Source organism: Arvicola amphibius, chromosome 1, assembly GCF_903992535.2.
Source record: "Arvicola amphibius chromosome 1, mArvAmp1.2, whole genome shotgun sequence".
In the NCBI taxonomy this organism is placed as follows: domain Eukaryota; kingdom Metazoa; phylum Chordata; class Mammalia; order Rodentia; family Cricetidae; genus Arvicola; species Arvicola amphibius.
The window spans coordinates 161945084-161998249 of NC_052047.1; the positions used below are offsets into that span (position 1 = coordinate 161945084).

At 38.3% G+C, this 53166-nt stretch overlaps 1 protein-coding gene across 1 annotated transcript; it reads left to right on the forward strand.

Annotated features, from left to right (window-relative positions):
• Positions 1 to 7536: 7536 nt before the first annotated feature.
• On the forward strand, positions 7537 to 46476 carry LOC119812513 (retinal dehydrogenase 1). The gene is made up of 13 exons (XM_038327241.2): positions 7537 to 7693; positions 16236 to 16340; positions 23850 to 23990; positions 26657 to 26786; positions 28174 to 28235; positions 29836 to 29964; positions 31180 to 31293; positions 35464 to 35566; positions 36583 to 36767; positions 38729 to 38893; positions 41096 to 41253; positions 43037 to 43111; positions 45893 to 46476. Exons 1-13 carry the CDS (start codon positions 7628 to 7630, stop codon positions 45963 to 45965), a joined length of 1506 nt encoding a protein of 501 aa, XP_038183169.1. The 5' UTR covers positions 7537 to 7627; the 3' UTR covers positions 45966 to 46476.
• Positions 46477 to 53166: the final 6690 nt, after the last annotated feature.

Genomic DNA, 53166 nt, shown 5'->3' on the forward strand with positions numbered 1-53166 from the left:
TGGGGTTGGAAAGATGACTCAGTATTTAAGAGTGCTTATTATTCTTCCAGAACATGAGTTGAGTTACCAACCAGATCTAATATAGGGTGACTCAAACTCACAGGAATAAGGGTCCAAAATTGAAAAGTGTTGAGTGAGAGGACCTGTAATGAGAAATGAAGAAGACAAAAAAAAAAGCAATACCTGGGAACAAGAGACCTTGCATAAGTTGATGCCTTATGCCAAGCAAATTTATTAAGATATATTATTGCAGGGAGCAAAATGTCCAAGGTCAGCAAAGGACTAAGTCAGACAGTGTTGGAAAAGAGGACAGAAAATACCTCAGACATCTCTGCCTAAGGTCTGATAACCACAGCCCAGACAGAAAAGTTGGTTCCCCAAAGCCTCCACTCCCCTGAGGCAGTTTCCAGTCATAGAGACTGGCCTTGCAAAGTCAACTGGACAAAGACATAGAACTCAAGTTTCCTTTGTCCTTTCATCAAGGGTTCTGAGAAAAAAAATATCTTATCCAGACCACCACCAAGGGAACTAAACCAAGGATTTAAAAAAAAAGCAGAAGTCAAATTATTATCATCTGTGAGTAACACGGTTTTATAAATTTCAAAACATAAAGACTTCACACACACACAACACACACACATGTATACACACAGAGATGTACACACACACACAAACACAATGAAAAACAAATTCAGTCAAATTACAGGATAAATTACAGGATAAAAAGATCACATGCTATCAATAGTAACTTTATATTATAATGAACTTTCTGAGAAAAATTATATTTGAGTTAGACAATATCAAGCCCTCATTCCTTCCTAGAAGTTTACTTTGTTCAATGGGTCATGTGATTCCTTTTTAACATCCAACTCTAGGATGTTAATCAACCTGACAAGTAATTTCCAGAGGTTATAACTTCTAGCAATCTATTTCCAGCAAATATTTATAAAGGTAATAAATACATAAGGTAATATATTTTCATGTCATTTTTAATACAACATATTCTTTTGATGACACATGCCAAATATCATTTGACCATAAAATTACATTTGAAAAAAATCATGAAATCATATTGACCTACAGTACATGCAGTATGTGGCTATGTATTACAATCAATTGTATTTTATTTTCAAAACTCTGTTCTTAACCCATGAGACTTGTTCAATCCTTTGAGAGAATACTTTTCTTTGATTATTGCTAGTTATCTTTCCATATGTCTTAAATAATCTGACTTCTTTGTCACTCAAATATTCTGAAACCCTATTGTATTAGATGGTGTTCTCCAGGGGAATGTGATAGATATAATAACTACATAATGCAAGGAGATTTATTAGATTGACTTTACCAGACTATCTGGGCAACAATTCAGTTCATGAGGTTTAATGCCTTAGCCACACCCATCTGGTACTGATGTCCTAGAGAATTCCTAGAGAGTTGCTGGCTTTCCATCCACACTTTAAGGCAATAGAAGCTTGATTCCTTGTCATCCGAGGATGGCAAAAGCAGGGCATCTACAGGATAGATAGGATGTACTCACCAGCAAGAAGTGAAGTTGGCCAGGGACAAGCAGCAGAAGAGACTTTCCTCTCAGACCTCACTGTATCTGACCCACTAAAAAGGGTACATTCTACTCTAGGGAAGGATCTTTCTCTTCAGTTAATTCTTCAAGGAAACTTTCTGGTAGATTCACCTGGAAGTGCATCTCTTAGTTTTAGTTGGTTCAGGTCCATTCAAGTTGACAACCATCACATACCTATCTTCTCGGAGTTAGATATGAACCTGAACACTCACATCCCTCCTCTTGACTCCCTTTGGGAGGTTTTCTGACTTTTGTAATAGGAAATAAAGGCTTTTCTCTGCATTTATTATCTTCTAATTTATTAAAAATTACACAAAACATTGCCATGTCCCTTAAAGTATTTTCCTATTTCTTTCAAAAAGTATGATTTATTGAACCACTTAGGTTTTTTTTTTTTTAATTTAAAAGTGACACTAAATCTCATAAACTGTCACTTAGCCTACACATTTTAGTACCAGCTACTCTGTTAGGGAGTGTGAAGCTCAAGGCACTTGAACCTGGGATTCTCTGCTAAACCAGAAGATAAAAGTATTCACAAAATAGAGAAAAAAATTAATTGTGATATGTGTTTCTAACCTATACATATTTGAATGTTTTCTCAAAGTAAATTTTAAATCGAGAGTATGTGAACCCATGACTTGAGTGTGCTGACATTTTGTTCAGTTTTCCAGTGATATTGTCTTCTGGCAAATGCTACAGGGCAAGGATCAGTGCTCTGAATTTGTGAGTGTGCTATGCTTGAGCAGGGAAACATCACTCGATATAAACAGAAACTGTGTGAGCTATGCTTCTGCTTTTTGCCGAGTAACTCATCATCCATCTGTGAATTTGAGGATAGGCTTCTCTATGAAGAGAACTTTCCAGGGCTGGAGAGATGGCTCAGTACTTAAGAGCATTGCTTGCTCTTCCAAAGGTCCTGAGTTCAATTCCCAGCAACCACATGGTGGCTCACAACCATCTGTAATGAGGTCTGGTGCCCTCTTCTGGCCTTTAGGCATACACAGAGACAGAATATTGTATACATAATAAATAAATATTTTAAAAAAAAGAAAAGAACTTTTCTTTGATGAAACTAACCAACAATATTAACCAGCACCCCACACTTTCCTGGTTGTAGACAGAGGCTGCTTATTTGTTCCTGACTGCCCAGACCACAAAATAATCACACTTAAACTATATTATTTAAACTACTGTTTGGTCAATCACTTAAGCGTATTACTAGCTAGCTCTTATCTCTCTGGTTTACCCATTCTATTAATTTGTGCATCGCTATGTTGTTGTGGCCTACTGGTAAGGTTCCAGTACATCTATCCCTGGTGGCAGCTATATAGCTTCCCTTTGACTGCACCTTCTTTCTCCAAGCATTCAATTTAGTTTTCCCTGCCTAGGTCTATTCTGCTAAGCCACTGGCCAAAATAAATTTATACATTCACCAATAAAAGTAACACATAGACAGAAGGACTTCTCATGCCACCTGACAAAAATGTTCAGATATTTTATTCATGACAAGTGAAATAATCAGAGATTAAATAATTGGATGTCTTTGAGGTTAGAGTAGAGGTAATTTGAAGGATTAGAAAAGGGTTAGCAATCCCACGTGAGGACAATATGCTTTGAAACTCTGACAGGCTTCTGTGTCCATGTGGTGGTTATTTTCTCTTTTTTTCATTTTATAGCTTCTTACTGATCTGCAGTCACGGGGCTTTTAACCATTCTAGAAGTGGTACATTTAAGTATTAGAGAGTTTGATAAATCATAAAGGAGGGGAAAAGATCACGATTCCTACCATGTCTTGAAATCTCATTTCTGACCCAACACTGGTTTCTCGGGCTCAAGCCTGATGCCACCTGCACTCAGTACTTCATTCAAACGACTGAAATAAGGTGATTTACGTTTTGAGTCAAGTGGAGAAGAGGAATTGTTTCTAGTAAGATGATAAGCATGTTGAAGGGAAACCTATGAAAGACACAAACGTAGGAAGCATGAAGCAGGGCAGTTGCCAACTATCTTAAAGTAGTTCCACACAGATGACCTCATGAGTGTGTGCAGTGCTGTGATTTTCACTCGTCACTATCAGGAAACAAAGTGGAAAGTATAGACAAGACACCAAGTGCTGTGTTAGCAAGCTAACCCTTATGGACCAAGGACCTTATCTTATAAAGTCTTTAATCCACAGTTAATTTTTGAGAGCTTATTATCCAGTAAGTGCCCCCGTTGCATCAAATGCCAGGGCTACGTGTCATACCTTAGTTGCATTAAACAAACAAAAAAGCAATGACAGAGTATGTAAAAAGCCAGAGAAATCAGAGGTGATGAAATATGTCTAAATGGAGAATAGTAAGTGAACAGAAATCAACCCACAAATGCATGCATTTAATTGTCAGTGCATGCTTTTAACATCAGCTTATTTAATCATGTGTAAGCAAGGACTACTTTTTACAATTATTTAAACTTCAACCCTCAGTATGAGCAAGAATGATATTGTATCAGGCAAAATTATAGTTATCAAAAGGCATATCTACCATGGGGCTAACTTAACCATGCTGAAGGCAGGAGTGGCTCGAGGGGTGGGGCATGAGACCCGGAAATTCTCTAACCAAGACTCAGAGCCCCCTTGAACTATCCTGGATCTGGAAACCTTACAATGTGAAAAAGAAAAAGAAAAACTCATCTTAGTCTCTTTAGGTTAGTGCAACAAAATCCTGAAACTTAGTTACCTTGGAAACACCTAAAAATATTTCTCCAAGATCTGGAGGCCAGAAGGCCTCCAGCAGAGCTGGGCCCAGTCAAGTATGTGAGCACTAATGTCTGGGTGACAGACTCCTTACTACCCTTTAGATCTTCACATTGAAGAAATCAGCAAGAGAGGCAGGGACTGTATGCCACTCATAGTGTGCTTGCTCGGCATGCATGAGGCTCTGGATCACTCCCTAGCACCACAAATCCCCTTCACAGCCCACTGTATCCTGAAGTCACCACTTCTCACCTTGTCACTGTGGGCTAGGATTTCAGCATGTTCATTTTGAAAGCAAGCAAAGTTTCAGTCAATTGAAGAAACTTTCATCTCACCATGAAGTTCATTTTTGTTACCTGATCTCAAGTTTATTTGAATTATTCATATTAGGAAAAGGTTTAGCTACTCCTGTCAGGAAGAGATTTTCATCTTATCCAGAAGTCATCTTGAATGGAGCCATGGACAGATATGCAGTCTGATGAAATTGGTTTCAATGACGGCAGATGTTGTAGTTGGTACATTTCTTGGGCTAAGAACAGACTTATAGACTGAAGAGATGACTCATTGGCTAACAGTGCACACTGCTCTTGCAAAGGACATGATCTCTATTCCAAGCTCCCATGTTAGGTGACTCACAACCAATTGAAGGTCCAGCACCAAGGGATCTGTCACTCTTATAATCTACTACAATACCTGTACTCATGTGCACATACCTCCCTCCTACACTTTCACATAATATTTTTTGTTTAAAATTAAAACCAATAAAAGCAAAAAACAAAGATTTTTTTTAAAAAAAAAAAAAAACAGCCTTGTGAAGAGCTGGAGGCAATCACATATTATCTTTTTTTTCTCCCCCAGTATGTGTGTAGGTATAGATGATAGAGCAATTTAACTTGCCACAGAGAAAGAAATGATGAAATATTCTCTGCTGAGGAAACCACATTAAATCATTAGCTCTGGAATATGTTGAAAATATCCGACTGTGACACTAGTCTAGACATATCCCTACCTAGTGCCCTTCATCTTACCAAAGCTAGTTTTCTCCTTATAAATGAAAGAGGGAAAGAAACATCTTTACTTGTGATTTCAATCTGACAAATGAGCATTTCTTAAAAAAAAAAAACAAACAAACAAACAAAAACAAAAACAGAAACAAAAACAAAAAAACAAGCTTTCGAAATACATCCATCAGGCTTGTGGTTTCGGGGAAAAAAAGATCAGTTCTGCTGGTCTGTTTTGAAGATTGAAGAATGGCTGATGCCTATATGCTGCTTAGTAAATACTTGGGAAACTAAGTGCGCAGGCACGGCAGCTGTCTCCAAAGTGCCCTTTAGCTACCCGTATAATGCTTGATATGAAGAGCACATTATTACATAATTATCCAAGAAAATACAATGAATGATGTTGCCCATTCAGAGAGTAAGGGGGATGGCATGTCAAGTATGTTGTGCACCCTGTGCTTTTCCCCTTCTAGACACCAAATGAACCAGTTTTGAATCCACAAACAACTGTGACTCTGCAAAACACAGCTGTTTGGGCTTTGGCCTGAGCACCACTCTGTGCGTTATGTAATAGCTGTTGAGCAATTGAGCCTTTAACTCAAAAAAGCATTAATGCAAGAGAAAACAGTTCAATTTTTTCAAAAGAAAAATCTATAAGGAGAGAAAGAGAGAGAGAGAGAGAGAGAGAGAGAGAGAGAGAGAGAGAGAGAGAGAGAGAACAGAGAGAGAGAGAATATTTAAAGAACACAGAAATTCTGATCCAGATTCAAGCAAGATGAGCAGGATACTCAAGGGCTGCTGAACCTGGGGAGATGGTCAGTGTCATGGATCTGGATGCCTCCTTTTTTAACATGCACAATTCCATTTTTTAAAAATGTGCATTTATTTTCTTGTTGTCTGTTGTTCATTTTAATTGGCATAGAACATATTGAAACAAAAATGGTATGCTCCAGAAAGATGAAAATACTTCCTATCTATTCCACGAGGGAATGTCTGCCAATGCCAGGATGAATAAAATGTTAAACATAATTTCTGCAAATGTAACTACTCACTTAGAGACACTAAGCTGACTGTTAACCTATGTAGGGATCATCTTATGGTTATCAAGGTAGAAATAGAAAGGAGGAATAACAGACTGGGATGCTTTGCCTGGAATGAGATTTCAGCCTGAGGTCTATGATCATAAACTGTATTCTACTCTCTGTTTACCAAATGAGAAGCTCCGGTCAGAGTCGAAAGAGAAACAGGTTCCCAAGTTCCTGTTCCTGCCCCTAGCTAAGTCCCCATGCAGGGGAGAGGACAACTTTACTATAAAAAGGTTGTCATTGTTCATTCTTAATAACCAGAGCATCCAAAGAATGTTATCTAGTTCCTTCCATATCTTGTTCTGTAACGTCTACACAGAGTAGCATTGTGTTCAAAATGAAAACACTAGAGGTCAAAATGGTCCTTTACAAAGTTCTGGGCTCAAACCATTCCGAATTTAAACTCTTTGGGAGTGATATTTACATTCTTTCCTGCTACACTGCTTAGAGTAATGACTTACAAGTGTAGACATTTCCCAAATCAGACACTACTTTCGCTTTAAACGAATTTTCACAGAAGCCTTGGACATCACGCTCTTTGAGGGTCTGCGATAGTGACCTCTGATTGAGAAGTCCTTCACAGTGTCACAGTGTTCTGTTCCCACCGAGAAGACATAGACAACTTGAGGATTCTGGTATGAGATGAGGTTGCCGATTTTTTTTAAGTCTAGAGAGGTGGGGGTTTCTCTTTAACAGCATTCTGATCTTCTGGGACAAGAATGATTTGCTAGCAGCTGTGTCCTGCAGATTCATGGTCCCCTGGACACTAGGGAGAACAGATGTTGTTTTAGACACTTCTCCACTTCAAAATCTTTGATACCCAGAATGTTAGAGAAGAAAAAGTTACATAATAGCATAACAAAGCATGAACAGGCAAAGAAAAAAAAAATAATAACTGGCTTCCAGCGTCAGGAGCAGCTGCACACACACCCTCAGCACAGGTTTGGCTTTGTAAACTAATTCATCTGTAAATAGTGAGCAGTCTCCAGATGGAACTTCAGGGCTGAGGTGCAGCTTCCTTAAGGATTCACATTTAAAGGCAAAGGCTCCCTGCCAGCCTTAGGTGTTAGAAGAAAGTAGTGTTCTTTCGGCCCTGCACTGAGTCTGCCCATCCAATCATATCCTAATATGCAAATGACCCTTAGTGCATGTAGATAAAAAGAAGCAAGTGCCCTAACAGAACCAAATTGCTGAGCCTGTCACCTGTGTTCCAGGAGCCAAAGCAGCAATGTCTTCCCCTGCACAACCTGAAATCCCTGCCCCACTGGCCAACTTGAAGATTCAGTATACCAAGGTAAGACAAGGGCTTTCCGTGTGCGCCTGACTAAAGCATGGACGACTGAGGCTTTTTTTTTTTTTTTTTTTTTGCAAACACAAAGACAAAAAGCTTGCAAAGCTAGTGGCCTGATTCAGTGGTGAATTTTAGACCATATCAGACAACTTCTGGTAAGTTTGTATCTTGACATACATCCAAGGGAAAAGAATTTTGCTCTGTGTGAATGGTTCTTGTGCCAGAGGCAGTGAACCAGAATGAGCAGCAGGTCTATTAGCCCTGTGCAGTGAGCACTTATGGTGGGACAAACAGAGGAACTTAGTAGAAGGAGGCAGGCATGTGGGAACAGCTTTTTCCCTCCTTCCCTCCCTCCCTTCCTTCCTTGCTTCCTCCTTACTTCTTTGTTTCTTTCTAAAAGAGACATAGCACTCTAAAACAGAATAACATGACCGTATGTTTGGTAACCGAGTATTGACGTTGGAGGACTTTAGTCTGAGCATCGAATGGAAGCTGTTGCCAAAACCTCCAAATGGACTTGAGTTATTTGTTTATTTTGAGATAGAAACTCTGCTTATTTATTTCTCCAGGAAAGTTTGTTATTCTTGGAGACTTTTGGAGAATACATGTGATTGTAAGCTGATAAATATTTAGAGATACAAGACTTCAAAAACTTCAGCCAGGGAGAGTTAGAAAGTGATCAGGCTGTGGTTGTCCTGAAAGACTCTCATAATTTTTCCTACCACATAGTTTCATGCTTACTTTTGCCACAGATCCTAGGGTTCCAAAATTAAGAAATGTCACACACACACACATACACACACACACACACACACACACACACACACACACACGAAAAGCTATTTAAAATTGCTGTGTGGTATGATTCAAAGAATAAAGTGAGAGACGTACTGCTCAACTCTGGGGAGAGTCATGTTAACTTCATAATTAGAAAATGCCAACCAAGAGTATTAAAAGAGACGACAAAGGCCCAAGTGGCCCACTTTGTGCATTTATTTCCTTATGCATGAAATAAGGGAGGGGTGGCTTTGAAACACGGCAGCCTTTGCATTTTTCTAAGCACATCGAATGTGGGAGCTGCCAGGCTTATATGTGCTTTTTCTGAGGACAAGGTCTGCAGAGAGGAGTGAGCCTTGGTTGTGGCTAAGCAGGAGGTAGAACGGCACAAGCTTGCTTTCACAAACTTTTAAAAGAAAGAACATGCTTTACAATTTAGGGTTTGTTTTTGTTTTTGTTTTTGTTTTGTTCTGTTTTGTCTCTCTTTTTTTGTTTTGCTTCTTTGTGCAAAAGTCTAGTGAGTCCACAAGCTCCAACCCCTTATAAATGTCTAATTGTGTGCACACTACATAGTTCAGTCTACCTGCCTCACCCAGTTTTTCTTGTTTGGAAGAAATTTTTGTCAAATCTGTATACCCAGTGTTTCATAAAGATTGGTATCATTGACGCTGTTTATATTGTAACAGTTTAATCACAATGTAGAGTTTAGTTTTCATGATCCCAACTGGGAATAGATTTTGTAGTTGGGATGCTCTATCATTCTTTACTTAATTTGTTTTTATGAACTTTACTGAGTGTGTGTGTGTGTGTGTGTGTGTGTGTGTGTGTGTGTGTCTCAAGAAAAAAAATTAAGTATTTTTCCTCTGATTTAAGTTTAATTTAATACTTATTCAGGAAGCATACAAATGAAAGTACTAGAAAAATGACGTATTCCTTAAAGCCTAAGTACAAGGGACAAGTACAGGACCAATAATCCCTTGACACAGATGTTTCCAGATGGGAACTTCTTCACTGCAAAGATTGCATAAGAACGTCTGAGGGAGAATGGTGGGCCTAAGGATTTAAGAGCCAAGAATGCATTTGATTGATGTTCATGTACTTCTCTGGTTAATAATAAGCAACACCACTCAGTGAATTTTGATTTTTTAAAATCATCTACGTAAGTCTGGTCTACTCTGTAAGCATCATACCATTTGATGTGCTGGTTACAGCATTTTCACACTTGGGAGGACACCAGTTATGTATGCAATTAAACCTCAATGGGAGATTGCTCTATGCCTGTGCACGTTCCTTTACTGTGTCCCACTGAAGAATTGTTTTGGATTTGCACTCCCTAGAGATTGAAACAATGGCTATTAGTTCCTGGTTGCACAGAACAAAAGGCAGGGGTTAGGAGTATTTGTCAAATTACCTTTTCTGACCAGTATCTCAATTTATGTATTATTTTCCCTACTGCTTCCTTTTGTGTTTATTATTATATAAAGCAGGTTGGTGTTTGGAGCTGAGGGAGCAAAGAACAATAAACAATAACAAAAATAAAAAGAATATCAGCTATAGCCGAACAGCTGCATAATCTTAACTTTAAGAATATTTTTATGTATATGTGTATATAATTGTGAAGTAGTAAAAACAAAACAAAATTATTTGAAAAAAATTTCAAGTCAAACAATTCAATGATACATCTAGGACTATTCTCTAGTTTAGTTCCTTTATCATGAAGTACATAAAATGAAGTTTGGAGTTTATGAACTATTTCGCAAGGCGATACAAAAGCCCCCATCGCATCCCTATCTTTGTTACCCCCTTGGGAGTTGTAAGGAAACGCTACATGTGCCCCAATCCTGCTACAGAGCTTTTGTATGAAGAGCCCCTTTTAAAGTTACAGGACCCCTTGTCAAATCCCATCACCTCCATCTGCCTCTGCCTTCTTACCATTGATATGGGGTGATGAGGAGACCCATTTCCTGAGGCGTGTAAGCCGTCCCAGCTGGTAAGAAGCACATGAGGCAGAACCTGGCTCCTGGGGAGTGGCTAGCATTAGTAATCACATCCTGTACATTTTTTGATCCGTTGCCCAGGTCTGTTTTAACAGTGCCATTCTCCTTTCTCTCTCCCACTTTTTCTGTTAGTCTGTCTTACATTATTCTTCCACCCAAGCACCAGTATAAGCCTCCCAGGTTTACCCAGGCTTTCGGGGTTCTAACATTTTTCTCTCATAGGATTTGTTAATTCCAAATTTTCTTTCTCATATTACACACCTTCCTTTAAAAATAGACAATAGGAAATTCAAGAAGGCAAACATTTTCACATAGAGTTCAAACTTTATTAATAATTAGCATAATTATTGAACTTAACTCCTTAACTTATAGTTCTTTCATGCTCAGAAGACATTTTCACCTGCTACTGATAGTTCATACACACACAATAATTGCAACAAAAGTGAATGATAATAATTTTATTTATTTGCTCATAGCAGCCCTATTGGGAGCTATAATTTTTTACATAGTTATAGAATATAACTTTATACAGCTTGTAAACAAGAAGTCCAGATCTTGAATGCTGACTAGTCAAGCCCTCATGCTACAATGGTCACTAACATGACTTAGGGACATAGAAATAACACGGTGTGCAATTTTTTGCTTCGACTTTTATCTGCCCATTCCTAAGTACTGGGGTGGGGGGGTGGACTGTGAACTTTTTGGGATGTTTCTTTCAGAACATAGGACGCTATTGAGTACCAGTTTTGAGAGAAAGGAGGCAATAGGGAAGGCAGATGAAAACAGTTCTGTTCACTGGAATGAAAAGGAAGGTTTGGGTTGGGAGAAATTGTGAGGAAGAAGTTGAGACAGGTGCACACTTTATATGTAAACTATATTACTTCAAGCACTATGGATTAAATCTTGGCTATAACTGGTGACTTCATTCTTAGGTGTCTGGTTTCATTAATCTCTCTCTTTCATCAGTGTGTGTGTATGTGTGTATGTATGTGTACATGTGTACAAAGAACTATGAAGAATTGAATTTTCTGTGCTAGGCACAATTTGAATATTGAAATTTGTAGTAACCTCCACTTTTTAATCTCTTTTAAATTTTTTTAAATTTGATTTTTATTGAGCTCTACATTTTTCTCTCTTTTTTAAAATTCTTACAATTTACAAAAGCAGACCACTTGAGAATTCAAATAACTCCTTCCTGTTTTCCTTAATTTCTCCCATTTTCTCTTCTATTCTCTAATGCTTCCCTTTCCTTTGTTTAATAAGTTCTTTGTATGATTGCTCCATATCAGATAATACAGTGCTAATATGATTATTGTCTCAAGAAATAATACTCTTAATGGATTTATTGGGCAGCAAACAAGTAGACAGAATACATTATATAGAAAATTGTGGAATGTTCTCAAAGCAAGAAAGTGGAAAGCTGAGAAGATATGTCAAAGTGATAAAATGGAAAAGAAAAGTACATGAACTCTGAGAATGCTTTATTGAACCACACTGGCTGATGGGGCCTGGAAGAAATCTTGAAGATACTTAAAGGTGGGCAGTACCACCTTTACAATAAAGCTGACTGTACTATGGTTGCCTTCATTTACATAAATCTTTTCTAACTTCCGAGTAAAACTATATTTTATTTTCTCAGGGATTGGAAGCAGTTGAACAAGTAGCTGAATTTCTGTGTTGTATAGTTGTTTAATAAGACAGATCTGAATTCAATGTCCAAAGTTCGTACTTATTTCATAACCTAACTTGGTCAAACTGCTAATCTGCTTGGACTTAAGTTTTTCCATCTATCTATGAAGGAGCATTTGCTAATGATGCTAATTGGGAAGTGGCTATGAGAATTAAGTAAGTAGTCTATGGAAAGTAGAGAGTGTCTAACACTTATTATTTGGTATGCATAAGTCTAATTTGGTACTTAGAAGTCTATCACTTATTATTGGTAACTTCCTGAACTATAATTTCAAAGATTAACACTAGAGTCCTGAAATGGTTCAACTTTCAGTACCAGTAAAATCTGTAATTTATTACTTAAAAGAGTATTATCTCATTTGAGATTAATAAGTAACTAGTTTCCAGGAACTAGGAAATAGTACTATGGTCCTATTTCCAAGCTTTGGAAGCTGAGCTCACAGAACATGCAAACTTGTTCAAGGTTACACTGCTCTTAAGATACAAAATCAGCCAGGCAGTCATGATGCATGATCTTAGTCCCAGAATTTAGGAGTCAGAGGCAGGCAGAACTCTATGAATTTGAGGTCAGTCTGGTTTACAGTTCAAACTTCAGCTACATAGAAAAACCCTGTTTTGAAAAACCAAAAAGAAAGAAGAAGAAAGAAAGGAAGAAAGGAAGGAAGGAAGGAAGGAAGGAAGGAAGGAAGGAAGGAAGGAAGGAAGGAAGAAAGAAAGCCTGAATATAAAGTTGACAGATTGTACCATTTTAGATGATGTGTTTCTATATGCCATCCTTTTCTTCCTGACTACTAAAGACAGTGATATTCCAGTTTCATTCAAGGAAACCTCAACACAAATCCTAAAGTAAATAGCACATAACCTTTGAGAGTTATTGTTTCCATTTCTTAAAGTCTGTATGTTCACATGGCTTTTCAAGCATAGAACATACCTATTGAATTTTTCGCCTTCTCCTTTCCAGAATGACATGGCTATGTGAGGCCATTCAGAAAATGTGGTGAACCCATCTGAAGAGCAATCCAATCTGGGTTAATGACTTTGCTCTACATTGATGTTTTCTTTAGAGAGAAGAGGGCCTAATACTGCTAAAGAGGAAAGACAGAAAGAAGCTTTAGTGCTTCTACAGATAAATTCATTTCCAGAACATATAAGATGCATATAATATATATCATTCTCTCACCCATTGAACTTAGAGATGATGTAGCTCAAAGTAAATGCAGCATCATTTTTCCTTTCTCCTTAACGTAAACGGCTTTAAAACAAGGGCAAATGACCACGCAGTTCCATAACTGGTAAGAGAATAATGTAAAACAGAAATAACAGGAAGTCTGCATTTCTGCCATTTCTCTCACTTTGTTGCCACCACTCCATGACTGTAGATAATTTCCTACCCTATGGTATTTCTTCTCTTATTTCCTTTACTCTCTTAGCTTTGAATCACAAGATTTTGCGTTGTTGCCTCAGGGCTTAGGTTAAAACTAGTTGTGAGTAATCTAGTCTTGGTTTTTTTCTATCTTTTTAAATCTTTAAGGTCCACTTGACATGTCCCATTCCTCATACTGTTACCTCTACTCTGACTTTCATCTTATTTTCATGATTTCCAATAGTTTTAGTATATTTTCTAACGATGAGAAAATATACTATATATATATCAAGATATATAATGATATATATATATATATATATATATATATCTCATTCCCAACATGTTGTAATCATCAGCCATCACTCTCCAAGCTGTGTTCCCACCTTTCAGAGTTGGTAACATACACTGCTGATCTGGCATCAGGACTGACTTTTTTTTTTCATTTCTCTCCCTTAGAAAATCTTAAAATGCTTTTTTTTTTTTACATTGAAAATGTGTTTCTCATACACTCTCGGCAACTAAGAAAACATTGATATCGTTATAAGAACTTTGAGCTGATAGCCCAGTTACCACTGTGCAGAGATAATTTGAATTTGGGGTACTTTGTTGGAAGGAATTAAAAACCAATAGGTTACCAAATCTCTTATCAACAGATAAAAAGAGAAGATATTAATAAAACTCATTTTGTTCTAAATCAGAAATGTTTTGAAGACATTTTATATTTGGTAAAAGGAGAAAAATTTACAAGGTCTGAAGAAATCTCATTTTGTTCTAAATCAGAAATGTTTTGAAGACGTTTTATATTTGGTAAAAGGAGAAAAATTTACAAGGTCTGAAGGAAAGCCAGAGTGTATAAATTTCTTATTTCGATTTGTTTATCATCAAAAACATTAAGACTTAATAACTTTGACTCTGAACAGGCATCTTTGTTTTTCTAACAGTTGTAAGTTGGCACAGTAAACTACATGCAGTAAACAGGACGGTAGTATGTATATCATTTTTAATTTGATATATGAAAAGTGCAAAAAGCAGAAGTGAAATTTAAATTACATAAAAATCTCTTATTGATTGTTTTTCAGATTGAAAAATACTAACATAAAAAACCTGGAATTCCTAGACTAGAAATGACATCTTTAAATTTCCAGTGATTTCTGTGAAGTTTGGCTTAATATCACTCTCTTGTACATACACAATATTCTAAAGCACTGTGAGTGCAATCATAATTATAATTCAGCTAATGACTAAATGTGACAAAATATTTTATTTTAATAGTGTCAGCCCTGTCCCCTAAACTTGTCAACAGCAAACAGCAAGTGGAAAGTATAGTTCTCTTCACAATAGGACATTCAATAAGCTCAAATCGGTTTAATAATTACTGTAATAAACATTCATTGAACTAAATTCCTCCTTATTCCCATTTAATATAATTATAGGAAAAGTAGTTACTCAAATATATTTGTTCTTACAGGTAGCTAGCAGGCAATAAGAGACGGCATAAGACAGGTGTACAAAGGGGTTGGGAGGATTAGTGGAAGTTGAGGGTTTAGAGAAGTGAAGAGAAGCACTAATCAGAACATCCTTAGTACTTGTACAAAATTGCAAAGAAAACAACTCAATAAAAACAATTTAGAGTGCTTATTCCGGATTTGGTTATGTAAATCAAACTAAACAAACACTGGGTTTACAGTTTTCTTTGGTATTCAAGGTTCAACCTGAATACTGCTGAGTCACAGTCGCTCACAGGGTTATCCAGAGCCTACCTCTGCAGTCACCTGATGCCTACCAGAGAAACCTCAATATTATTCAGAAGCTTCACCTGCCTTTAGTATGAAGGAGCAGTGTGCACGTTACCTGCACGATTCTAATATCAAAATGACATGCACATTCTGTCATTGCTCTTTCACCAAAAGAAATCATGGGCCATAAATCACCTATGGCAGGGATATCACCGAGAACTCACAGAGCTAAGGACATGGGGATGCAGGCAAGAATTAGCTAGTCTTACAATAGCATAACAAAATGTGGTCAGGTTAGTATCAAACTTTTTCTCTACTTCTAAGTGAAATTACAAGTTTCAAAAAATTATGCTACAATTGATCTCTTGGTTTATCTATGAAAATCTGAGGTATAACACAATCCCTATAGCAGAAATAAGACAGAATTATTGATGACAAGTGAATTTCTTGATAATTTTCAAGTCCAGTTATAATATGTAGGCTGATTTGTATCTCATAGACTGTGGGTATCTAATTTTAACACAGAGCAGAATACACTAATCTTGTAGCAGGAGAAATGTGTTACTGTGGAACTAAAGAAATGACTTTCAGTTGGAGCAACCAGTGAGCAGGTCGTGAGGAGATGCTGCTTAAACTAGTTTGAAGTAAAACACAAAGATGCTAAGGCTGCAGCAGAGGAGAAAACTGGAGCAGAGGAGGACCTGGTAACTGGAGCATGGAGTGTGGGGAACTCATGGGCTGAGCTCAGGGACCGTGGGACCAAAGGTCAAGATGGAAAAACTACCCGTTTTTTTTTTCTTAGTATGCACAAATGTTTGTGTGTATGTTTATTACATGTTAACTGAAACAAATGACGGGCATTTTGAGACAGGGAGAGACATGCAATATGTAGACATATCATACCTCGACTCTAGTTTTAAAAAGCCTCAAGCGTAATACATATTTTAGTACCTGTGTCTGCTCTCTCTGTATCTCCTCAGATCTTCATTAACAATGAATGGCATGACTCAGTGAGTGGCAAGAAATTTCCTGTTATTAACCCGGCAACTGAGGAGGTCATCTGCCATGTGGAAGAAGGGGACAAGGTAAGTTCCAACACCCACAAGTCCAGTTTCTACCAAGAGTCCTTGCTTCTCACCATCCTAGCTCAAAACCCGGTGTAAGCTCCATGAAGAACATGAAAACATGGCTGTGCTGGAAGTTGGGTAAAATATTCTGTTGTGCTTGACATAAGACGAACACCATCAATGGATGCCTTGGGTGAGGTGCTGATTTATTTTTCCAAACTATTTTTCCTTGACTGCTTTTCACTTGGAATAGTGTCATGGTTTATTATACCGACAGACTCATAGAAAAAAAAATTCATCAGGATAAAGGAGAGAGAAATCTTTTATCAGCTTACAGTTATTCTTTCACATTTGCTAAGTGAAGCTAAAGGCTGATATAGAACTTTTAGAACAATTTATTACCAAGTTATTTTATTGAAAATCACTGATTTGGGAACAAGGAGGTCAGGGATCTTCAATCTATACTGAATATTGGCAAAATAGCATTTCCACGACACTACAGTATGTAAGGGTATCTTTTTCCTGCAGTCCCAACAGTACTTTACACATTTTGGTTTTTTGTTTAGAATGATCAGGAGCAGAGTAAGAGACTATCAGTCAACTACCATTTTATTTGGAGTTTGTCCAATAGCTAGTAAAGGAACAAAGTTTCATATTCTTGTCGGCCATTTACACATTTTAAGCAATGCTTTTTGGGATAATTTCTATTTAAATTAGATTAACAATTTTGAAAATTTTTCATTATATTAGTCCCTTATAAAATTTGGAAAGAAAACATTTGTCAGATGAATAGTCTAATGTTTCCCCCTGCAGACTGCCTGTTCACCCATTTGTTCTGTAAAATTATAACTTGACACTACACAGATTTTTTTAAATTTTTATTTGTTTTAATGGTTGTGTTTTGTGAACTTCTCCAGTCACTGTCTAAACCAATATCTTGAAATGAGTTTTTCCCATTTTCCTTTAGTAATGGCATAGGTTTGTGTTTTCCTTTAGGTCATTGGTCCATTTGAATTAATTTCTATTTATCAAAAAAGAGAAGGATTCACACTTACTTTTCTTCATGTGGTGGTTTGTTTCTCTGTAAGAAAGAGGCTGGCTCTTCTCCACTGTATGTTGTGATGCATTTGTTGAGATGGTTGCAAGTGCACAATGGGAAATATGGATTTGGAATAGTATAAAGGTAGGATGATTGGGACAATTGGCTTGATGGGTGCATCTTGATAAATTTCTAGAAAACCAAACTTAGGCAGAGAGATAATTACCATCCACAGCTATGTGCCACTGGTGACCCAGAATCCTCTGAGCTAATCCCAGAAGAAAGTAAAAATATGTTTATTACATTTTTTTAAATGGGGGGAGGAATAAATGCTTTATACCTAAGACTGAGATACAACACACAGTATGGCTGTACCTCAAATGCCAGCCTCATTCACTGAGTATCTCCAACAAGACTAAGAAGGAACAGACAGAAAAATAATTCACACATGCAGTAAGATATACACAAACTAAGAGCTAATCCACTGCCTATGCCTTCTCCATGCAGGTAAAAATGTCACTCAAGACTACGAATCAATAGATGACAGTTAGTGAAAAGAAATATTGTTGCTGCTTTAACGATGAAGCCTTGAACATTTAGCTCCTAGGGAACATCTTGCTCTGACAATGGGGTTAGTCCCAATAGGAAAACAAAACTTTCTGCCTGGGTTCAGTAGAAGCCTGGTCTGACAGAACTTTACTAGGGGAGTCAATGAGTTTTACCGTCTTCCTCAGGCACAGAAGGGAGAGCCGGTGGCCATCGCTGCCCCTTTGCCAGTGAGCACTGATCTGCTCTGTGCTCAGTGACAACTTCCCCTCCTGTAGAAAGAACAAGGAGACTAATTCATACCCAGGCAAGCAGCAGGCTAAGTCTCTGTGCCAGTGTGGTTGGCTGAACAAATGAGTCATCTAAAGCAACTGTCAGTCATATAAACTATTTGTGATAAACTAGGGCTGGCTTCACGACCACATTCCTGTCTGTTTCATATATATATATATATATATATATATATATATATATATATATATATTAAACAATGTCTTTTTAGAATTATTTCTGTTCACACAGTTTGTGAGGAATCTAACGAGGAGTGGCTAGTGTTGCTTAGCCACTCTAGCATAACCTGGTAAAGTTCACCATCACAAGAAACCTGATATGTTGGAGTGGCTCATTAGGGCAAAGGCTAACGGTCTTGAAGACTTCATTCACGAGCAGAATGGGGCTGCCAACCGGCCCTACCCTGCCTCTCATGGGATCACAAGTGTGGGGCAGCGGCCAGAGCAAATGCCTGTTAAAAGGCAAAGACTGCCTGTGGCCGGGAAGCGCTTTCTTTTCACTTGGGTGGCTCCTTTAGGAGCTGCTCGCCAATCCTGGGGCATGAGCTAATAGATAATTGGAGGGATAAAACTGAATGTCTATTCAAGTAAGTGCTTCAGACAGGTGTGAAAGGCAGCTCATCTGATTGCTATTTTCTCCATCTCTGACTGAGTTTAAGGTGGAGTCCACATTCCAGGAGAGAGGGAAGCATGGGGACCCTCCCTCACTAGTCTTAGAGGGCCCTGCTTTCTCACATTCATTCAAACCACCTGCACACATTCAGCCTGCAGGTTCTAACTTCAAAACTGGAATATTTCACTGTCCCTAGGCCATAGGATTTGATCATAGAAAATCCCTGTTAATCTTGCGTTGTAATTAAAAAAGTGTATCTTGCCAGTCCTTGAATAAAAATATACAAAATAACAACTTTTTGACAAAACATATTAAAAATGTGACTAGTACATTGGGTAATACAAAAGTTTTGTTACATAATGAAATTGACTAAACAATGATTATTACATAAATATTTTAAAATAGATTACATAAGCAAAATACATACCTTTCTATGAGAGTAGCATAGCCTGTTAGATTATAATAAAACTAAAAAATGTTAATATTGGATGTATATTAAACGACAAGCAAGAAATCTTGCCATCTTTAACACAGTGAGCAACAACTATGCTACTCAAAGCAGCTTTGTTAGACAGCTTGTCTGAGATACAAGAAGTTAAGTATGGAGGTAAGATATAGTATCAAATGTCTCTACTTTCTGCTGTGTTTCACATGCATAGTCTACTTACCTACAAAACAAGGTCCATGTTACTTAATTGTAGTAGTAACTTGGGGCTAAAGAGATCCTGCCTGCCTGCCTTTGTGCTGGGAGCCTAAAGCCTGTCTTTTTCTTAAATCACTTTGTTAAAATGAATTCACAAAGAAAAGCATCACACAGTTATTTTATGAAAGTCCCTCAAACAAAACTTGCCTGGTCCCACACTGTGCATCTCAATGAACTTCTACACAATGAGAAGGACCATTCTGAAGCCACCGAACTTTATTTGGGGGTTCACACTTTCACAATCAACTATATTTTTGTGGACTTAGCCAACACAAAGGACCATGACAGAGTTGAAACTAAGAAAAAGATTTTACCGTCTTTCACAATTCCTGTGTTCTGTGCCCTTATTCACTGCATTGCTCTTCCTTTGTCTCCTTTATCGATGTTATTCTATACACAAACAGAGCAGTCTGCATAAAAACATTACACGTTATGGGCTAGGATCTGTACATGAAGAACATTCGATTCTTTTCAGAACCTGAGTGACCTGCTCAATAGTATACATATTAAGTCCATTCTTTTTCCTGAGGATTTCTTTATTTCAGGTTTTTTTACAACTGAACAATATTCTACTTCTATGTAAACCACATTTCCCTTTTTCTGTTGGTGAACACATAAGTTGCTTCCATTTGCTTGCTATTATAAATAGAAAAAGTTCATGACTAATGTCTACAGTAATAACTTATGGCAATAAAGAACTTGCAATCCGTCCAGGAGATCAGTAAGAAGCTCTTAATTACTATATGCCACTGAGATGTGGGCCTGGTGATGACTGCGGTAGGTTAACACACTGAACCAGGACTTTGAAAGTAAATGGACTTGCTGCTAGAGCATTCTCTATCAGGAGAATTTCAGGAGCCAAGATAAGAAGGGAGGGCTCATACGGAGCAGGTGAAAGGTAAACAAGAAGTCTTAGCATTAAAGTGGAGCCAGAAAATGCTGAACTTTGAAACCGAACAGAGAGCCTTGACCTTAGGATTGTGGATGAAGCAAGCAGGGTAAACACGAGAGGGAAAGGGATAAGATTAATTACAGGAACGATTTTGGCCTGGAAGCCTTAGAGAGACAGTGGGGAGGGAAGAGGAATGGGAGGCTGGGGACAGTTTGCAACGACAGAAACGGTGTAGAAGAGGTGAAAGAGCATGCTGGAATGGACTAGGCTACTGTAGTCACTTTCATGTTAGTCTCTTTTGGACCACAGTTAGCAGTGAACGTTTAGCATGTCTGTGGCATAGAAGCTGCGAGACAACTGTCCTGAATAAGAGGAATGAACTTCAGACAATGTATCTAACTTTAGCACAGACTGGACCATCTGCATCCATGAGTCCCATGTTGGTAAATTAAACCGCCCTGAGATAAGAAGGTATAGCTACTGACATAGATGATGTGATGTGATGCAGTGTATCACCGCTGGATGGACACTGAGGTCACAGGCTTCTTTTAGTCCATGTTCTCTAGCTACTATTCACCTTGTTTTATGTATCAGAAATAAACTATATTTAACCAAAAAGGCCTGCGGGTTAGATGCAAATTCTATGTCAGTTTGACCTAGAAAGGTGAGCTTTCTAGGACTTGGGAATTGGTTTTTCCTTGAACTGAAGGAAGGCTGTATCTATACTATGATAAGGTGATGTTTGGTTATATGTTCCTCCAACTTAGTGAATGCTTGTCAACAAAATCTTTACCTCAGCGGCCTATCGTTAGCCGACCTACAGTTAGAATGCTGTAGAGACACACAGATGCTTGCCTCCCTCAAATCTTACATGGTTAAAAGGAAAAATCAGGATTCAAGGCTGGGTGTTTTGTTTCACTAAGAATTCACAGTCCCAACTAGGCGGTGGTGGCACACACCATTAATCCCAGCACTTGGGAGGCAGAGGTGGGCTGATCTCTGTAAGTTCTAGGCCAGCCTGGTCTACAAGAGCTAGTTTCAGAAACCCTGTCTCGAAAGAAAAAAAAAAAAAAAGAATTCACAGTCCCTACTCTTTCTGGTCTTGCAGGATTATATAAATGCTGTGAGAGGAGAGTCATGGCCCCAAGAGATATACACATAAGAACAAATTTTGTTTATGATATCTCTGTGTAGGAACGGCAAGATTTGTTTCAAAACCATTTTCTGTCCACCCTTAGGGAAAGGGAGGAGATTCAAGACAGCAAATACTTGACAAAGGCCAATGACACAACACACAAGAACTGCATCTCACAGGTCTATCATAGAGATATGTGTATGTACACACACATGCATGGACATGTATGCACATGCTCATATGTGTGTTAAAGTATCCATAGATCACATGGAAAAACTCAGACTTTTGAGGTTTGCTTTTTCTTTTCTTCTCCAAAAGTGCCTTCTGGATTTTCTTAGGTAAAACTTAAGAAAATCTGCTCTGAAATGAAACAAAATCCAGATATCAGCAATAATACAGTCTCATAAATGCAGGAGCATTTGCACTATGACACGGTTCATTTCCATACCAGTTTGCACACATGTAGACTTCTTTGCTGTCTTACGGAATGCTTTCTGCAGAACATGGCCTTCCATGCCTCTCTAAGGTGAAGGCAAAACTGAGGTTCAGCTAAGTGTAAGCAATTAAAAAGTATAGGGTATTCTCTTCCTGACATTCCAATTCTCAGACAAATTCGGTCCCCTCCATAAAGATGCAGTCCACTGACCTGTAGGACTTATGGGGTTCCACACAATGCCAGTCATATAGACAAAATTTTTGAAAATAATTACATTTAAAATATTAATATATGAACCAGGCAGTGATGGCACACACCTGTAATCCCAGCACTTGAGAAGCAGAGGCAGGTTGATCTCTGTGAGATAGTTCAAGTCTAGCCTGGTCTACAGAACATGTTCTAGGAGAGCCAGGGCTACCCAGAAAAGAAAAAAAAAAAAAACCTGTCTTGAATCACACACCCGTGTATCAGGGCACCCACATGAAGGTTAAAGGACAGCTTGCCATAAATGGTTTTCTATTGATGCCATGTGGGCTTTAGAGTGGGAACTAAGGATGTAAGGCATGGCAGAAAGGGCTTTTACTCAAGTGAGCCATCTCTCAGGGTTGCGTGTTTTAGTAGGTGTTACTTTAACCTACCTTAATTCCACACCAAGTATTTTATTTAAAATAAAGTTCTCATACATTTAAACATAGTAGTCTCTTTTATCTCAAATAATAATATGGAACAAATGAATCTTTCATTTTTCTGAAACAAAGAGAAAGACCTCATGGTGAATTGTGGAGTAACCTAAAGTGGCTGAGGGGTTCTAGAGAGCCTGGATGGCTTGGGATGTCTTGTTGATCATCACATTTCCTTCCTTTGCTGATGGGGAGAAAAGTTTTTAAGGGCCTAGCTCAAGCTCCACATTAACAGACACCTTCCGTGCCTCTGGATAGTCTATAGCCTGTCTAGTCTCAAAAGGTGCCAATAAAAGAGAAAATAACAGCTTCACTGTTACTGTAAACATGTGCCCATTCCTTTAGTCTAGGAAGAGCAAGCTGGTTGGAGAAGGAAGGGTCTGAGTGCTGGTTTCTCTTCTCATCCTCCTGACAAACCAGCTGACATAAGCAACTTTAAGGAAGAAGGATCTGTGTGTGCTCCCAGTTGGGAAGGGTACAGTCAATCATAATGGTCAAGGAAAGAGAGCCCAGTGGCAGGAGGGTGATACCAGGGCCCCCCTGGACCAGAAAGCAGAAAGAGATCTTAAGATGCCACTGGATCCCAGTTATAACCCATGTGCCATTCCTGCCTTGTGTCTCTACTTCTGCTCCTTAGTGCCTATGTCCAAAAGGTCTCACAACCTCTCCAAACAGTGCTAACACCTGGGTGGCAACTGGCAAAACATTGAAGTGTATAGTTGACAGTTCTCAGGCAAACCAATGCACCATGTATGCCATAAACTCTTCTTTCCAACTGAATACATTCTAAATGTACCAAAATTTCGTACTTTAGGCCCTATTTGGTAAAGGAGATGGTCTCCTTTATTTCTGAATCAAATGAGCTAATGTATGTAAACAAACTGGAACTTATTTCAAATAAAGTAGACACTCAACATTCCATCACAATAGGATAAAGTAACAACTATCTAAACATAGCATCTATTCTAGGAGTTTGACTATTTGGTGGACTATTGGAGCTTATTATAAATATTACTCAAGAGAAACCACTCCTGCATACTGTGGTGCAGAGACTGTGGAAGGCTCTGGGCTTTAGGCTAATGAAGCTGTCACTTCTGTTTGTGAGGCCTGTGTCCTGGTTTAGAAGGTTGTGATATTGTTTAGGTTCATCTAGTAATTTGATTTTCCTGAATAGAATGCTCTGTGACTTCTAGGCAGACGTGGACAAAGCCGTGAAGGCTGCACGACAGGCTTTTCAGATTGGCTCCACATGGCGCACCATGGATGCTTCAGAGAGGGGGCGTCTGCTGAGCAAGCTGGCTGACTTAATGGAAAGAGACCGTCTACTGCTGGCTGTGAGTATTCACCAACACCAACAGCAAGATACATAGGTGTAGTTGGACATTTCTCTTCCTACCTGTTTCCAATTACCTGGTGGCTGTTTCCCAAATAATTGACTTGGGGGCTTACTATTACTTATAAATGCTCGGCCAGGAGTTCAGGCTTATTACTAACTGGCTCTTACATTTTAAGTTAAACTATATTCCTTATATTCTGACCCATCGTAGTACCTTTATTAACACGTCACCTTTCTCTCCTGCTCCCTCTGCATCTGGCTGGCAACTTCTGACTTATGTCCTTCTTCTTCCTGTCATCCTTAGTTTGGTTGCTCCTCTAGCTTCCTGCTTGGCTACAGCCAATTAACATTTTACTAAACCAATTTGAGTAAAAAGAATCTTTACAGCGTACAAGAGGATTATTCCACAGCACATAGGAGAGTTCCCAAGAGGACTCACTGATCGAATTCACCAGTCGTTTGGTTAAGGAAGCACAAAAACATCCTGCCTTTTCTCTAGAATTGTTTAGAGTCCTTTTCATGGTCAAATGTTCCTTTAACAATGTTCCCGGTTTTTCCAAGTTACTGTTTCTGAAGTATTTTAGGGGGAAATTCATGAATCTTAGAAAATTGCCCAAACATTGCTCTAAAATAAATTTATTTATATCCACACCAAAACTTTTCACAATGTTTCTTTCTCCTGTCTGTTGACATATGTCTGTTGACAATGTCGAAACAAAGAGAAGTGATCTTCATTTTCATGAGTGTAAAAGAATTAACAAAATAAATCCAAGTTTAATATTAAATAAAATCATCCTTCTGTTTTAGGTGCCTATGGTTTTTAACTTCTGTGACTAGCTATATCAGCATAGGATACAAATGGAGAATGTTTATTTGTCTTCTGAATCACACATTTTAGTAAAGCCAACTGAAAACAATGTGGTCCCCAGTTAGATATCAGACTACATTTTATTATCTTTATTTTGCCGAAAGCATTACCAATTTTTTGCAAATAATCACCCTTTCCTCAAAAATGCTGAATTTTTCAAAATATGAAAAAAAATTTAATCAAGAGCTGCTGCACCAAAACCACACCACCCTCAGGATTCTATGAGAAATAAGGCAGTTCTAAATCCACATCACCCTCAGGATTCTACGAGAAATAAAGCAGTTTCTAAAACTTGGCTTCTCTCACTTGTCAATGGTAGGAAAAGTTCACTGCCTCTGCCATCTTGGGAGGTTGCAGAGAATGAAGAACAAACATACCAAATCACATGGGTGTAGACTCTGGAGGACCAGACAGCATAAATCAGAGGACGAAGGAAGAATTGCCTTGTAAAATATAGGATTCCAAAGAGACCTTTATAGTCTGAATGAAAAGAGAAGGAAGAGAAGATAATATAGTCCCACAAAACCTAAAACTTTATTTTGTGACTATTTAAATAATTATAACCATGTTGCCAAACAGCAGGATTATCACTGAAAACTGCTGAAGAAAATCCACAAATCCATGGTGAAAGATACAAGTGTTATTTATGTTTGGGTGAACATAATACAGAGTATCTATCTGTTAAGAATATGATCAAGGCTTCAAGAATCATTTCAAACACCAAATTTTCTCTACAGTTGGCTGGCAAGTGAGATCCTGTTAGAACTCTCATTTGACAAGGAGACTGCCAATCATTTAAGCAGCTGTGTGCCTATGAAACTGTGCGTCGTGCATAGACATGGCTTAGTTGGAAGGAACTGAGACTGGGACAGAAAGAGCACAAAGTCAGACAACCCTAATCTCATTATTGCCCCTATCAGGATTTTGTTATGTGATCATAAACAAGTTATTGTGCTCTGACTTAAAAACAGTTTTGTCGAGATGATTTGCGATTCCTCATAATTACAAAGCTCTCTTACATAATTACTGAAAACATTGACCATATATTCTTATAATTTATTTTTTATTCTTATAACATGCCATACATTTATAAAATGGATATTGATCATTGCCACCCACGACTACTTCCTATCAACTCCGCCAAGTGTCCCTCATGATACCAACCACCTACTTTTTATATCTCTTTTTACTCTTATTAGTAAATTTCTGAGTTCAATTACGCTGCTCATTCATACATACATTTTATTTTAAATTGTTTCATGTGGGGGTTATCTATGTACTATGTGTATCTATATACTATATGTGTGATTGATGTGCTTACAGGGAAGAAGAAACCATAATATTACATGTAATTGGGATTACGGATGACTGTAAATTACCTTGTAATTTACCTTGTAGGTGCTGGGGTTGAACTGGCTTTTCTGGAACAGCACTCCACTGAGCCAGCTCCATCGAGAAATGTTCTTGTGGGGGGTATAAAGAGTTTATTAGAGGGTATTGGGAGGATATGGGGAAAGAGAGACACAGGGAGAGAGAGAGAGAGAGAGAGAGAGAGAGAGAGAGAGAGAGAGAGAGAGAGGAAGAAGAAGAAGAAGAAGAAGAAGAAGAAGAAGAAGAAGAAGAAGAAGAAGAAGAAGAAGAAGAAGAAGAAGAAGAAGAAGAAGAAGAAGAAGGGAAGGGGAGAAGAAGGACAGAGAGCTGCCTCTTCAGAAGATGGCGGAATGATAGAGAGGGCAATGTCTTTAATCTAATGTTCTTTTTGTGATTGTAAACTGTGGTTTGTGTTGGCTTTTCAGACAATGGAGGCACTCAATGGTGGGAAAGTCTTTGCCAATGCATACTTGGCAGATTTAGGAGGCTGCATAAAAGCATTAAAATACTGTGCAGGCTGGGCTGACAAGATCCATGGTCAAACAATACCAAGCGGTAAGTATACCTAGAAAAATAGCAAGAATGGTGGGAGAGGCAAGGCTAAAACTCTGAGAAAGATGTCAAACAATAAGGCTATAATTATTTTCCCCTTGACTTTGTATAAAACCATTTCTGAAGAAGAGAGTTGTATTGAGTCAATAGATTTTAAAGGTAATCATGTGGGAATTAAAACTATGGAGAGTGTAGATAGCAGTAACGTGAGAGCATTCTCATAGACTCCAAGTGAGGTGTCTAAATGCTCACACTTTCAAAGCTGGCCACCGAAATCACTTATTTCTGCTTCATTTCCATAGCAACATCAACATTCTGCCTTTAATGTGATTGCTTAAGACCTTTGGTCCAGAAAGAAGCAGGGATGCTTATTTGTGCCCCTTTAAGTTCAATTGATGTAAAACAAACTAACTCGTATTAACATGCTTCAAAACATGATGAGAAAATATTTACTAGCTGAGTTAAAAGGTTTGCTTGGAAGAATTTGTACAAGTATTAATCTGTATGCATGTAGCAGAACAGACACATGAAAAGTATTTCCAGAGGAAAAGAATCAAGTTGATAATGCAACAGAGGCTGAATCCCATGTCTAGAATAGGAATGCCTGCAGGAACTTAGAGTCCTCTTCCAGTTCTGACACTAGCATACACTTCCACTAACTGAAGGATTCAGCGTGAGAGGTGGTCACTAGGAAGTAAGAAGATAGAAATGGGACAACAGAGGGAACAGGAATGCGGATGTTTTGTGGCTCTCATTCCACTCTTAGGACAGATAGAAGAAGCTGCTGTGAGTACTGCTAGGACTTGACAGGACAGCACTGCGCTAGTAGCAGCAGACCCAGAACAAAACACAAAAAAATTCGCAGGGTAGCTACACCAATGCCTGACACAGGAGTTGACCAAACCCAGATGGTAGATTGAAAGCCATTGTATTTATGTTTGATAGGCAAGAGAAAAACCTATAATTTCAAGTCAGGAGAAAGACTGCTTCCTCTGGGGAGATAGTGCGCTGTTTTAAATCTTTTACCTTTTAAAGGTTGGTACTGCTGGGAGATTTGAAATGCTGGAAATATTTGCATGTGACTCCATACTTACACAAAGGGGACCTCATCTCCCAGCTTCTTTCTGCATCACTCTGTGAACGCGGGTGCTGCAGGGAAGGCAGCCATCTCGGAATACTAGGAATGGAGTTAACTGCCTGTATCTCAGCCTTTCCATTCGAACTGCTGTTTGAGAGCTCCGTTGTTTACGTTAATAACCTGGTAGATGGGATATTTTGTTTCCCTTTGTTCCTCACTGCAAAACTCCTCTAACACCAACCTCACAGCACCCTGCCCTGAGTGGGTCCCGCATTTGCCTTTGTTGGATGGTATGTTGGCTTTGTTTTTCAGATGGAGATATTTTCACTTATACAAGACGTGAGCCTATTGGAGTGTGTGGCCAAATCATCCCTGTAAGTTCTGCTTAATGACTCCCATGTGGGGGGCAAGAAAGCTGTGATTCCATTTGATCTGAAGGGCATACCCTCACAAGTGAAGTTTATATGATGGTTTTGTGTGCAGTAAATTCAGTAAGCCTGACTGAAGCTCATATTTCTGTATCTGAGCTTCTTGGATATAAGCTATCTGGTCCAGAACCCCCTCAACATACTGCTGTACCCTGTGAGGATGTTTCAGTGTTGCCAAATAAGCCCTAAGTGTTTCTTTCACGGGTTGTTTTGGGAACTGTGCTCTGTTCTGGTTCCCATGAACTGTGCTTTATAAGTGTAAGACAAAGTTTGATATGGCTCATCTGTGTTGGCCTATTTCAGTGGGACACAGCAGAGTCCACAGCTCCCAGCACTTCTGTCTGCTCCTTGAGACTCACCACCATGGACAATAGCAACAGCAACATTGCTCAAGTCCTGGAAAATATCATTTGATTTAAATGGAAGGAAAAATCTCCATGAAAACTGGAATAGTTTGTGGCCCGTATTGCACCATTACTTAACAGAGATTAGTACTTAAATTTATTCAGCCAAAAATACCATGTTCCAGATATCACCAGATTTCCTCCAAGATTAAGAGAACACTGGCCAGATACATCTGATACAATTTAAAAGGCAAAATTAAAACACAGTGAAGTTTGTCCCGAAGTTTTTGGAATGACATTGACTCTCCTTTAATGAGTAAATATATTGATGTATTTCACGGAACTGTCCAGTACTTCAAATACTTAAAAACTGTTCAAATATACTTACATCACTCTACCAGCTAGGACTATTGGATAAGTTTAAACATTAACTTCCCCTTTGTTGTTCTGTTTTTTCTGGGATTCAAACCCTGGGCTTCACACAAGATAGACAGGTGTGCGCTTTGCCATAGCTCTGAATTTCTCAATAAATCCTGAGGACATCTAAAGTAGAAAGGACTGTTTTCAGGACTCATGAGTGGAGAATGCAATAGAGAGAGAAGCAGTAGCAGATCTTATTTCTTATAGGTGGCCAATGGTTTACTGAAATCCAAACCCAAGCATTTACCCCACTGGATGTGAACTTGATTTGTCTTCAATGATACTGTTTATCTTGGGCTGAGCAAAGGTCTGTATTGTGGAAAGTACATTCAATATATCCATGACCTGGTTTCAGTCTCCAGCATCCAAAAAGAAAAAAAAATGAAGTCTCCTAGACATTAAATGTGCTAAAAGATCTTATAATTGGGTAAATTCAATAAATGCTCTCTAGGGAGATATAGGAAGAGAATGTCATATTTTTAAACTAACTACAATGTTTGACATACCTAATTATTTAAAAAAACATAAGATAATATCATCCTTATAGAATAAGAATTCAAAATAACAGTACTTGATTAAATTTGGGAGTGTTTCCCTATTCCCTTCTATGTGGTTAGTTCAGAACATTTATCATTTACAAGTTGCTTTTAGCAGTGAACCTAAGTAAGGTATACCTTATAATTACACAGAATTTATCGGTTTTTACTCAACATCTATCAATGCGGGTTGTTTTAGAAACTGTGTTTTGAGACATTGTAAAATTGCTCAATTTTGCTTTCTAGTGGAATTTCCCGTTGCTCATGTTCATTTGGAAGATAGGCCCTGCCCTTGCCTGTGGGAACACAGTGATCGTCAAACCCGCAGAGCAAACCCCACTCACTGCTCTTCATATGGCATCTTTAGTAAAAGAGGTAAGTATCCAGAGTCTAAACGTGCAGGCGAATTCAGGGTCCCCCGTTCACCTTACAGCCTGGTTTGCACTGCTGTGAGCTTCATGGATCACACATGGCTTCTGCCCAGTCATGGAGAAGAAAGCAGCGGAACGACAAGCTGTGACTTTTGTCAGCCGATACAAATGTGCCTCCACAGAAATAATAATAGAGGCTTATAGCCAGTCACCTTGTAATCCGTTACTTATATTGCTCCAGTCTCATGAACGTAATTGCTGAGGACATAACGGCATTCCTTCCATTGCTGAAATGTGTGTTGTCACTGCTACACTTATTACCAGCCGCGCTGTTGCTGTGAATTCCTTCAGTTATTTTAGTTTGAATGTGACTGAAGGTTCGAGGCCACATGTGCCAATATGTTTGCTGTAACATTGGGTCACTTGCCCATCACAGCTTCAGATAGTTTCCTTTCTGTTCAAAGTGCAAAGAGTACATGACACTTTAATTAACCAAAATATGTGATTTCATCCTTCAAAAGCAACTTGCTGGGTTTTGCCCTGAATATAATACCAAAAACTCAAAAGGCAACATAGAATTTTGAAATCTGAAACAATATCCTTAAGATATTTTTCATTTAAAATTAAAATGGACAAAACTTGTCAAAAGGAGGCATTTTTGATTCAAATACCTTGAAGTCTTACTATGCCCATCAAAGTAGTGCCTCTGTCTTTGTTGCTTTCAGTGGAACAGGAATCATTCTGGAAAGAGAGGCTTTGCTATGTGACATCTTCCTGATAAACAATACCTCTAGGGATTTGTAGTTTTGCTGCTCTGCTTCAAAAGTCAAGAGTGAAAAACTGAAAATGTGCCCTCTCTTTAGACTTTTAGCTTTGCTGAGGATACTAAATGCTTTCTTTCCGAGTATATACTTTATCATATTTTTCTGGCTCCTTTCTCAAGGAGTTCCCCCTTAGTTGACACAGCTAATCATTGCAACTACAATCTATTGAAGAGATATTTGGATTTGGAAGAAGGTGTTTCTCAATCATATCACCGTTGAGCACATTTTCATATAGAAAAGGAAAGGAAATATTAATAATAAAGAACAAATACTTAAGTGAAATTTTCTTGGTAGAAAAAAACTTTGAAGGTTAGAAGAAAACAGTTTCTGTAATGTAGTCACCTCTATTGAGAATTAAATTCTTGATCGTTGACTGCCTGCCTCTTAACATGCAGGCAGGGATTCCTCCTGGCGTGGTGAACATTGTTCCTGGTTATGGGCCAACCGCAGGGGCAGCCATTTCCTCTCACATGGATATCGACAAGGTGGCCTTCACGGGATCAACACAGGTAGTGCCAGTCTCTGGGTGCCTCCTACAAACAAAAGTTGTTTCAATGATTTGTTACTTACTCTGTCCTTGAAATATGTTTATAGAGCACAAAGTGGGTGGATTTAGGATAAAAGAAAATAACGGCTCCTAATTCAGAAAGATTGCAGGTTTCACGGTGTTTCTTGTTATCTCTTAGAAATATAGCTTCTGGGCTGTCAGATGAGCGGGAAAGTGGATGGTAAAACATACATATTAGACCACAGTGATTTATATGAGCAAATGTAAGTACAACCTCTAGATTAAGAAAATCAAATAGTAGAGTCTCAACCCTAGTTTGTGACTGTCTACCCAGCATAACCTGAGAAGGAGACAAATTCCACTTCCTTCCGTGTTTCTGCTGGAGAGCCTAAGTGTTCTGTGCTCCTGACGTCACCATTCAACTGATACAAAGTTGAAAAACAGGAAACAGCCCAAAAACACTATGAGAAAAAGTGGCAGGTGGAGGAAGAGAAAAAGTCTGGGATACAGTTCTGGATATTGCATGAGCTTTGATTATAAACAAAAAAGTTAGAAAATATGCTATTTCAAGCAAAATCATGTTTGTGTCTCCCTACTTGGCCATCACATTATTAGTTAGTTACTCAACAGAAAAGATATGCATGCCTCATTGATGATGGTGATAAATGAGCAAGAATAGACTATAACAAGCAGCCAACACCTTCAAGAAGTAAATAGGATGGATAAGGCAGAAGATCAAGGAAAGGAAAACTCACCTGAAGCCAGATAGGTGACAGCTGGAGGTCTTGAGGAATGGTTTCTCTCTTAACTACTTGAGGACTGAGAAGCAAGAACAGCTTTCAACATAAGCTGAAGTTAAATTTGATTTTCTTGTAATCACAGTTAGTGACTTCAATATTTTGTTAAACTTTGAAGAGAGTTGAATTGATAAACATTAAATTATATTTTTATTCTATTCCTGATCTTCTAAAACACATTTTCATTTTTTTTCATGGACTGTACAAAAATAGTTCATGGTGCAAAATCTATGACTGAGATAAGTTTTTTTTTTTAATTGCTTCATTCAAGATTTTCTGTGGTGTAAAAAGATATGAGGATGTCTAAGACATGGTGATAACTTCTGTAATGGTGATGCTGTAGGTTGATATATCAGGGAAGGAAAAGACAAGCAGATAGAATCTTGGGATCTCCACTCCTCTGCAATGGGGATCAATGGGCATCAATATCTGGGTCTAAAACCTGTGCTGACTTCTCCAGGCCGTCTGTGCTGAAGGCTTCTGGTCCTGACCGCAGGTGTAGCATGAATGCTCAATTATCATAGGTGATCCTAATTCATGCACCATTTTGAGGCCTCTTTACATGACCTCACCCCCGATAAACATGGAAATTAGGAGATCAGGCAACCTCAGGCTCAAATTCCAATTTAACTCTCTTAGTGCTATGTCTCTAAAAAGTTAAGTATCTTTGCCAAATTTCAATTTCTTCACTTGAAAAGTTGGATGCAATATCTCTTTTTCTCAGTTTTACATAATAAAAATGAGAGCCTGAAGAATAAGACATTTAACACCCCCCTGAGAACACAGGAAATATCTTGGTCACTGTTTCCTTTCCCCAGATTTTGGTTTGCACGTGGGCATCTGCGCCTCTCACCTGACCCCCAGTGTTCCCACACTGCCTCGGTGCTCCTATCTGAAGTTCTAAGAAAATCGTGAATTAAACAATGTTTCCATCTGTGTTCCCACTGTCAGAGACTGATAATCAAAAGCATGTGTGTCCTTGCGGATTCATCTCTTTTTCTTGTCTGGCTAGTCTCAAAGACTCTGTTGTTCAGCGTTAGCCACACAATGGTGGCCACTAAAGAACAGAATGATAACAACACCATTTTAGAAGCCACAATGGGGGGAAACATAGCATTAGTTCAACACAAGCGCTCTGTGGAAACTTGTTTATTCGTTTTTCTCAGTTTGTTACCTGATTTATACTAAAGGTCCTGAGCCATTTTTAATGCAGAAGCAAATGACAGATTGATGACATCTCTCATGGTCAAAATAATGAAACGATCTAACAAAAATGTTAATGTAATTTAGACATTAAAATTTTTTTATGTTTTCTTTGAATTTTTTTTTCTCATTTTTTTATTAAAGATTTCCATCTCCTCCCCTCCTCCTCCGCCTTCCCTCCCCTCCCTTCCACCCATACCCCCACTTCACCCCTCTCCAAAGACAAAGAGCCATCAGGGTTCCCTTCACTATGTTCAGTCCATGGTCCTCCCAGCTCCCCCTAAGTCCAGGAAGTGAGCAACCAAACTGACAAGGCTCACAGTGAGCCCGTCCATGCATGGACATTAAAATTTTTAAAGAACTCATTTTTTAAAGAACTGTAGCCATGCTGTGTAAGACACACAGCTCACCTCTGCTTCACACGGGATACCACAAGAGGATGAGCAGTTTGGGTTTTCACAATTCTCAATGTCCTCTTTGGGAAAATAAAATTTTACTGTTTCAAAGTAAGGGGATAAAATAATGGAATAAAAATTACTTGCTGTTTTTCTGAGAAAATTCAAGCAAGCTTCAAATTGTCCACCTGAAACTGCAACATATATAAAATATTTATTCCACCCTCATATTTCTAACCAGCTTTCCTATTCATTCTTTGGCATGTGTAGCTTTAGAAATTTTCTTCTGGTCTTACTCCATTAACCACAACAAACATTAGCTGTGTTAGGAGAACTTTTCTACTAAAGTGATTAGGTAACTCCAGAAAGGTAAAATTTGTTATATAGAAAACAGTAACTTCTTAAATGAAAACAGTCACAGAGATTCTGCATGGTGGCACACACCACTACCCACACCTGGGAAGTGAAGTAGGAGGATCACAAGTTTGAAGTCAGACTGAGCTATACAGGGATACACTTGTCAGCAATAAAAAAAAGGACAAAAAGGAAGGAAGGCAGAAGCGTGAGAGAGAAGTAGGGAAGGCAAATTTCAGGTAGGGCTTCCCCAGGCCATGACTAACTTCTGTTTATTTTTGTTCATCTAATTTCAGGAAATAAATTTAAGCTTATAAAATTGGTAATAATATGAAAATCTTAATAGAATGAATATCTGTTCTGTAATGCATAACTGCAATGCAGTATCGACATAGAAGTGGTCTCAACACTCTGATACGACAGAAATAGTTATTCAATCTGTGGAATAGCACAAGAAACACAGAGGACGGAAGAAACAAAATATAATGGAAACCTCTAGAAGGCAGGGCGACGAATTTTTTCATTAGAATGTGATTGTGGTGTACATAATGAAATCCAAGTCATTATAAAAGCTGGAGTTAGGGATGGAAAAGAAAAACTATTGTTTAGAAAATAGCTTTCAGTCAAACGGATCTAAAAAAATAAAATAAATAAAATAAAATTAATGTCATCTTTTAGATGAAGGAACTAGAATTAAGGAAGAACAAAGAATGGGAGGATTACAGATAAGGGCGGGAGGAACACAGAGCTCAGCACCAGGCTTTTAGTATTGATTGTGCAGTCAGCACATGTGTGGGAGAAACAAGCACAGACCAGAGTGAAAGGGAGATCCATAAACAGTGAGCATTCTGTGAGAAGCACACAGGAACATAGAAAATGGCAGTCTGGTGGGAAATTTTTTTGCAGATAGGTATGATACCATTTGGTGTGTTCCAAGTGTATTTTCATGTGTTCCTTTGGGAGAGTAGGAAATAAGAATTATGCCCATCTAGAGCCATCAGAGAAGGGCTCAAAGAGAATCTCTAAGAGATGAATCCAAACTAAGGAGGAACTGAGTTCTTTATATGTCACCAGAGGGACAAGAAGTCAATATGTGATGTGTTTGGGGTATTTCTGATCAAACACAGAAAGAAAGTTATGATGAAAATGAAGAATAAGTTTATCTGCCCGCATATGAAAGGCAGCTCTCGCAATTATAGTGTCTGCGCTCTTGTCCACGAGCATTTTCTGATTTGCCTCGTATTTGCAGACTTGATGGTGGAGGCTCTCACCCCTGATGGTGCCAGGTCCTGAACAATGCCATTTCATGCTTCCTCCAAATGAAATCACATGGTGGTGTCAATGTCTTATAAATTGAAAGTATTAAATGAACCTATCTAAAGAAGAACAAAGTGTGCTTGATTTTTTGATGTTTGATTTCAGGTTGGCAAATTGATCAAAGAAGCTGCAGGGAAAAGCAATCTGAAGAGGGTCACCCTGGAGCTGGGGGGCAAGAGTCCTTGCATTGTGTTTGCAGATGCTGACTGTGAGTACAAGTCCCTTGTTAGCATCTCACCTTCTTCCTCCTGATGCCTGATGATGTCACGCATCACCTGGAGTCTCGCAGGTGACTTTGCTTCAAGGTGTAAGGAATTAAGTCTCGAGTCTGTGATCATTCTGCAAAGCCTTTGAATTGTTCCATATATTAGATAAATTACACAAAGATAAGATTCTGTCCTGTGTTGGAATAGCTTTCTCCTTCCCAGTGTCAATCTGAGGTAGTATAAATGTGCTGCATCTAGAATCTTGATGTGGTTTTGATAATACTGTATCATCGTATCTTTAATTGTGCAGAGGACATGAGATACTTGAGCCGATTGGAGCTGAAAGGAGTTTTGGTGCCAGAAATTTCATAATTTCTGTCTGCCTTCACTCAGGATCTTTTAGAAGAAGAATAAAGAATAATAGAGTTAAATAATATTCTGTTTAAATAATTTCTTCTTTTTTCCAATTAATGTTAGTGAAGTTGACATACATTGAGTTTATCATTTGTATGTGAACCTATCCATAAAATTCCAAACCATTCTGATTTTTACTAACAAATGAAATCCTCAGGCTACTCATTTAAAAGTAATTTCACTAAAATTAATGGTCTAGCATTTCTTTAATAGTTACATAATTACAATGAGACTATAAGCACAAATAGTTCATGAAGTTTGCTGTTGTAACTGTTGTGATCCTCACTGGAGATTTTAGAACTTATTTTCTAGTTACTGCACAGCACATGGCAAGGTCCCCAGTTTAGCATTCTCTAAAATGTCCTCACTACAACTGAAGCAGTAACTATGGGCTCACATGTTGCTTCAGAGGTTCTGAGGAAGTAGCAATAGGAGATTGTGACCCATCTCTCATGGGCACTGGGAACTCAATTCCAGTACACCAGCAGAGCCCCAAGTGCATTTCATCACTCAGCCATCTCTTCAGCGTGAGTGTATGTGCACATATACACATGTGTATGCTTTAGAAAACATTTCTGCTTTAATGTAAACGTTTCCTTTGCAGTGAACATGGCTGTTGAGTTTGCACACCATGGTGTGTTCTACCATCAAGGCCAATGTTGTGTTGCAGCATCTAGAATTTTTGTTGAGGAGTCAGTTTATGATGAGTTTGTGAAAAGGAGTGTTGAGCGAGCTAAGAAATATGTTCTTGGAAATCCTCTGACTGCAGGAATAAATCAAGGCCCTCAGGTAAGTATACAATGAAAAAAGACAACCATTTTCAATACAAGTGTAAAGAACTACTAGAACTCATTTTGATAACATTGACTTTACCTTTTAGCAATATGCTTTGCTAGTGGACATTATAATTCTGACCTTATTATGTTAAAAAGGCTAATTCCCAATAGTAAAGAAATCTTTTTAATTTTGTGTTGGCGAAAACCTTTTACATATGTAGAAACAGTTTAGGAATAATGCTGGGAATTAAACATGTAAAGATCTGAGAAGATATCCCAGTGGATAAAGCACTTGCCATGCAAGCATTAGTTCAGAGTTTGAATCCAGCACCCAGATAAAAACTGAATGTATGTGGTGGTTGACATTTAGCCCTAAAGTTCAGGAAATAAGGCAGGAATTTTCCAAGGCAAAGTGACTAACTAGAACAGTCAAACTCATAAGTTCTGAGTTCAGAGAGATAGCTTATACTGCTGTGCTTGCCAGTGAGTGCACACCACATACACATAACACACAAGAAGAGGAAAATTTGCCAATACTATCAGCTTCTTGCATTTTTCAATCTGTATGCTTTTTGATTCCTATTACAGTTCCCTCCAATTTTAGAATACTTCAGTTAGACGTATCTACATAACACCACAACTTAGCTTTATTGCCCAGTATGTAGCAATATCAGTGTCTTGGCTTTTAAAGCAACCCTTAAGGATTTCACAACAGAACACAAATGATGAGATGATCTTTGAGGAATGTTCTTTGGAATATTGCTCACTGAAGATTTTGGAGAAACAAGTTGACATTATACCATGCCAAATTTTCTTAATTAAGGGCTAATAGCAGCTAGCATTTACTCTAACAAAGTGTAGAGACTGAGTTTAAGTGTAGTTAGAAAGCACATCTGACAAGCTTTTCTAGGTAATGATTCTGTGTCCAAGATCCAGTGAACTGTCTGCTTTTAAGAAAGGGCATCTTCGCTGGGCGGTGGTGGCACACGCCTTTAATCCAAGCACTCGGGGTGGCAGAGGCAGGCGGATCTCTGAGTTGGAGGCCAGCCTGGTCTACAAGAGCTAGTTCCAGGACAGGCTCTAGAAACTACAGGGAAACCCTGTCTCGAAAAACAACAACAAAAAAAAAAAAGAAGCCATATAACCCTGCCAGAGATACACACCGAAACCTTGCCAGTAGGCCACGAGCCTCATGGTAAAATATAAAATAATGGAGATGGGTTAGTTCTAGATATAAGAGCTAGCTAGCAATATGTTTTAGTAAGTGAACAAGCAGTGTTCTAAATAATATAGTTTCTGTGTGAATATTTTGGGATTAAGCATCCGGGAACCAACAAGTAGCCACTCTCCTTACTACAATTCCCTCTCTGAAAAATAAAGGTCTCCCATAGTCAAAAACACCTGCTTCTAATGTGACATACTCACTGGACCCAGATCAAAGTCCTCCTTTTCCCGTCCCTTCTTTATCTCAGTAAGGACTAAGTTTTCAGGTGTATGTGTTAAATCATTATCACATTTCTTCCAAGGCGAATATACATGACAGATGTGTGAAAGGTCCGTGTATTTCCACCTTGCCAGTCGCTGTGCTTAGTAAATGTACTAAATTTACAAACCCTTACATTTTCTCCCCAAAAACTTCACAGGGAAAACACACCTGAGGATAGGCAGAATGAGCTGAACCTCTGCTGAACTGACTTGAGGGTATCCTGGATGTTAGAGTTGTTGAATGCAGCGATTCTCTACCTGTGGGTCGTGACAATCGGAAAACACATATTTCTTGTGGTCTTAGGAAGTGCGTCATCATTCAGTAGCAAAACTGCAGTTATGAAGTAACCAGAAAAATAAATTTGTGGCTGGGGGTTCCTAAGACTATCAAAAGTACGTGTTTTCCAATGGTTGCCACTCACATATTGAGGACCACTGATACAATGGCTTTCATTTACTTTCCTTCTCCCTATGATTTCTTTCAACTAGATTGACAAGGAACAACATGATAAAATACTTGATCTCATTGAGAGTGGGAAGAAAGAAGGAGCCAAACTGGAGTGTGGTGGTGGACGCTGGGGGAACAAAGGCTTCTTTGTTCAGCCCACAGTGTTCACCAATGTTTCGGATGAGATGCGTATCGCCAAAGAGGAGGTAATGGTGCTACTCTACATGATTCCGTTTCTGAGCCTGTCATGTTCTTCTGTATTTAACCCGTGTCCCTCTAAAACCCACAGCTCCTTGAATAGTGTTCCCCTGAAGTGCTTGATGGTAAACCCTTAAGTAATTTGAGATCAAGAATGATCAGTGAGGAAGCCAATGGTCTACAAATAGTTTATGTCACACACAGAACAAAGTCCACAGCAGCTTCTCTAGGTGCCTCATTCAGAGTCTTACAGGAATGGGAAATGGACCTGTCATTTGTCAAAACAGAAACAAATGTGCACACCATTGCATTACATATGCCAGGCACTGAACAACATACTCTGGATGATCTCAGTTATGCAAAACAACAGATAAATAAACAAACAAATAAGTACATAAGTAAATGAAAATAAAAAGTCAAACTTTCAGAGACAGAGTGGACTGACTTTGTATGGGAATTGAAAATGAGTCCGGAGGGGTGCAATCTGATGGTACCCAGGTATTCAATGAATAATTAAGAGGAGCTAGTTTGTGATTAACATGGTAGCTAATATACATCATGAGTCTGAGGATTTTTAATATATGCAGAGATATTAGCATTTGTCTTGGACAATGACAATGACATGTACTACTCTACAAGAAGAAGATACAGTGACTCAAAGGCAATCATAATTTAAATATATGTCCCTGTTACGGCAGGGGATCTGAGAGGCTATTATCATTACCTACACAATGTCAGCAAATAAGGAGAATGGGGGACTATTTAGCTGTGCCCGAAATAAATATAAAGAACAGAATAAAAACATCGTATGTGGCGTATACAATACACTTAGATAGTGTGCGTCATTTCAGTCCTAACTGCATTTGCATGTCTGCACTTACTGGCCATTCTCTGTGATTAGAGCTATTGTTCTTGTAGACCTTGGTTAACATGGATGAGAAGGACAGTAAAGCAGAAAGTAATCTTCATTCAAGAAGCATTTACTGACCTCCTATAATGCGCTCACTAGAATAGCTCATCTGCTGCTTCGAAATAGGAGACCAAAGCCTAGATTGTGTCAGTTAAGTTGCTACAACTTGCAGCAAATCTACCATAGCCTTGCTCCAGTTGTTTTCCCTTTCCAGTAGTCACACCATTTTGCTTCCCAGTTACAGGGTCATGAGAGAGTTTAGAACCCCAGGGTCTGCCCCAGCCTTCAGGGAGGTGCCACTAACTCCTCCATGACACTCCAATAGGCTCAGAACCAGAAAACCTTTTGACACCTGAGTTTTTGCCCACCATGCTCATATTTCCCAGGAGAGTATACTAACAATCCAAGAGCTCTCTTTTTTATTTAAGTTTTATTTATAACTTTTCAAAGTACAAAAGCTTAATAGCACTGAGAAAACACAGTTGTTTCTTCTTACCTGTGCGGTGAGATATAGACTGAGTTGTGTGTGGGATTTATTAACTAGATTCCAGCAAAAGTGAAAGACTGGCTCACACTAGAATAATCAAGTGTGAGGGTGGCCACTGCTAGGGACCTCTGGCTTTAGTGTAGATTAGTTCCAGAGTTAGGCTACGACTAAGGAGTCATTTTGTTCAGTTCTGGTGCATAGCTTTCAGTGTGACACTGAGGAATAAAAATCTGTGTTATATTGCACAGTATTTATAATCATGGAATGATATAAACATAATCAAATGGATGATATTTAAATCAATGACACACTGGTGTTCAAAGCATAAACATTGTTCTCAATCATTATCTATTTGTTACTCTTAGAGCACAGGACTGCTTTCTTGATCATGCTGTCTTGTACAGTAACTTGAGCAACGAAGAAAACTAGGCTTAGATGTATCCAAAGAAATGATACACTTAGTGATTTGCTGTTTGGTCCTTACATTTTGGGCCACTCTGTCACAGCATGTAAGAATCAATGCTGCATGATGATTGGTGTGTGCTGTTTGGTCCTTACATTTTGGGCCACTCTGTCACAGCATGTAAGAATCAATGCTGCATGATGATTGGTGTGTGCTCCACAGAGACAATCACCCATGATCACATGTCTCCATGTTCACTGACCATGGTCGTCTGTTTTGATCCTTATACACAGGTCTAAAGTGAGAGACCTTAGCCCATGGAGAATGGCTTCTAGGGAAGCATATGTAGTGTATTTAAAGCACATGTACTGTATATACTGTTAATCTATTTTTGTGTTATTTGTGTGTAGATATTTGGACCAGTGCAGCAAATCATGAAGTTTAAATCTATAGATGATGTGATCAAGAGAGCGAACAATACTTCCTATGGCCTGGCAGCTGGAGTCTTCACAAAAGACCTGGATAAGGCCGTCACTGTGTCTTCTGCTCTGCAGGCCGGGGTAGTGTGGTAAGTGCATCTGAAGTAAGCTGTGCCCTTCCTGTATCAGCCACATGTGCAGCTGCGTTGGCCTCCTTCAGACTGAAATTATCAAACCAACTAGAAAAGTAATTGTCTTATTTTTTAAGCCAAATTAACTTTATCCAACTTTTTCAAGTTACCTCTCTAAAACATTTTATGCATGTTACTTTGTACATTGTCAAAATTACTACATAATTTCAAGGTATGGAGTACTATTTTGAGCAGCGGAGGTAAAAATTGTTGTGTTCAAGTTTAACTAAGTTAGGATAATGTTCTGGTGCCTTATGTATGTGGAAAGTTATTACTGTTGCTGATGTTGTCTTTATTATATTCCACAATGAATACTAGACCTTGTGCCCTGTAGATCTATGCAAGTGCTCTAGCCCTCAGAACTGTCTCCAGTTTTAATATATATATATGTATATATATTATATATAAATTATATATATATATATATATATAAATTATATATAGTTAGTTAGTTAGTTAGACTTGAACAATTTGAGTTGTGAGTTGCTGAGTCTGTCCTTGAACTCACTCTTTGGTTCAGATTAGCTTTGAACTTATCATGTTCTTGCTTCAGGGTCATGAGTAAGTTGGATCCTGGGTTTGCATCCTAGGCAAGGTGGTGCTCAGCTTGTATATTAGGGTATTTTTTGTATAGTAAATTCTTATTCTATAATTTTTATGTCATTTTTAGAGGAACATAATAAATTTGTGAAGCAATTTTTTCTCACTTTTGACCATCTGTCTTCGGTTTTTATAGTTTAACTTAAATGATTCTCAGCTGTGCCTCTCAAACTGCTGCTTTGCCCAGCCAGCTCTGTACCCTGGACTGTTTCCTTTTTCTCATCAAGATTCCTTCCCTCAGTCCTAGCAATAGTGCAGGTTTATTTCCCTTCTCTCACCTAATCCAGTTAAGGAAAATCAGGCATCAAAATGCATCTTAAAAACACAACTAAGCAATTCTTTACCCTCCTTCCTGCTTGAAAAATCTTTCCTTCCATCAAAGAAAGTCACCAGTTAGTCACTAATAACTCAAAATTGCAATCTATTTCTTATTTCATCATTTAAGCTACCTAAAAGCTGTTATTTATTAACCATATCTGTGGTAAAAGCAGGAACTTGCTGAGGTTAAGGAACTCATGGAGACCTTGCAACGATTAGCATAGTGAGAGCCAGGCCATTGCACCCTCGAATAAGTCCTCTTAAATCAGGCACACAAACAGACACTCTAAATAATAAACAGACAGGCAGGCAGGCAGGCAGGCAGGCAGGCAGACAGACAGACAGACAGACAGACAGACAGACAGACAGATAGATAGATAGACAAATTTTACAGAAATAGGGAAGTGGAGCTAGAGAGTTGACTCACCAATGAGGAGAAGTTTCTGCTCTTGCCGATGATCCAAACTCAGCTCTCAGCACTCAAGTTGGGCATCTCATGACAACCTGGAACTGCACACTTCTTTTCCTGGCACATTGGCTCCTCCCTTTGCTGTAATTCAGATGAATCTATTTTTATAATTATTGACACTAATAGTGGTACCATTTATTTGTTCCTAGGTAATGTATGTGTTTGCTTTCTGCCTTGTAAATTATAACACTGCTTTTTCCCCTCCCCCCAATAGGTATACGATACTGAATAATAGAGTTCTTTTTTTTTTTAATAATAGAGTTTTTAAGAGACCCCTGAGTCTTTCCATTCCAACTTTGTAATCATGGGGTAAGTTAAGCATTATTTGTAACATCCCTTTCTTCCTTGCTTCAGGGTAAACTGCTACATGGTCTTGTCAGCCCAGTGCCCCTTCGGTGGATTCAAGATGTCTGGAAATGGACGTGAACTGTAAGTAAAACCTTGTATTACAAGCATATTTTTGTAATAAGGATTGTCACTCCAAGGAGACTGATCCATTTTCACCATTTTAAGTGAAGTATGCCTGAATTCTTCCTTAGAGTTTCTTACTACAGAATATCATTTAAAATTTTGGAAGTACTACCAAGGTGCAGAAGAGGAACCGCAGAAGGAGTATACTTTGTTAAGGTCTTTTTGTTCATAAGGGACTGTGCTAAGTATCCACCGTGATAACTAAATTGTTGAATGCTTCTAGTATTGTCTATGATATAATTGACTATAGGCCATTAGGGAAAAAATTTTAGAAGGTAAAAGAATAAACCGGTAATCTAGGAATGCATTTAAATAAATGTGGGAACATTCTAGGTCTTTAAATATAGCACTAAAATGCATTAAAGTTGTCTTATCCCAAAATAATATGCTTCTGGTGACATTTACCTAAAAACTGGTGCTTTTGTTAAGGAGTTTGCTGAAAAATGTCTCCAGAGAAGTGACTTTGACTAATGACTCTCAAGAATTAGACTTAGTATCTGGGAGACAGATGCAGGCAGATCTCTGTGATTTCAAAGCCAGAATGGTTTACATAGTGAGTTCAAGTTGTCATCCAGGATTATATAGTGAGTCCCAGGCTCTCCAGGATTACATAGTGAAATCTTGTCTCAAAAAGAAAGAAAGAAAGAAAGAAAGAAAGAAAGAAAGAAAGAAAGAAAGAAAGAAAGAAAAGAAAAGAAAAAGAAAAGAAAAATAAAAAAGGAAGAAAAACAATTAAATCAGATAAAAAAAACAGGGCCCCAAAAAGCCAAAATTAAGGATATGCAGTTCCTAATTCGTTCAGTGGTATCCAGGAAGCCCATGACTTGCTTTCTGACTCTGTGGTCATTGCTGGCACTGGGATAGGTGGCACGGCAAAAGTCTAGCTCTTGGTAATTCTACTCACTTCACATTTACTTACTTTATCTTGGGAATGTTCCATATTTAATCTCTCTGTACTTCACAGGGTATTTCTCTTTTTCAGTCAATCAATAAAAATGAGAACAAGGAGACATTCTTAAACAACGTGCTTAAAACAAGAACTGGAATTACTTTTTATTTTACTTGATTATATTTATCAACTCAAGCAATTTCCCTACGTCATTGTTAAAGTTAATTTTTGGCACAGAAGGGAGAGCACTGATACTAAAGCCTTTTCACGTCTCCCATGGGCTGTGATGAGAAGCGTGAGATCATGCAGAAGTTTAGTGGAAATGCAGTCAAAGACGTCATCCAGAGCTGGGCACGACGATCAGCAGCATGTGATAAAATGACCAGCTGATGTAGGCAGTGAGGATTTAGAAGCCCAGAACTCGTAAGGCCTGGAAAGCACAGACCTCATAAGGCATAAGGCATAGACGTCCTGAGCTAAAAAGAACCATAAGCAGTTATTCCTGTGTTCTGTGTTGGAAAATGTATCTGTACACAAACCTAATAGTGTCAGCTTCGAAATGAACAATATTACACATATGATTCTCCAGTGAGTGCCAAGTGAGATTGCAGCTCTAAAGAGAATGGAAAACAATTTGGCCAAAATAATGGGCTAAAATATCTACCTCTTCCAGATAAAACACTTATGAAAATACTATCTTTTAATAGAATTTAGAGAGTTGAATTGAAGTCCTATAATTACTGTGAAAAGGCATTCTCATTGAAGCCTTCAAGAAGAATTTTCAAAACTTTATTCAGAGTCATTAATATAAGGAGATTGTGACTCTAGGCAGGATAAGACATCCTCTATATACACAGGAGAAGTCTTCAGGAGCAGCGCTGAGTAAGAAGGACCAAAATCCTTCTCCTCTACAAACCTGTGTGTGCATAGGTGTTATAATGTAGAGAATGGTCCTAACAGCATGCAATTTATCTTCTTACCAAAACAATTCAGAGTATAGCTGAGCGCAATCCTCCTAGATAAATCATCCACCAGGTGGAATGAAACCAAAATTTCCAAAATTGGTCCGGGGCAAAACCCTGATTAAATGTTACTTTGGTACCTACAGATATTGACTTGTCTCAGCCGCTGTTCACTTGGGGTTGGCTTAGAAGTTTCCAGGGTGTATTAGGTAAAATTGATTAATAGAGAAAGTCAACCTCTGCTGAAATCCCAAGAGCCTGACTCAGGCCACTCTAGTTTCTTTTCTCTCTAAAAAGATATACAATCCAGCTAAAAGGTAGAAAGACTGGGTGCTTGTTTTGCCAAGAATCAAAGATCCTGTTAAAACTACAGCATCAGAAGAGAACCCAGGATGAAAGTAGATCTTGGTGGTTTTCTACCTGCTCAGCCCTTCTGCAGCAATGCAGATGGTGAGTGCAGGCTTTGGTGTAGCTGGCAGTTTCGTCTACTGATATTCAGTGATCATACAGTGCAACGGCAGCTACACCTCTCTTACTTGGTAATCTCACAAAATCCGACCACGTTGAATTACGATTTGGAAAATTATTTATGTGGTCAAGTAGAGTAATGGAAGCAATGGATATTTTCTGTAAAACTAAGGAGATTTCTGAATTATTTAAAAGAAAAGACATTTAAAATACTGCTCTCCGCTGGGGAGTTTATATTTGGTCATCAAGCTTATGGTAAGCTAACAACCATATGTACTATACTGTAGTTAGTAAATATTTTACTTTGTCCCTACTCAGATAAGAAAAAGAAAACCCTTGTACCAAATTACCAGGGATTATATTTGACGTTCACTGTAATACGCAATCATGTTTATGTATGCAATTTTCTTTCCTCCTTAGGGGTGAGCATGGCATTTATGAATACACTGAGCTCAAGACAGTCGCAATGAAAATATCTCAGAAGAACTCATAGAGAAGCCAGCAGAGTGAAGAGAAATCCTTCAGCAATTGGCCACATCTCCTATAGTCACCAGTAGAGTGGTGTTCTCCTTTAACTCTTTCTTCTATTGATTTCTTAAACATAAGCGATTCATCAGTATTAATGTCACACGTAGAAAACTTGTAGCTTAATCTGAAAGAATCATTGGCCTTCTAATATGTGACCCTAATTCGTGTTCCATATGAATAGGATAGATTTAGGTGCACGCTCTCTGTGACTCTGTCATGATCAGGTGCTTTCCAGTGTAGATACTTGTTTAGGATATTTACTTGGTAAGGAGAACCAGTAGAGATTTAAACTCTGTCCTTCAGTGACCCCTTGAATTACTCAACACACATAATGACCGCAGAGTAAGTTACTCTGTTCCCTGTGGTTATCCCCACTAAGTGTGGTGAAATGTTTTCTAGAATGTCATGCCTGCTTGTCAAATGAAATTCCTAGTTGTAATTAGAATGTAAAACTTAATAAAGGCACCCTTGCATGATTTTGTTTGTCTGTAATTATTTTGGTATAAGTTTGGGCTATGGCAATAAACTCTACTGGTCAGTCAAAAGCAGTATTAAATTGAGTGAAAGCATGCAACGCAAAACAAGAACAAATAAACAAAAAATTTACTTCTCAGAAGAATTCTTGAAATAGTTGACATATAGTAGAGACAAACATGATTAGTAACTGATTTCCAAATGCCTTAAAATTCTGAGCAGATGTGCCGTCCCACTAATACTTAAGAACTGTCATCTCAAGGTGGTTTATTTCTGGAAAGCAAACACAATACACCGGCAAAACAAAATACCCTGGCATAGCAAAATAAGGGAGTGCATAATGGAACTGAGGCTTTTGAAACCCTGCATTCAGTAATGTGCAAAAAGGTAGAGATGAATTCTGAGGGAACAGGGAATAACTTCATGAAGGAATTCAACTAGAAATGACTCTTAACAACAAGCTAATTTTCAGGGCATAAAGGGAAAGAAATATCATTTTCTAGTATTATCAGTTATTAAAAAGAGCAGAAACATTCTATCGTGTGCTCTTCTTCAGTTTGCAACTCTATACTGAGCTTAGAGTACAGATTCAGAGAAGTCCTCTAACTGCTTAGCTTTGTTTTATGATGATATTTTCCTAAATCTATTTTAGTCATGAGCTTGCCTTTCTGCTTGCCTTCTTTAACACTAAGCTTATTCAGGCAGCCTTGTTAGAAGGCGCTGTGGGAAACATTGCTGCTGGAAGAGGGAGCACACTGAGATCATAAGGTCCTCTGAGATGATGCCTCCTTTGTAGTCCCACGTATGCCCTCAAAGTAGGACCTTATCCTTCTAGCCTGTGCTCCCATGTGGAACGCAAGGTGGGCTAAAATAAAATCAAGAGTATTGTGTGCTTTGGTGTGTGTATTCTAAAATGTTCTTAGTTTGGCGACTTAAAATTTAAAAGTTAGAGATCTCTAGACCATCACTTTCCAGATTCTGATCACAAATAAGACAGTTTATCATGGTCAAGCAGCAGTCACCCTGACAGTGACGTTATGACACTTTGGTAGCCACCTTCACATAGTTGTGTGAGAACCAACTAAATTCAGTGGCTCCAGAGACCTAAAGTAATTTCCACTCCAATTTTGAGGTCCCCAGACTTACATAAACTTTACTAGTTTTGCCATCATTAAAATTACAGTGTAAGATTTTCAACATTAATTACTGCCACTTGGAAATCTGGAGAAATGGAAATCTTGGGAAAACTGAGCGGTGTTTGATCATTGAAAACAAAAAAGTTAGAATTGCAGATGAGAGGATGTCATTTCTTTAATTTTCTTCTAATTTTCATTTTCTTAAGCCCAGAACAAATCCTCTATTTTCACAAGATGAGTTGGAGTTGTGCCTGCATTAGTTAGCAGGCAGTCGCGTGAATACTGCAGCAGCACACCTCGCCAGAACACGTCTCACACATCCTAGAGAAGGCAGAGCACAGAACAAGACAAAAGCCAGAAGCAGGTTCCAATATTTGAAAAATCAAACCTTCCTTGTGTAAATAAGACTTTGCAGGATTAAACAAAAAGCTCTCTGCTTTGTACTGGCTTCTCTGAAGTGTCTGAACGTTGTGTTTTATTAATTGTATGAAAACCACACCAGCAGTAATTCTTAAAGCCTTTCCTTATTAATTTGTGTGTGGGCAATTTTATGAAGAATTTAGCTTTGCTATTGTAAATATGACTTCGTTATCTACAATGTTGATGTAATAAGAGATTTTCATTTTCACTTATACCAAGCTAATTGGCAGAAATTAAAATGTTCCATCCAGGGAAAGAGAGCACCAAACCTCAGATACAGGTTATCTAATGTCTCCTCTTGCTGCGGACCGTCTCTCGTGGAGACCACAGACCGAGGGAGAACAGGGGTGAAGGCCAGGAGAAATCAGAAATCGGCAAGGAAATGACAGACAGACACACTCAATAGGGTTGAATATGCTGCTGCAAATTTACTAAAATTCAAGCATCACTTTTATGGGATTACAGAAGGAAGTTGGCAAACAAAAAGCTTTTCATGAAAAGAATGATTACAGGCAATTGATTGTTTTCAGTATGTTCTGTGGTTAGGACCAGGTGGGCAGAGCTCTTCTTTGAAACTCATCTCACACCATTAACCAACTGCTTTCTCATGGCCCTAAATCATATCTGTTCCTATGGTGACCCAAACACCATTCTTTAGGATTTCACTCCCAAGGGTTGCTTCAATAATGAATGGCTGGTTTCATATTGTCAAGAATAGCCTGCCTATCTAAAATGCACCAGGGGGTTCTTATTCTGGCTAGCCTCTCCATAGATGGTAACTCATGTCACTCCATACGTTTTCCTTCATAATTTACACATCTTCTCCTATCATGAGCTCTTTCTGTTCTAGTGTATCCATAAGTTTTCCCCAGAAAGCGAGCCAGAATCCAATATGTCCTCAGTAGTTTGGTTATTGTTGTTAATGTCCTAGAACATCTTGATCTGCTGGCAAGATAAAAGAACTACACAGAATACAGGAACAAAGAACAGAAAGCTCAATACGGCGTCAGGGCCAGCGAAGGCGAGTTTGCTGATCTGGAATCATGACTGTGGCTGATTGCCAGGGAACCGCCTGGGGCTCAGCTCCTGGGAGCGCAGACCCCAACCCTTCAGCGTCGTTCCACCTTAGCGGCATTTTTCCGCTACACAGGCGTGACAGCCGTGGGCGTAGCATCCTCTTACAGAAATTTTTCTCTTTCACCTTTTGTATCTTCATTTCTCCTTCATTCTTTTTTAAAGACATATTCTTCTGAAACTCTTTTTGAAATAGCCTCATTGAAATTTGTGAATGGTGGTGATTTGATTATTTCTTAATATTTACACAAAACAGAACTGAGTTAAGATAGAAATCTTACTTGTTTTTTTTTTTCTGTAACTCAGAAAAAAAAATGAATACCTAAAAATCCCCATTCGCTAAGCAATTGAGTCCCCTTCCCATAGTATCTGCTTATCATTCCTCATCTCATTCTTATAAAGCCCAGTAGCCTATTTTTCAGTGTGTTGAATACTTCATTGTTGAAATTTACCCACCCCAAAGCAGTTCTAAAGCAGGTTTCTGAACTGGTTCTTCAATTCTGGTTTATCCCAAAGGGAAAATGGTTCTCAATCATAGTTGTTGAAAACAATTCCCAACCACAAGAAACTCAAATTTCTCACCTCATGTAGTATCTACAGCAAGGCAAGAGCAGAGCCCCTGAACATCCAACCCCATTCAGTGTTCAATAATTTCCTGAGATGGATGCACTGTGAACAATTTCACCTCGTGTTAGGATTTTAGTTTGGCTTTTTTAAAGTTATTTACTCAAAGATTTGTTAGCGCTAGGAAAATATCAAAAGGTGCAGAAATGGCTTAAGTGAGTAACTTAGTTTCTAGCTTAGTTTTAAAGAATTTCAAGCTTGTAGGAGAGCGGCAGGAGCAGTGAAAAGAGCTCTCCTACACCATTCACTTACTAATCTTAGGTATTTTCTAGCCTTGACTCTATTGGTCCCATTTTCTACACAGAGACCTATTTCCCCATAGGAATATTTTGTAGATATTAGAAATTCAGCCCAAGTTACTTCTCCAGTCCTATAAATACAGTTGTTCTTTCACGAAAGCACAGTGAAATTACCTCCCACTGAAATCATTTAACACTGGCAGTATTAGTACCTAATACCCAGCCTTCACCAGTATTTCATAATTGTCTCATCAAACCTTTATAAAAAGGTAGGTGATAGAAATTAAGGGTGATCCCATGCTGTGTTTTTCTTCCGTGGTTTGCTTTATTTTTCTCTTCATTCTCAACAAGGAAATAGTTCGGCATTCTTAGTTCAGTCAGATTGTCGATAATCTCTTAGCCTCAGAAGGAAAGCTAAGAAACATGAAATTCAGCATTACTGCCTGAGAAAAGACAAAGGAAATGGATAATTAAAAGGGTTTGTCAATTAAATGTTTGATTATTTACTCTAATCCAGACAAGGATACTTACATTAAGAGGAAAAACATGTGTTTTCCTCCTTGGACCACTGTGGACACAGCTATATTCCTTAGAGGAAGTCTCTCTCATTTCCTGCTTTAGTATACTCATTTGAACTCTGCCCCTTAGTCACAGGAAACTAACGATGAAGAACAACTCTCACCTCAAACGAACAAAAGAGAAAGGGCATTCTGGTCTAAATATGAAGGGCCATTACCCAGGAACATGACTCCCCACATAATCTGTCTCGATAAGACAGCCATTGCATGAGCTTTTTATAGTAATAGAACAAAGACAATCATAAAACAGTACACTCTTCAAACACATTGGTGGTTATATCATTAGGTGGATTATAGACAGTGAGGAAAGCTCTATTATAGGTCTCAGATGCTATCAGAAAACCTGCTAAGCTCTTTGGTTGGTGGACACTGGAGATCAGTTCTCATGTTTCAAAGGACTTACCCCATAGTTACAAAGATCTTTGGTTTGGTCATGTTCAGAGGAAGACAAAATTGGTTACCAGGGGCCTAAAGATGTTTTCAGAGAATTTGTGTGCAGACTTGCAAAATTCCAGTCTCTCAACATCGTTGACATCGAAATCAGTCGTTCAGTCTTTGTAGTCATGGACTTCTTTCCAGAAATTCTCCCAACCACCAACTTTCTGGAGACCCGAGAGAACACTGCTTAAAATGAAATGGATAAAAGTCTCTTAGCTATAGAGAAATTTTACCATCTTTTCAAAGTGATGTCATACAAGACATTATAACTTTGGAGTCGTACTGTTGCTGAATTATGGTTTCAACCTTCACAATAGCCATTATTTTAAGACTCAAGTCTTCCTCATATAATCACCATCCAGCAAATGAGAGAGACTATTGATTGTCAGGAGCTTGGAACCTAACTACAGAGTTTAGATAAAGTCTTCTGAACCAACAGAACGTGGACTTAAGGCAACATTGCTTCATGTTTCCAAGTTACTATTTATGTTTTATTCAAAAGGATTAGTGATAACTATGCACTTGAATTATTCTAGTAAATGAAATAGCATTTGCTTGGCAAGATCCTAAGATTACAGGTGCTTAATGATATATAATACAAATTACTTAATTACTTAATACTAAGTTACTTAATAAAAAACTTAGAACAAGTTATTCAACAAAAAGCAATCATTACTCAAGATTCCAAGTCTTCCTCTTGAAGTTGGCATTGTATTTTTGATTTTTCTGCTTGCTTATTTTCTCATCCTTCCTTTAAAGTGTTAGGTAAATTCAACTAAACCCACCTGAAATGTGTTTTATTTGCCTGTTCTTTGTAAACTGCTTGCTTTTTCATTATTATCTTCAGATCAACCAGAAGATTAGCTATCAAAGAAAGGACAGAGTGCAGGAGAATGTGAGCCCCAAAGTTGCTTCGGCACACTTTGTTCTAATTAAATGAATTTCACTGCCTTTCAGCACAGTCAAGGGGATTAATCTGTAAGCTAACAGAGACAAGGGGAGTAAGAGAACAACAAATAGAAGAGTCTGTTTTCAAATGTGGCTTGCGGCTATAGTGATGCTGGTCACCTGTTATTTAATTCCGGGCCTCAACCTCATGAAATCAATGGGGAGAGTTAGTGGGCTGCAAGACAGAGGGCTTAGCATTTCTGCCCACTGTGAAGTCATCCCTTACTCATGGAACCCTGTGTGTGTCTAACTTGGAAAGGAGCCTGATGTTCTTCCAGCCCAGGAACCAGTAATTTTTCTATTGTAGACTCATGACTAAATCAACATGGGAGAAGTTACCAAGCAATGAGAGGCAGAGCTTGTTGAGCCTCCTGTTAGCTCTGTATTAGCCTCTTTGTTCCATGGGGCTCTGTAAATATGTCTCTACACTTGATGAATTATGCAACATTCATCCACATTTTATTTGTATTTCATTTTATATTTTATTCACTTGTCTAAGAAAGGAAATAGTTCTATAATTTCTAATTTTTGTTTTATCTTTGTATTTATTAATTAGTATTCATTGATTTTTTTTCTAAAAAAAAAAAAAAAAAAGAAAAGCTTAGGGGCTGGAAAGATGGCTCAGAGGTTAAGAGCACTGGCTGCTCTTCCAGAGGTCCTTAGTTCAATTACCAGTAACCATGTAGTGGCTCACAACCATCTGTAATGAGATCTGGTGCCCTCTTCTGGCATGGAGGTGTACATGCAGGAGGAACATTGTATGCATAATAAATAATTTTTTAAAAAAAGAAAAAAAAGAAAAGCTTAAGTAAACATTAATCCTAAGGTCATGCAGTTAGTTCTCATTGCTTCCAAAGCACTCCTGATAATTTAGGAACAAAAATTAAAGATACTGTTTTTTTTTTTTCAAAAAAATAAAATTGAAGTTGAAGAAAAATGTAAAAATGAGAAAGTCCTTAGAGTTAATAATTATTTTATACTAAATTATGACTAGTGGGAATAAATAATAAAAATTTTGGAAAATAAAGAATCAGGTATAAAACGGTTATATGCAAGTACTGAAAGAGAGAAGAGCTAGAACAAGGTATAATGGCTGCACTTCCCCACCATTTATTTAATTAACACAAATGATGTCTTTTATAAAATACTTTTTTGCAACCATGTTAATGAGACTTCATATGTGTAGTTTCTCTTATTTTTAGAAGACACAGTCTCTCACCAAGCAGACTGTTGCC

Bases quoted from the DNA above. Each gene is read 5' to 3' on its own strand.
- LOC119812513 (XM_038327241.2), top strand. From the start codon at position 7,628: ATGTCTTCCCCTGCACAACCTGAAATCCCTGCCCCACTGGCCAACTTG. The intron at 29,965-31,179 runs GTAAGTATCCAG...CTTAACATGCAG, and splicing joins TGGCATCTTTAGTAAAAGAG to GCAGGGATTCCTCCTGGCGT. The intron at 43,112-45,892 runs GTAAGTAAAACC...TTTCCTCCTTAG, and splicing joins TCTGGAAATGGACGTGAACT to GGGTGAGCATGGCATTTATG.